This window comes from Salvelinus alpinus, chromosome 6 (assembly GCF_045679555.1).
Source record: "Salvelinus alpinus chromosome 6, SLU_Salpinus.1, whole genome shotgun sequence".
Classification (NCBI taxonomy): Eukaryota; Metazoa; Chordata; class Actinopteri; order Salmoniformes; family Salmonidae; genus Salvelinus; species Salvelinus alpinus.
Window position 1 is genome coordinate 45,918,152 of NC_092091.1, and position 72,089 is coordinate 45,990,240.

Below are 72,089 nucleotides of genomic sequence, written 5' to 3' on the forward strand. Positions count from 1 at the left end.
AGGAAACACTGTCACCACCGATAAATCCACAATGAGAATTTCAATAAGCATTTTTCTACGGCAGGCCATGGTTTCCACCTGGCTACCTGCCCAAGCCTCCCCCATTTCTCCCTCACCCAAATCCAGATAGCTGATGTTCTGAAAGAGCTGCAAAATCTGGACCCATACAAATCAGCCGGGCTAGACAATCTGGACCCTCTCTTTCTAAAATTATCTGCAGAAATTGTTGCAACAACCTATTACTAGCCTGTTCAACCTCTCTTTCGTAACGTCTGAGATTCCCAAAGATTGGAAAGCTGCCGCGGTCATCCCCCTCTTCAAAGGGGGAGACACTCTAGACCCCAACTGCTACAGACCTATATCTATCCTACCCTGCCTTTCTAAGTCTTTGAAAGCCAAGTTAACAAACAGATCACCGACCATTTCGAATCCCACTGTACATTCTCCGCTGTGCAATCTGGTTTCAGAGCTGGTCATGGGTGCACCTCAGCCACGCTCAAGGTCCTAAACGATATCATAACCCCCATCGATAAGAGACAATACTGTGCAGCCGTCTTCATCGACCTGGCCAAGACTTTCGACTCTGTCAATCACCACATTCTTATCGGCAGACTCAACAGCCTTGGTTTCTCAACTGATTGCCTCGCCTGGTTCACCAACTACTTTTCTGATAGAGTTCAGTGTATCAAATCGGAGGGCCTGTTGTCCGGACCTCTGGCAGTCTCTATGGGGGTGCCACAGGGTTCAATTCTCAGGCCGACTCTCTTCTCTGTATACATCAATGATGTCGCTCTTGCTGCTGGTGATTCTCTGATCCACCTCTACTCAGACGACACCATTCTGTATACTTCTGGCCCTTTGGACACTGTGTTAACAAACCTCCAGACAAGCTTCAATGCCATACAACTCTCCTTCCGTGGCCTCCAACTGCTCTTAAATGCAAGTAAAACTAAATGCATGCTCTTCAACCGATCGCTGCAGGCACCTGCCCGCCCGTGGACAACTACAAATACCTAGGTGTCTGGTTAGACTGTAAACTCTCCTTCCAGACTCACATTAAGCATCTCCAATCCAACATTAAATCTAGAATTGGCTTCCTATTTTGCAACAAAGCATCCTTCACTCATGCTGCCAAACATACCCTCGTAAAACTGACCATCCCACTGATCCTCGACTTCGGCGATGTCATTTACAAAATAGCCTCCAACACTCTACTCAACAAATAGGATGCAGTCTATCACAGTGTCATCCGTTTTGTCACCAAAGCCCCATATACTACCCACCACTGTGACCTGTACGCTCTCGTTGGCTGGCCCTCGCTTCATACTCGTCGCCAAACCCACTGGCTCCAGGTCATCTACAAGTCTTTGCTAGGTAAAGCCCCGCCTTATCTCAGCTCACTGGTCACCATAGCAGCACCCACCCGTAGCACGCGCTCCAGCAGGTATAGCTCACTGGTCACCCCCAAAGCCAATTCCTCTTTTGGCCACCTTTCCTTCCAGTTCTCTGCTGGCAATGACTGGAACGAACTGCAAAAATCACTGAAGCTGGAGACACATATCTCCCTCACTAGCTTTAAGCTCACAGATCACTGCACCTGTACATAGCCCATCTGTAAATAGCCCATCCAACTACCTCATCCCCATACTGTATTTATTTATCTTTCTCCTTTGCACCCCAGTATCTCTACTTGCACATTCATCTTCCATTCCAGTGTTTAATTGCTATATTGGAATTACTTCGCCACCACGGCCTATTTATTGCCTTACCTCCCTTATCTTACCTCATTTGCACACACTGTATATAGACTTTTTTTCCTACTGTATTATTGACTGTATGTTTGTTTATTCCATGTCTAACTCTGTGTTGTTGTATGTGTCTACCTGCTTTGCTTTATCTTGGCCAGGTCGCAGTTGTAAATGAGAACTTGTTCTCAACTAGCCTACCTGGTTAAATAAAGGTGAAATAAAAAATAAAATAAATAAAAAACGATTGAGATGCTGTGGTATGACCTCAAGAAAGCAGTTCATAACAGACATCCCAAGAACATTGCTGAATTGAAACAGTTTTGTAAAGAGGAATGGTCCGAAATTCTTCCTGACCGTTGTTCAGGTCTGATCCGCAACTACAGAAAATGTTTGGTAGAGGATATTGCTGCCAAAGGAGGGTCAACCAGTTATTAAATCCAAGGGATCACATACTTTTTCCACCCTGCACTGTGAATGTTCACACGGTCTGTTCAATAAAGACATGAAAACGTATAATTGTTTGTGTGTTATTAGTTTAAGCAGACTGTGTTTGTCTATTGAGGCAGAACGAGAACTGCGGCAGTTAGATTTGGAGATGTGTAAAATTGAGGCAGAAAAAGAACGAGAACAGCGGCAGATGGAGTTAAAAATGCGCCAGATGGAACTGGAGGCAGAGACAGCGAGGCTAGCCTTCGTTCCTGCAGTGACTGTTAGTGAGCCGTCCTCACCAACTAGAGCTCCCAACACTTTTGACATTAGTAGGCAGATTGCCTTGGTACCTTTGTTCAGAGAGTCAGAGGTTGACTCCTATTTTTGTGTATTTGAACGTGTAGCCTTGAAATGGCCTAAAGAGGTATGGTGCCTATTACTTCAGTGTAAATTAACTGGTAAAGCCCAAGAGGTTTTGTCAGCGCTACCTCTTGAAGACAGTTTAAATTATGAAGTGGTCAAAGCTACTGTTCTTCGCGCCTATGAGCTTGTGCCTAAGGCATACTGACAGAGATTTAGGTCTCATAAGAAGTCTTCTAGTAAGACTTATGTGGAATTTGCTAGAGAGAAGGGAAATCTGTTTGATAAATGGCATGCTGCTAGCAAGGTAACTGATTTTAACTCTCTCCGGGAGTTAATTTTGTTGGAAGTGTTTAAAAATTGCTTACCTGAACGCATTGTAGTGTACCTAAACGAACAGAAAGTATCCTCCCTGTCAGAAGCGTCTGTGTTGGCAGACGAGTTTGTGTTGATGCACAAGAGTGTGTTTTCGGCTCATACTGAGAGTAGAGTTACAGAATTGCCTACTTATAGCCCTAGTCGGCCAGCAGTATATCAAGCACGCCAGAAAAATGAGCGTCCCTGTTTCTATTGTCATAAGGTGGGACATATGATTAATGATTGCTTCCTGCTAAAACGTAAACAAGGGATGCCTCTTCGTGCCAAGCCACCAACAGGTGTTGGTCTAATTCGTACGGTTGTGAGGTCTGAAACGAAACGGGTGCCTAAGGGTAAATGTATTTTGAAAAACCCAGTTCCCGACCGTAGTTATGAACCGTTCATTTTCGAGGGGTTTTTGTCCCTAGCGAATGACGAAGCGTCTCAGCGTCCGGTTAAAATCCTTAGAGATACTGGTGCGGCGCAGTCGTTTATATTGTCTGATGTGTTGCCCTTATCCGACGATACATACTGTGGTTCCAGTGTGTTAGTTCAGGGTATAGAAATGGGTTTTGTCCCAGTGCCATTGCACTTGGTGAAAGTACACTGAGTTAATCAGTGGAATATTCAGAGTGTGGGTACGTCCTATGTTGCCAGTAAAAGGTGTGACCTTTATAATGGGTAACGATATTGCCGGAGGAAAGGTAGTACCCGTATTGGAAGTATTGGATAAAAGTGAACACTCTCTCTCCAATGAGCTGGCACAGAGTTATCCACATGTGTTCCCTGCTTGTGCTGTCACTCGTGCTCAGGCACGACAAGAGAGTGACGTGATAGATTTGTCGAACACTGTTCTGTTCAAAGAGGATGATCAAGAGGATGGGTTGTGCGCTACCTCTGGGAAGCTGATCACCTCTGACAAACAGCCCAGGAAAGAAGCGAAGAATGTTGAACTTATTGCTGATGCAATACAGTTACCAGTCACTCGTGAGCAGCTGGTTGCTAACCAAAAGGTTGACACCAAGCTTGCTAAATGTTTTTCTAGTGTTGTCTCATTGGAAGAGGTAAAGAAGAAAAACGTGGCTTACTTCATTGATGGTAATCTCCTCATGCGTAAATGGACATCCCTTGATGACGCGGGCGGAGATTGGAATGCTGTTTACCAAATAGTGATTCCTACAGCCTTTCGACAAAATGTGTTATCCCTTGCTCATGATCACCAGTGGTCTGGTCATTTAGGAATCACAAAAACTTATGATCGGATTCTTCGCCATTTCTTTTGGCCAGGTTTAAAACAAGATGTGGCTCAGTACTGTCGTACATGCCACATGTCAGATAACAGGAAAACCAAATCAGGTTATTCCTCCCGCTCCTCTTTGTCCAATACCTGTCATAGGTGAACCATTCGAACATGTGGTGGTTGATTGTGTTGGACCGTTACCGAAGACAAAATCGGGTAACCAGTTTCTGTTGACAATTATGTGTATGGCAACAAGATACCCCGAGGCCATTCCTCTGCGAAGGATTACAGCCCCGGTAGTGAGTAAAGCCTTAATTAAATTCTTCACGACATTCGGATTACCTAAGGTGGTACAAAGTGATCAAGGTACCAATTTCCTGTCCAAGCTTTTCAAGCAGGTGTTAAAATCCTTGTCAATTACGCACCGTGTGTCAAGCGCCTATCACCCAGAGTCTCCGGATTGTAAAATAGCTTTTGAATCTGCGAAAGCCCTCTTGTGTAATACAATACCCCTGTACTTGCTGCTCCGGATTTTGAAAAACCGTTTCAACTTGAGGTAGATGCTAGTGCCAGAGGTGCTGGTGCTGTTCTACTGCAGCAGGACACGAGTGGAGTGGATCATCCAGTGTGTTATTTTTCTCGGAAGTTTAACAAATGTCAGACAAGTTATGCCACAATAGAACAGGAAGCTCTTGCTTTGTTGTTGGCTCTGCAGTACTTTGAGGTGTACATTGGTTCCAGTGCCCTACCAGTGATTGTATATACGGACCACAACCCCTTAGTGTTTCTCCACCGTATGTACAATCAGAACCAGCGCCTAATGCGTTGGGCCTTGATTGTGCAAAATTATAATTTGGAGATCCGCCACAAAAAGGGTTCAGAAAATGTATTAGCAGATGCTTTGTCACGTGTGTAAAAATAATGATGTTTGTATGTTTTGTAAATGTGTTCGCAATCCCTAGGGTTGTGCTTTTAAGGGTGGGAGTGTTACGGATACAAGTGTTCTGTGTATCCTGTGTGTATTTCTTTTCTCTCCTTCTCCCCTACTCACAGGTGACAATAATCATTCCCCAATCAGTCATCAATCAGTCGCTAATCGGAAGACACCTGCTCCTTTTCCCTTACCCAATCACAGTCCCTTTCCCTTTGTTTAAAACCCCTGTCAGTTGTTTTCTCCCCAGCTCAATCTCTTTGTAACATGCCTTCGGTCTGTAGATCGCTTGTGTGTTTTGCATCTACATGTCACTTTGTCCCCACCTGTGAGTATTGTTTTGGTTATGGTGTTTGAGTGTTTGTTTGATGGTGGGAAAAGGGGGTAACCAGACAAGTCGCCCTTGGGCTACACTACCCGTAGTTAAACATTGTTAAAAACACTAGTTAGAACTGGGCGGACCACCCCCTGTATTTTTGGTTAGTTAGTTAGCTGTTTGTGAAGTAGGCTAGTCTAGCTTAGGGGTGTTTTTGAATTATTATTCTTTCATTCCTTGGGTCCCGCTCAGCCACTTTTCCTGCTTCCCCCCATTTACCGTGTGTTTATAAATAAACATTTAGTGTTTGACGGTAATTAAGTTGTCTGTGTTATTTGTTCTCACTGTTACGTTTTCACTACTATAATTTGCATGAGTTGTGTTACGGGTCCCATTACCATCCCCCCTAGACTGTCGGGCCAAAGGGATTCGTAACAACATACTTTTTCTTGCCACTGTATATCTGGATTTTCATGGGGGACTAGGGAATGCGGAGTGTTGCTGGCCTTTTAATCTGCCCATTCCTTTGGCCCAAATGCAATACACTGTATAGTATGTGAGGGTGAAGCCTCTCTCTCACCACACCCAATCATCAAGGTGAGTTCCTGTATTTCTGGAAGAACAGGACAATGGAATAGATGGATGGAGTCTAAAGTGAGGAGATGATAAGTTAGGAGAGGAATGTGAAGAAGAGAGGAGAGAGAAGAGAGGAGGGAAGAGGAGTTAATGTATATTATGAAGAACAAGACAATGGAATGGATGGATGGAGTCTAAAGTCTACCTCTTGATAGCCAGTCTAGTGTACTATCTGCTCTGTCTTCTCTAATGTCTTTAATGACAGGCTCCTATATACAGTGTATTGCATGGGGGGAGTATGAAGTGCTGCTGGATATTTAGGCCAGTCCCCCTGAAAAAAAGAAACATTCATACTGTACCTCTTGACTTATTCCACATGTTGTTGTGTTACAGCCTGAATTCAAAAGGGATTACATATTTTTTTCTCTCACCCATCTACACACAATACCCCATAATGACAAAGTGAAAAAAAATGTTTTGATACTTTTGCAAATGTATTGAACATCAAATTCAGAAATATATAATTTACATACAGTAAGTATTCACACCCCTGAGTCAATACTTTGTAGAAGCACCTTTGATTGCAATTACAGGGATTTTACCATGAGGCCAATGGTGACTTTAAAACCGTTTTAAAAAGTACCCAATTGATTTTTTAAATTAACATTTCATTGTTTTCATAAATTCCTTGCGGAATAAGCACATTGATTAAAATGTAATATCTTGATTTAGTCATCAACATTTCTAGATGCAGGCTTTTATTTTGAAGGTTTCCTCATTACCATACAGTGACGTCGTCGTTTTTGCTGCTGGTGGAACCAAGATGGAAGCAGGGGCGCACTTTTGGAAATGATTGCGAACCTACGCATGTAGCGTATCCTACGCATGTAGCGTACCAAGGTTACCAAAGGAATTAAAATATCTGCAGGTTACTTCTCTATCGGGGTTACTCTGCAATTTATCTCGCCTACTCCCATGGGACGCATTTGTGGTTAGATAAGTAACATTAGGCTAGCCTATAACAATTTCTATAATACAACCCATGCGCCACATTTCAGGTTTCGATTTGTCCCCCCAAAAGTTCTGACTTCCTAAATTATTAAAGCTGGAAGTTGAGTTGCGCTACAGGGGTGAGTACGTTTTTCTTGAGTCGGTGTTATTTTAGCACCTCCTGCTCCTCGTATACATACGTCTGCATAGGATGACATATTTTCCAGGATTTATGAGCTGATACTGTTCTCAAGGTAAGTGGGAAAATAACTGGCATTCCTCTATGTTGCATGTTTGTTACAATACAAACACATTAGGCCTATTATGTAGGACATAGCCTATTTAACCATTTTGACACGTTGCCCTTTGCAATATTGCTGTGCGCAGTGGTGTTTCAATTGTATTGACTTCGTGATCTTTATGGAATTGGCAAGTCAAAGATAATATATGTGCCTTATTAGACCACGATTTCATTCCATTGTTAGCCAATTCGATCATAACTTGAAATACCTTAACTTTATTTTGTTAATTTTCTACAAATCGGCAAGGAATGATACACTCTCCTTTTGAATGACATGTATGCGATTCATAAAATGATCAACCACTGAAGATATTTGGCAAATAGTGATGTCTGATCATTCTGGGATTGATTATGCACAGCAACCTTAACCGGATGATTCCAATCTAGCAGATTCGGCTAACATGACTAACCTAGCGATGAGTAGGCTACTAGTGATGAAAAGTTAGGCTCTTTTTACTGTCTCGGATCTTTTCGACTCATTCAGTCAAAAGAACAAATCTTTCGACTCATTTCGTTCATTTGTGTCTAATGCCCAGAGCATGCAGTACCTCTACCCGTGAACGATGAACTGAAAACTCTCTAAAGAGTCATGATTCTACAAGCATCTCGTTCACATGGCGTTCATCATACGGGGCTTATTGTAGCTGTCATTTGGGAATGAGACGTGTAACAGTGTGCTTTAAACATAGTACATTGGTTGATTGCTAGGCATACAAATACTACTATTTCTTGATAAATTTGAAACGAGGTCTAGTTGTGACCGCAACCGGACTAGATTGTAAACAAGTCTTGGCGGAATGCATTGCTTGAATGCCCTGAACAGGGCCTGGTTAAGAAATCATAGGCCCTGGGTTTTTTTGGCAAATTATAATTTAATGTAAACAAATCCGTGCACAAAGATGCAAATCCGTGCACCACGATGCAATTCGATGTGTGGGAATGTACTATTGAAGAAAAATCCCTTTTATAATAAAGGCATAATACCTTTTGCAATGTGGCATAGACTACACTTGAGCAGAAGCATGTTTACATTTTCCACACATGGGGAACATGTGTTAATTGCCTTTTTAAAAACGCATTTCATCAAATATTATACACTGCTCAAAAAAATAAAGGGAACACTTAAACAACACAATGTAACTCCAAGTCAATCACACTTCTGTGAAATCAAACTGTCCACTTAGGAAGCAACACTGATTGACAAATTTCACATGCTGTTGTACAAATGGAATAGACAAAAGGTGGAAATTATAGGCAATTAGCAAGACACCCCCAATAAAGGAGTGATTCTGCAGGTGGTGACCACAGACCACTTCTCAGATTCCTATGCTTCCTGGCTGATGTTTTGGTCACTTTTGAATGCTGGCGGTGCTCTCACTCTAGTGGTAGCATGAGACGGAGTCTACAACCCACACAAGTGGCTCAGGTAGTGCAGCTCATCCAGGATGGCACATCAATGCGAGCTGTGGCAAGAAGGTTTGCTGTGTCTGTCAGCGTAGTGTCCAGAGCATGGAGGCGCTATCAGGAGACAGGCCAGTACATCAGGAGACGTGGAGGAGGCCGTAGGAGGGCAACAACCCAGCAGCAGGACCGCTACCTCCGCCTTTGTGCAAGGAGGATTAGGAGGAGCACTGCCAGAGCCCTGCAAAATGACTTCCAGCAGGCCACAAATGTGCATGTGTCAGCATATGGTCTCACAAGGGCTCTGAGGATCTCATCTCGGTACCTAATGGCAGGCAGGCTACCTCTGGCGAGCACATGGAGGGCTGTGCGGCCCCACAAAGAAATGCCACCCCACACCATGACTGACCCACCGCCAAACCGGTCATGCTGGAGGATGTTGCAGGCAGCAGAACGTTCTCCACGGCGTCTCCAGACTCTGTCACGTCTGTCATATGTGCTCATGTGCTCAGTGTGAACCTGCTTTCATCTGTGAAGAGCACAGGGCGCCAGTGGCGAATTTGCCAATCTTGGTGTTCTCTGGCAAATGCCAAACGTCCTGCACGGTGTTGGGCTGTAAGCACAACCCCCACCTGTGGACGTCTGGCCCTCATACCACCCTCATGGAGTCTGTTTCTGACCGTTTGAGCAGACACATGCACATTTGTGGCCTGCTGGAGGTCATTTTGCAGGGCTCTGGCAGTGCTCCTCCTGCTCAAAGGCGGAGGTAGCGGTCCTGCTGCTGGGTTGTTGCCCTCCTACGGCCTCCTCCACGTCTCCTGATGTACTGGCCTGTCTCCTGATAGCGCCTCCATGCTCTGGACACTACGCTGACAGACACAGCAAACCTTCTTGCCACAGCTCGCATTGATGTGCCATCCTGGATGAGCTGCACTACCTGAGCCACTTGTGTGGGTTGTAGACTCCATCTCATGCTACCATTAGAGTGAGAGCACCGCCAGCATTCAAAAGTGACCAAAACATCAGCCAGGAAGCATAGGAACTGAGAGGTGGTCTGTGGTCACCACCTGCAGAATAACTCCTTTATTGGGGGTGTCTTGGTAATTGCCAATAATTTCCACCTTTTGTCTATTCCATTTGCACAACAGCATGTGAAATGTATTGTCAATCAGTGTTGCTTCCTAAGTGGACAGTTTGATTTCACAGAAGTGTGATTGACTTGGAGTTACATTGTGTTTAAGTGTTCACTTAATTTTTTTGAGCAGTGTATATACAGTTCATACGGAAAGTATTCAGACCCCTTGACTTTTTTCACATTTTGTTTTGTTACAACCTTATTCTAAAATGGATTAAATTGCATTTTTTCCTCATCGATATCCCATAATGACAAAGCAAAAACGTATTTTTTTTTTTAATGTTAGCAAATGTATAAAAACAATGACAGAAATCTCACATTTACGTAAGTATTCAGACCCTTTACTTTATACTTTGTTGCAGCACATTTTGCAGCGTTTACAGCCTCAAGTCTTCTTGGGTATGACGCTACAAGCTTGGCACACCTGTATTTGGGGTTTGTCCCCATTCTTCTCTGCAGATCCTCTCAAGCTCTGTCAGGTTGGATGGGGAGCGTCGCTGCATAGCTATTTTCAGATCTCTCCAGAGATGTTCAATTGGGTTCAAGTCCAGGCTCTGGCTAGGTCACTTAAGGACATTCAGAGACTTGTTCCAAAGCCACTCCTGCGTTGCCTTGGCTGTGTGCTTAGAGTCGTTGTCCTGTTGGAAGGTGAACCTTCGCCCCAGTCTGAGGTCCTGAGCGCTATGGAACAGGTTTTCATCAAGGATCTGTTCATCTTTCCCTCGATCCTGACTAGTCTCCCAGTCCCTGCCACATGATGCTGCCACGACCATTGCTGCATCTCACTTCCTTGACAACTTGCTAGACAACAAACATGGAGAACTTTGACAAAAGTTCACAAATCAAAAACATATTTATGATACCTCGTAGGAATTTCAAAGACACAAAAATGTGTTTGAACTCCTGGAAAGAGATCGGGAAGGTAAACGGAATAGATGCGACTGGTGCACATGGATTGGCGCACATTCAACAAATCTGTCCAAAAAAGTGGATATTTGTCAAATCCATTATGATTTGTAACAGGCCCACAAAGTGGAAAATCCGATTTGGACATATTTGGCTTTTTTTCACTGGGTAACATTTAGAAGACACTTTTCAGGAAAAATGCTAACTGCCATTCGTATACGCTTGTAGCATAGATAGCATACAAAAATTGGTGGTGGTAGTCCAAGTAGTTTTTAACTGTAATGCAATTGATTGATGACATGAACATGTATTGGGGTTGACATCTATACAAGCATTATAATCACATTTTTACCTCAACATAGTGTGGTTAAAACATTTGATTTTGCTGGGGGGCAATGGTGGGCTGCCCCGGTCAACTGTAAGTGCTGTTATTGTGAAGTGGAAACGTCTAGGAGCAACCGGCTAAGCTGCGAAGTGGTAGGTCACACATGCTCACAGAACGGAACCGCAGAAGCGCGTAGCTCGTAAAAATCATCTGTCCTCGGTTGAAACGTCAGCACACAAACTGTTCGTCAGGAGCTTCATGAAATGGGTTTCCATGGCCGAGCAGCCACACACAAGCCTAAGATCACCATGCGCAATGCCAAGCATCGGCGTAAAGCTCACCTCCATTAGACTCTGGAGCAGTGGAAACGCGTTCTCTAGAGTGATGAATCACGCTTCACCATCTGGCAGTCCGACAGATAAATCTGGGTTTGGCGGATGCCAGGCAAACACTATCTGCCCGAATGCATAGTGCCAACTGTAAAGTTGGAGGAGGAATAATGTTCTGAGGCTGTTTTTCATGGTTTGGGCTAGGCCCTTTAGTTCCAATGAAGGGACATCTTAACACTACAGCCTACAATGACATTCTAGACAATTCTGTGCTTCCAACTATGAGGCAAGAGTTTGTGGTAGGCGCTTTCCTGTTTCAGCATGACAATGCTCCTGTGCACAAACCGAGGTCCATACAGAAATAGTTTTGTCAAGATCAATGTGGAAGAACTTAACTGGCCTGCACAGAGCCGTGACCTCAACCACATCGAACACCTTTGGGATGAATTGGAATGCCGTCTGCGAGCAAGGCCTAATCGCCCAACATCAGTGCCCGACCTCACTAATGCTCTTATGGCTGAATGGAAGCAAGTCACTGCAGTTGTCCACATACTTTTGGTCATGTAGTGTATTCTCTGTGTCAACCCCTTTCTTGTCAGTTGAATTATGATTTATGTACGTTTTGTTCCTGTACCTTAGATGTCAGTTCTTTTTTTAAGTTGAGATTTTATAGGACAGTCTGTTTTTTCATTTCAGTTCAGTTTTGTCTATTTTAAAGCACAATGAATTTTTTTCCCCTCATGTAGTCATTTGTATTTTAGAAAATTTGGAGAATAAAACCCCTACTTGTTTGCACACTATCTCAGTGTTTCTCATTGCCTCCATGGTCATCCCTAATACAGTGTTATTCAATTCAAAATGTATTGGCTCGATATTTCACCTGTGTACATGGCATGCGTGAATGTCTGACCCAAAACGTTTTTTGGAGCCTGCTTTGAGCCATAACTCATCCTTATTAGGTTAACTGCGTGGTATCGAGAATCCTCACGGCCAAGTGAAGAATCTTGTAGTGTGTGACCCCGTCTCGGCCACATAATTTAGTGTGCGCACCCCTACGTTGGCAAGACACAAAACTACAGGAGTTGTTTAATGTGAGGAATTGTTTAATGTGAGAGGCTCAACAATGTTAGGATTTTGAAAGTCGTGTAGCCTGGATTTACAAAATTAAAATCTTGATATCAACCTGGCCTGATTGTGATGACAAACTGAAGTAAATTGTACATTCTGCAATTGGCTTGCGAGGCTACGTCAGCTGCAGCATTGTGTTTGATCTGCACATGTGCCAGCACCAGCATCCATCTTAGAAATAGTTTCGCATACAAACTTTATAAGTCCAAACTAAGAATCAAATAGGATTCCCAAAACGAACATGGTCGCAGTGGTAGAATGTTTATTTTGATTGACGTTTTTATTCATTTATCAAAAACCCATCAGGTAGCCTGATTTCAGAAATGACATGTAAACAGGATGATTAGGAAATCATTAATCTTGCAAAGCATGTAAACGTTTTAAATCAAACTATTATATTAATCTGACTGCATAATCAGTGTTCCTATTGGTCAGTCACTGGGATCGGCTCATAACACCAGCCACACTACATGATAAAGGCTACATTTTTGACACTGACAGAACTTTGTTGGAGCCTACGACCACACGTAGTGATACTTAAGGGGCAGACCTAGACCTTGTCACAGTGAACAAGCCAAAGACCAGGGCCGAACTGGGACAAGAATTTGTCCCTTCCGTTTTATCCACACAAGCCTACATCACTGCACGTGGCGCTAACTCACACCCCCCCCCCCCCACCCCACCCCACCCCAAGCAGGCCACCAGCTATACACACACACCCCATCCCCACACATAGTCTACACCCTAACCCTACACACCCTACTTATACACAGGCAGTATTGCTGGCACTTAACATTGGTAGTACAGTGTTTTTCAACCATCAAATCAAATGTTATTTGTCACATACAGGTGTTTAGTAGATGTTATTGCGGGTGAACCGAAATGCTTGTGTTTCTAGCTCTAACAGTGCAGTAATATCTAACAGTAATATCTAAACATTTCACAACAATACACACAAATCTAAAGTAAAGGAATGGAATTAAGAATATATAAATATTTGGGTAGCAATGTCAGAACGGCATAGACTAAGATACAGTACGATAGGATAGAATACAGCATATACATTTGAGATGAGTAATTCAAAATATGGAAACATTATTAAAGTGACTAGTGTTCCGTTATTAAGTGGCTAGGGATTCCAAGTCTATGTAGATAGGGCAGCAGCCTCTAATGTGCTAGTGATGGCTATTTAACAGTATTTGATGGCCTTGAGATAGAAGCTGTCTCTCTGTCCCAGCTTTGATGCACTTGTACTGACCTCGCCTTCTGGATGATAGCGGGGTGAACAGGCAGTGGTGGTTGTTGTCCTTAATGATCTTTTTGGCCTTCCTGTGGCTGTAGGTGTCCTGGAGGGCAGGTAGTTTGCCCCCGGTGATGCGTTGGTCTGCACCACCCTCTGTGGGGGCCCCTGTGTTGAGTATCAGCAAAGTGGAGGTGTTTTTTCCTACCTTCACCACCTGGGGATGGCCCGTCAGAAAGTTCTGGACCAGTTGCACAGGGCGGGATTCAGATCCAGGGCCTCAAGCTTAATTATGAGCTTGTAGGGTACTATGGTGTTAAATGCTGAGCTATAGTCAATGAACACCATTCTAACATAGGTATTCCTATTGTCCAGATGGAATAGGGCAGTGTGCAGGCGATTGCATCGTCTGTGGATCTATTGGGGCCGTAAGCAAATTGAAGTGGTTCTCGGGTGTGAGGTAAGGTAGAGGTGATATGATCCTTGACTAGTCTCTCAAAGCACTTCATGATGACAGAAGTGAGTGCTACGGGGCTACGGTTCAGTTACCTTTGCTTTCTTGGGTACACGAACAATAGTGGACATCTTGAAGCATGTGGGGACAGTAGACTGGGATAGGGAGAGATTGAATATGTCTGTAAACACTCCAGCCAGCTGGTCTGCGCATGCTCTGAGGATGTGGCTCGGGATTCCGTCTGGGCCGGCAGCCTTGCGAGGGTTAACACACTTAAATGTCTTACTCCCGTCGGCCACGGAGAAGGAGAGCCCACAGTCCTTGGTAGCGGTCCTCGTCTTTGGCACTGTGTTATCCTCAAAGAGAGCGAAGAAGGTGTTTAACTTGTCCGGAAGCAAGATGTTGGTGTCCGTGACGTGGCTGGTTAACATTATTATTTCACTTGTAATTCACTGTATCACAATTCCAGTGTGTCAGAAGTTTACATACACTAGGTTGACTGTGTCTTTAAACAGCTTGGAAAATTCCAGAAAATTATGTCATGGTTTTAGAATCGGAATGCTTTATTTGTCATCAGTACTTGTAAATACATTATACTACATACATACATACAGTATGCGCCTACAGTAGAAATGACAACACGATATACAGAAAATAAGGAACTTACTTTGATAGGAACGCAAACATGTCCAAAGTTATTATGTGTAAGGAAAACAACAAGGAAGGCAAAGCGAGCGCACAAATATATGCAAACATTGTCACGATCGTCAATGGGAGAGAGAGAGGACCAAGGCGCAGCGTGTGGAAAATACATCTTCTCTTTATTAGAAGAAGGACAACGAAACAAAACAACAAACATGAAGCTATCAAAGACTAAGTGCAAACATGCAACATAGACACAAGACAATTACCCACAAAACCCCAATGCCTATGACTGCCTTAAATATGGCTCTCAATCAGAGACAATGAACCACAGCTGCCTCTAATTGAGAACCAATCTAGGCAGCCATAGACATAACTAGACAACTACACTAGACACTACAAAAACACATACATTCCCCATGTCACACCCTGACCTAACTAAAAAACATAAAGAAAACAAAGAATACTAAGGCCAGGGCGTGACAAACATGAGTGAAGTGAGGTGGGCTCTCCTCAAAAAGAGAAGTTTATCCGGCTCAGTAAAGGCTCAAACATACATTTTCTGTAACGCTAAATTGAATTAATGAGGAGGTGGAATACACCTCAATTCAAACTGTTGCTTGAAAATTTAACTTGTAATTTGAAATTGACAAGTTGAAACATAGCCTATAGATAGTTAGCTGGCAGCGCGGGTTAACTGTCCTGTTGTGTAATAATCACATTTGGGAACAGTGAGTGCATTCTGACATCTCGTGCATAAAACAACTCTCGCTGGGGCGACCGTTAGAGATATTTGGAACTCGCATATGAAAAGGTTAATGCGTTTGATGCGTCAGTTGTTTAATGTGTCAGTTGTGTTGTGACAAGGTAGGGGTGGTATACAGAAGATAGCCCTATTTAGTAAAATACCAAGTCCATATTATGGCAAGAACAGCTCAAATAAGCAAAGAGATACGACAGTCCGTCATTACTTTAACACATGATTGTCAGTCAATGCGGAACATTTCAAGAACTTTGAAAGTTTCTTCAAGTGCTATGATGAAACTGGCTCTCATGAGGACCTCAACACAGGAAAGGAAGTTACCTCTGCTGCAGAGGATAAGTTCATTACAGTTACCAGCCTCAAAAATCAGCAATTAACTACACCTAAGCTTGCACCAGGCAGAGTTCAAGTAACAGACACCTCTCAACATCAACTGTTCAGAGGAGACTGCGTGAATCAGGCCTTCATGGTTGGATTGCTGCAGAGAAACCACTACTAAAGAACAGCAATAAGAAGAAAAGACTTGCTTGGGCCAAGAAACACGAGCAATGGACATTAGACCGGTGGAAATCTGTCCTTTGATCTAATGAGTCCAAATATGAGATTTTTGGTTCCAACCACTGTGTCTTTGTGAGACGCAGAGTAGGTGAACGGATGATCTCCGCATGTGTGGTTCCCACCGTGAAGCATGGAGGAGGTGTGATGGTGTGTGGGTGCTTTGCTGGTGACACTGTGGGTAATTTATTTAGAAGTCAATGTACACTTAACCAGCATGGCTACCTCAGCATTCTGCAGCGATACGCCATCCCATCAGGTTTGCGCTTAGTGGGACTATAATTTGTTTTTCAACAGGACAATGACCCAAAACACACCTCTAGGCTGTGTAAGGGCTATTTGACCAAGAAGGAGAGTGATGGAGTGCTGCATCAGATGACCTGGCCTCCACAATCACCTGACCGTAACCCGGTTGTGATGATTTGGGATGAGTTGGACTGCAGAACGAAAGAAAAGCAGCCAACAAGTGCTCAGCATATGTGGGAACTCCTTCAAGACTGTTGGAAAAGTATTCCAGGTGAAGCTGGTCGAGAGAATGCCAAGAGTGTGCAAAGATGTCATCAAGGCAAAGGGTGGCTGCTTTGAAGAATCTCAAGTATAAAATATATTTGTATTTGTTTAACACTTTTTTGGTTACTACATGATTCCATATGTGTTATTTCATAGGTTTGATGTATTCAATATTATTCTATAATGTAGAAAATAGTTTTAAAAAACTTAAATGAGTAGGTGTGTCCAAACCTTTGACTGGTACTTTATAAAAACAAGATGTTTTTGTAGGTCTTAATTTTTACCAGCTCACCCAACAAAAATGGTCCAATCCGCCCCTGGCCAAGACGTCCAAAGGTTGTTTCCAACTTAAGAATTTGCCAACAACGTGGACATTTTAAAATCACATCTAAAATCACACAGTCCATGCGGGCCTTAAGCAGATTAAAAAGGGGGAAAGGCTGTTTTATAGTTTGTGAGGAATCTATATGAGCTAGCTGAACACTGCGAGTTTGGCATTACAAAGGACTAACAAATAAGGGACAGGATTGTGATTGGCATTATGGACAGTGATGTTTCACAAAAGCTACAACTGGAGTCTGACACTGGAGAAGGCGATTGAAATTGCACGCCAGTCAGAGCAGATAAAGAAGCAACACACAGCCATGTGCGCCGGAGCCCATAATGAAGTTGACGAGGTGAGACACAAACCACAGCGTTACAAACATTCTAAAAAGAATACAGGGGGCCAGGGCAAAAAGTTAAAAGCAAAGAGTCAAAATAGGGAAATTGCTCACGTTGTAACCGCAGCCATGATGATAGTAAAAATTGTCCTGCTCGCAATAAAAGATGCTGGTAGTGTAACAAAATGTGGCACTTTAAGAGATTGCATGCAAAACAAAAATGGTTGAAGAAATGACTGAAGAAAATGAAGAGGAAAAGTGAAGGACATTCTTTTACGGTCAGTTACAAGGCAGTCCGATTCTGATGATTCATGTTGAGCTCCCAGTGAATGGCACACATGTAAAATTGACACAGATATTACAATGATGTCTTAGAGCAAGTAATAGAGTTTGCCACAGTGCCCTCAGCTGGTCAACACTGAACTAGACTTCTGCAGCCCAGGTGGCAGATTGATTGCGTATAAGGAAAATTCCAAACCACAACCGAGCAAAACATAATAAAAGTACAAATTCTGGATCTTTGTGACCATATACAAATAACCTACTGAGCAAAACTGTTGCATGTCAGATGGGTTTGGTCCTCAGAGGAGACGAGATCAACACAGATGTGTTACTGAACTGTGAAGCAGTTAAGATTGATTTAGGCCGGATGCAGTCCCCTATTCTCTGACTTCGCCACTCAGAATTCCTTTTCCACTCGTTCCAAAAGCGGTGGAAGAATTTGACAGAATAGAAAGAAGTTACATCATTGAGGAAGTCACCGAGCCTACTGATTGGTGTGCTCCCATGGTGCTGGTGATGAAGAAGAATTGTCACAATGAGAACATGCATGGACCTAAAATGACTCAACAAAGCAGTGAAACGGGAGGGGTTCATCTTACCCACCTTGGAGGATATAGCACCAAAGTTATCCGGGGTGAGAGTGTTCTCCACACTCAACACGTCTAGTGTTTTTGGGCAAATACTTCTTGAACCCAGCTGCAGAAAACTGACAACTTTTATCACTCAAGCGCCTTCCTTTTGGAATAACCAGAGCGCCAAAGAGGGAGTGTAAGCTCCTGAGAGGAGAACAAGTTCTCATTTACAACTGCGACCTGGCCAGGATAAAGCAAACAGTGCGACAAAACAACAACACAGAGTTACACATGGGATAAACAAATGTACGGTCAATAACACAATAGAAAAATCTATGTACAGTGTATGCAAATGTAGTAAGATTAGGGAGGTAAGGCAATAAATAGGTCATAGTGGTGAAATGTCTCCCCCGTTGAGATGGAAATGTGAATCCAACATATAAATGATTCATTCGTAGACAAACTGGAATTAAAGCCAGACTAAGTCAGTTGTGTTAAATTGAGTAACACATCCATGGCCACATTTTGAGGTTAGCCTACTGTAACTATAAATGGCTTCTTATGTAATCATAGAACGCGTGCATGTTCAAGATAGCGTGCAAAGGTCGCAGGTCTGTGTAGATCTTCACAATTGCTATAATAATCTGTGCAGAATCTTGACCAGCATTGATCACTTGCACTGTGTACTTCTAATGTAATCTCAACTGCAGTCCTTGTAATTTGGTAGTGCAATTTAATGATGCACAGTGATAACAAATGAAGTTGTTTTTTAAATACAAAATATCTGACATTGTATTCCCATTTTGAACTTTGTTGTGCTTTGAAGTGATTGAAAGCGCAGTGATAACGCATTTAGATGGCGAAACCCAAAATCAGGCATTGCTTTTCCATTGGTTGTGCTTTTATATGTTTGAAGTATAGTGATAACACATAGGGAATTCAACAAACTTCTGGCTCTTTTTTCAGTGGGTGAACAATCTCGTTGATCAACGTCTCATCCAAATATGTCCACAAAATGTCCACTTTGAAATTACGTGGTGTGCCCAGTGGGACATGGCTAATCTAGCAATGAGTGCTAGAAGACAGTATCTCTGTGGACTGCATGTTAAGTTCAGGGCCGTAACCAGAGTTTGAGTTGTAGTGAGGTCTGGAAAACTCCTAGGAAATGATTTGAAAGTTGAAGCTCGATGCAGTTACATATCAGGATATTATTTTTTTGACAATATCTAGCTAGTTGGCTGTACCTCCACCAAAACTCCAGTACTTTTCCTTCATAGCTTGTTGTCCATCTTCTTTTTACATAGGGAAGCAATTTGTTTTCAGCTCTTATTTCCATGACTGATCAAAACTTGTTTTCTCAAGGCTCTCTCTTTTCCCTCTGTGGCAGACATACGGTGAGCAATAGGTTTGGAACATCGAATCGCAATAAATATAGAATCGGGAGAATCGCAATACATATCGTATCGGCAGCAAATTGTCGTGATAATATCGTAACTTGAGGTCCCTGGTAATTCTCTGCCCTACTGGCCATGTAAAATGTTATAATTTTATCTTCATTTTTGTTGTTGACTTTCATTTCGATCAAAGTCACGGCATTTAGGTTCATTAAATGCTATTGTGTCCCGCCGCTCTCTATGAGCAGAGTGATACCTTAACATAATAACACAAGTGTTCCAACATGGCATATTACTGCATGTTAGTTACTGGTATGTCTGTGAAAGGAGTTTGGAATATGATGTTAAAATAGAGAGAAATAGTCTACATTCTCTGACCATGGCTTAGTGCTTAGGAACATAGAAATGCAGTCATGATATTGTCATTTAAATGTGATCAACTATTATTGTTATTCCATTCCATTAATCCAATAATGATGCCGGTAGTTATTAAGCACATTGGCACTGCTTTCTTTAATGTCCCTGGCAGCGAAAGTACCAGACGACCACTCAGTAGTGGCAGAGCGTCAGGCCCTGCTGTGTCTGTGTTCCTGTCCAATCTACTCAGCTCTTATTGCTTTGTGGATCGTTCAGAAATATGGTGCATATGCAGGTCACCACGTCGCAGACCCGAACAAGCTCATTCAAAACTTGGACCATCCATTCAAACTACGTGACCAGCACTGCGAACACACACACCCAGAATACGTGCATGAACTGCTCACAGAAATGCTACGCTTTATTGAACAAGTGAGAACTGAGGAAAGCCTTTTAGCCACACTGAGCTTGTGAGACACACACGCGCGGTAACACACACACAACATTATTAGACTGTGGTAGCATATTTTCCTTCGTTGCGTCACATAGGCCACTCTCTCTCTCTCTCTCTCTCTCTCTCACACACACACACACACACACACACACACACACACACACACACACACACACACACACACACACACACACACACAGGCTTATCTCAGTCCTGTGGCTTTAGCACACTTCCTCTCTCCCCGGTCCTACACTCACTACAGTAGTTGCTAACCAGTTACACAGTTATTTCAAGGCATTATTTTAGTATTTGCATCATCACTGTTGCAGTAAACCTGACCGGCTCCCGAATAGCGCAGCGGTCTAAGGCACTGCATCTCAGTGCTAGAGGCATATCGTGAGGTCCCACAACCGGCTGTGATTGGGAGTCCCATAGGGCGGTGCACAATTGGCCCAGCTTTGGCCGGTGTAGGCCGTCATTGTAAATAAGAATTTGTTCTTAACTGACTTGCCTAGTTAAATAAAGGTTAAGTAAAAATAAACCGTTTCACACACCAGCACAAATCAATTTTTTCACTAACTGCCAGTCTGTAGATGCTACCACACCATCCCTTACATCAGTGGTATTCTAAGTCGGGGTTTCGGTGGAACTGCAGTGGGGTCACCAAAGTAAAAGTAAATACAAGCATTTTTTTTTTCTTTACAAAAATGTATGAGTACAGATTATTGTATGGAACAATATGCAATTTCTTTTGAGAAAGATCATTTGAAATGTACAATTTTATTGAGTACATTTATTTACTGTTTTCTTTTTACTTTGATGAGAGATTTTTTGGTTATTTGTTGATGTAAAAATATAAATTTACCGACTCTAATGTTGTGTCATTAGATTTGGGGTGGGGTCGCAAGAAATTATTGTGAAAACAATGGGTCCCCGCAGAAAAAGTTTGAATCCTGCCTTACATGATGATTCTCTGTGCGTCACCAGTCTCGATGCTACCACACCATCCCTTACATCAGCCAAACTCAACTTGCGGACCGCGGTCAGAGTTCCGGAATCAGAAGGGTCAATCCGGGTCGCATTTTGTTATATAAAAGTGAATACATTATTTTTTAGACATCTTTTTTTTTTTTTATACCCGGCTGTGACATCTTTAACTCAGCAACCTCTCGTTCTCGCTCTCTCTCGAAGCAACGCCCACCGCTACTAGTGCCCATCTAATCCAATCGCGTGGTTATATGCAAATACAAGAGGCCGCGTCTTACCCAATCACATTAATCCAAATATCCTCTGTTGAACTTTGGGACAAGCAGGCAGAAAGAAACAGAAAGATTTGACCGCAGTTCAACTAAATATCACAGATAGAAGGAGCTTAGTTACCAGTATCTTTGTTAATATGCCTTGTTCAAAAAAAGGGGGTTGACTCTGAAAACCGTATATTCAAAGTTGAGTGGATGGAATAGTATTTATTCATTCTGCCGCAACTAGCAGCTACTCGCCCAAGCCTCCCCAGCTTCTCCTTCACCCAAATCCAGACAGCAGATCGTCTGAAAGAGTTGCAAAACCTGGACCCGTACAAATCAGCTGGGCTAGACAATCTGGACCCTCTCTTTCTAAAACTATCCGCCGCCATTGTTGCAACCCAATCAAATCTAGAATCGGCTTTCTATTTCGCAAAAAAGCCTCCTTCACTCACGCCGCCAAACTTACCCTAGTAAAACTGACTATCCTACCGATCCTCGACTTAGGCGATGTCATCTACAAAATGGCTTCCAATACTCTACTCAGCAAACTGGATACAGTGCCATCCGTTTTGTTACCAAATCACCTTATACCACCCACCACTGCGACCTGTATGCTCTAGTCGGCTGGCCCTCGCTACATATTCGTCGCCAGACCCACTGGCTCCAGGTCATCTATAAGTCTATGCTAGGTAAAGCTCTGCCTTTTCTCAGTTCACTGGTCACGATAACAACACCCACCCGTAGCACACGTTCCAGCAGGTATATCTCACTGATCATCCCAAAAGCCAACACCTCATTTGGCTGCCTTTCCTTCCAGTTCTCTGCTGCCTGTGACTGGAACGAATTGCAAAAATCGCTGAAGTTGGAGACTTTCATTTCCCTCACCAACTTTAAACATCAACTATCTGAGCAGCTAACCGATCGCTGCAGCTGTACATAGTCCATCTCTAAATAGCCCACCCAATCTACCTACCTCATCCCCATACTGTTTTTATTTTATTTACTTTTCTGCTCTTTTGCACACCACTATCTCTACTTGCACATCATCATCTGCTCATTCATCACTCCAGTGTTAATCTGCTAAATTGTAATTATTCGCTCCTATGGCCTATTTATTGCCTACCTCCTTATGCCTTTTGCACACACTGTATATAGACTTTATTTTTTCTACTGTGTCATTGACTTGTTTATTGTGTTATTGGGTTGTTTGTTTACTCCATGTGTAACTTTGTGTTGTTGTCTGTGTCACACTGCTTTGCTTTATCTTGGCCAGGTCGCAGTTGCAAATGAGAACTTGATGAGGCCATTCAGTATGCACCATGCAGTTCATTAGTTCTGGGTGAATCAACAAATAACACTGATAATGCCCAGCTTCTTGTGTTTGTCAGATTTTAAAACGAAACAAAGAGGAATTCTGTGAGGAGCTGTTGGGCTTAACAAATTTAGAAGCACACACACGAGAAGAAGATTTGCAGTACCAGTCAAAAGTTTGGACACACCTACTCATTCAAGGGTTTTTCTTTATTTTGTACTATTTTCTACATAGGAGAATAATAGTGACGACATCAAAACTTTAAAATAACACATGGAATCATGTAGTAACAAAAAAAGTGTTAAACAAAATAAAATATATTTTAATTTTGAGATGCTTCAAAGTAGCCACCCGTTGCCTTGATGACAGCTTTTGCACACTTTTCATTCTCTCAACCAGCTTCACCTGGAATGATTTTCCAACAGTCTTGAAGGAGTTCCCACATATGCTGTGCACTTGTTGGCTGCTTTTCCTTTACTCTGCGGTCCAACTCATCCCAAACCATTTCAATTGGGTTGAGGTCGGGTGATTGTGGAGGCCAGGTCATCTGATGCAGCACTTCATCACTCTCCTTCTTAGTCAAATAATCCTTACACAGCCTGAAGGTGTGTTGGGTCATTATCCTGTTGAAAAACAAATGATAGTCCCAGCGCAAACCAGATGGGATGGTGTATCACTGCAGAATGCTGTAGTAGCCATGCTGTTTAAATGTGCCTTGAATTCTAAATAAATCACTGATAGTGTCACCAGCAAAGCACCCCTACACCATCTCACCTCCTCCTCCATGCTTCACAGTGGGAACCACACATGCGGAGATCATCCGTTCACCTACTCTGCGTCTCACAAAGACACGGCAGTCGGAACCAAAAATCTCATATGTGGACTCATCAGACCAAAGGACAGATTTCCACCGGTCTAATGTCCATTGCTCGGGTTTCTTGGCCCAAGCAAGTCTCTTCTTCTTATTTGTGTCCTTTAGTAGTGGTTTCTTTGCAGCGATTCGACCATGAAGGCCTAATTCACGCAGTCTCCTCTGAATAGTTGATGTTGAGATGTGTTGAGACTTCTGGTGCAAATGCAGGGAGATGAAGATGTTCTCAACCATGTTCATTTCATTTAGAAGCTCGTGGATAACTTCAAGGCATGCTTTGATGACTTCACTGTTGGAAGAGAACTGCTGTTGCTCATCCAAAACCACTTCTCGGTCACAAATGTGACAAAGTTTTCAGAAGAAGCTAAATTGATCTTCAGATGGGTTGATTGAGCCCAGAGTGACTTATATATGAATATCGCATGGCCCGCAGTGACATTCGTTGCATTTAGACTATTATTTTTGTTCAACTCTCCTTTGTTCTCCAGAAAACATACACTTTATTTTATAAAAATGGAAATAATAATATTCAAGGATGGTTGGTTCATAGTGGAACCACTTTTGTTCTTCAGTAATGTTGATGCAATGTTGCACATGTTTACATTTGAAATAAGTTCAAATTAATTCAAATTCTTAGTCTCATTTAATGTACGTTTTATATAGCAACATGTTTCCTAAGTCGTAGACGACAAATAGTAGTTGAGTACCCCTGCCTTACATTATGATGCTCTGTGTGTCCCCAGCGTCTGTAGATGGTACCCAGTATCACTGGAGGATCTTCCTGAGTTCAAGGACACTAGAGACTGGACAAGAGGGTAACACCAACCAGCCAACAATGTCTTCCATTGACCCCTACCAGTACATTATTGTAAGTCCACACATGTCCACTTGCATTCAAAGTCTATGGCAGGGGGAACACACTGCATTGGCTTGTGTGTAAGCTCCGACCCTGTTGAGGAAATAAACAGCAGTATAACTTCAGTTGAAAACCTCTATCTGTTTTCTGTCTCACTCTATCAGCACATTCGTGGGCAGCACTGCATGTTTCTCGTCATTGAAGCTCTAGACATACTATATATCATGGTAGGATAAAGAAGACACCCTGCTGGTGCTGGAGTCTGGTCTAGTGGTAGTGCTGCTGACTCAAGACCACACATTGTCCCTTGTGGGGCATGGGTTCAAAACCCTGCCTCCACCTTCATATATGTATTACTCTACCTAGCTGTCTGCTCTTCTCATTTGCGACTTTCTATTTCAATAGAAGAAAACACAAATAAAAACCATTTTTAAATTAAGAAGGCGCCCAACTGGCTTGACATGCCACTGCACTGTAGCCCCACCATGGCAGTCATGTTCCCAGTGAAAGTCTGTGCCTGCTGCTCACTCCTCACTCATCGCTGTTACACTGCGGTGAAGACTAGCAGATCTACAGATGCACTACAAGAGGAATAGTGATAAGACAAAATGGCATCATCATACCTTATGTTCACAAATGACTGCAAAACAATAACAAGACAACAAAAAAGACCAGCGGCTGCCCCTTAGTTGGGGTAAGCGAGCTCTGATAATCTTAAAGAAAAGGGATAGGACTCACACCTCACCTTGACACCTCTTGTATCACACGATTGTATCTAAGCCTAGGTTTAGACAAAAAAGCACAGTTTATATTGTACACCCGGTCCCTAAGTAGCTCTAGGCAGTTGTTGGAGTTCAAGTGTGATAGATCTGTGCATGTGTGTCCTTGCTCACAGGCTATGTTTCTGTTGATGTTTGTGTGCAGGTGGAGCAGCAGTTCTCTCACAAGTTCAGAGTGACAGTGGTGCGCGCTAAGAATGTCACTAAGGGAGCACTGGGTGACCTGTGTGAGTCTGACAACACCTGTTATTCCACATGCTCCTAGTTCACATGTTAATGATCACAAGTTCTCCAACATAAAAGCATAGCACAGGGAGTTGTCATTTCTGTATGTAAAAGCAAATAATTTATATTGTGTCGTGAAATGTAATTATTCCAAATACTCAAGACCTGCCAGAATATTCAAACACTTCATATTAACTTGCTCTTATAGCTATGTAATAACAATACTGTAGTTGTGTTTATCTATGTTATGTGTTTATCAAAAATATATGTACAGTATGTTTGTATCACTTTCTCTATTTCTATGTAAATGTATGTACTGTATGTAACGCATGCATTCGTGTGTTTGTGTCTGCAGTGGACACTCCTGACCCCTATGTGGAGCTGTTCATTCCCACCACCCCTGAGAGCAGGAAACGAACGAGGCACATAGACAACGACATCCACCCAGAATGGAATGAGACCTTTGTCTTCATACTGGACCCAAACCAGGATAATGTTCTAGAGGTGAGAGATGGAACCGTGTCAGTTCAACTCAGTTCTGCACAGTTTAATTTAAGTCAAATCAACTGAACTCCCAGTCAGGTCAAGATGTGGAAGCCTTAAGCTTGTTGGTTGGTGCTGTACTCAATCAGATAACATTAATGGACGCCAATTACGTGATAGACGAGAAGCTTGGGACTGCATCGTACAACATCTCCAAGATGTTGAAAACTGGCCACACAGAGACAGTGCCTTTCCTCATCGGCAAAGTAAGACCTCTATACTTTCACTGTCTTTCTGTAGAGTATTCCGAAGGAAAGAGTGTGCCTGAAAGACATTAGCTCACACAAATATAATTGTCTGTTGAGTGATGTTGACTCATCTATGGCAGTGAGGTTTTCCTCTCTTCTCCTCCTACCTCTCACTGAATATCCCTCTCCTTTCTATTCTCTCACCCTCTATCTATCCCTCTTCATCCACTCTTCCTCTTCCTTACTGTAGCTTACCCACCTGCATCTCTCTCCCCTTCTCTACTCTCATTACCCTCATCCTCCTACAGTGTTTCTCATCCCCTCTCCTTGTGGATGTTGTACTGTATCCCAGGGTGTTTTGCTGTTGACAGATTCCCTTTTTGTTTAGTTTTATCCCAGGCTGTTGACAGATTAATCAATGTTTTCTTCTTCTACGATAACCATAGCGTCTTTGTGTTGTTTTGACAGGCAACCAATGTGTACTTAGAGATGGCCCTGGAGGTCTGGTACGTGTACTTCCATTAACACTCCTCTCCTCGTCTGTCTGTCTGTTTATTTATTTGGATCCCCATTTAGCTTTTGCAGAAGCAGCAGCTACTTGTACTGGGGTCAGCTTAATTAAAGCACAGGAATTCACCTCAAGCTATGTAACCCACACCATTGTGTTTTAGTACAAAACTCTTAACATTTTTTTCATTTTTTTTTTGATGATGATGACCATCTTTTTATTTAGGTTGTCCATTTCCAGAATGAGTTTACAGGTGCTACCACTCAAACAAAGAAATCTGAGAAGTGCATACAAAAGACAAAGAACAGCATCAGCAGTTTTTAAGTCATATTCTGTATGAAGGGATAATAAACAAAAAATGCTCCCCCTCCCAAACCCATTCCCCCCAACCCCCTCAGTCCCCATCCACCTGCCTGCATTCTCCCTCCCCTACCGGAAACCATGTTTCCCATCCCTCCTAGCCCCCCTCTTCACACATTTTCATCGTAATTATTCCATATTCTGGTCTAGTTAAAGGATGATTCAGTTACATTTAGATCTTTGGGCCATACTTTTTTGAGGGCGAGCTTTCCAAAAGTTGTTGAAATATTACCGAGATTAGTCCTTTCGTTTCCAAATTCCATCATTGGATGAATCGACAGCTGGGTTTCCCATGGAACCCCATAAACCAGCACAGCTGACCTAAGTTGGAGATAAAGAAAAAAATTGTTACCTGGTAATATAAATAAATGCTTCTTTCAGATCTTGGAATATCCTCAAACCATTACTATCCATAGTATCGCAAAGGGTACGGATACCACATTTGGACCATTGAGGCGATGTGAAAGGCCATCCTCCAGATCGCAAGCCATTATTGTTAAATATTGGAGGCTGGGGGTGCCATTTCATTTCCCAGTTGAATTGTTTTTCAATTTTGCGCTAAATAGATTGTTTGGGCCAAAGTGTAGTTTGTTTAAGAGAGAGATCAATGAACACCACTTATTCCAGGGCAATGGGAGCCACCATATTTATTTCTATTCCTTTTTTAACAACTGTAACTGTTTTCAGTCAACACAGGGCTTAGATTTACTGGACTGTTGCAAAAAAAAGACCCCCAAAAATGTTCCAACACTGGAATGTGCTGTTTTACAGGGTCAGCGATAGTACTAAAGCGCCCCTGCAGCAAATCGGGGTTAAATGCCTTGTTCAAGGGCCCATAGACAGATTTTTCACCTTGTCGGCACGGGTATTCAAACCAGCGACCTTTCGGTTACCGGCTCAATGCTCTAACCAGACTGTTGTTTTAGGTAAAGGGGAGGACATGCTTGGCATGATTGTAGTCTCAGTAATGCAGAGGTGGGAGGTCTTGGGTGTGTTTGTCTCTGGAGGTCTATCTCAGACCAGACCAACTTGGAACCAGATCTAATAACATCTGTTAACTTCAGTCATGGCTGGCTAACCTACAGAACATAAAATCAGTCATCATGGCTGACTAACAGGTCTACTAAAGAGAATACAGAGATGTCTGTCTGTTTCCCATATGGGAAAACGTGATGTTTTAAAGCAGTTGTTGAAATGTAATGACATACGTGTGAATATGTTTTGTCTGCTTTTGTTTATGCTTATTATTGTAGGTCTTCTAGACTAATCTTACTTCATTTCACTCAACAACACACATCCTAAACTCACTGACCCCACAAACAGGCTTTTGCTAGTGGGACACATTCAACTGAGCACTCTAACAATCTAAATTGATGTCAAATATGACATATTTATTGGTAACACTTTATTTGGATAGTCTGTAGATGCTCTACATACTATCAGTAACATTTCAACTATCTACAAACTCTAACCCTAGTTACGGTTAGGGTTATTCTTACTCTAATTGTAACCTTTGCAAGCAGTTGCTTATCAACAAATAGTTTATTCATAGTATGAAAATCCAGACTATCCAAATAAAGTGGGACCTATTTATTTGATAAACATTTTGTCTTGCTTATGATGGCCATATGCAGGGTTATAACCGTATCTTGTCTCTGTGTCCCCATGCAGTACGAACCTGGACCTGCGGTTCAGCCTGACCCTGTGTGACAAGGAGAAACTATTCAGACAGGCCCGCAGAGAGAGGGTGATGCTGGGCATCAAGAAGCTGCTGGACATGGAAAAGCCCCGCTTCCTCCCCAGCACTCCTCAGGAGGTGGGCATACCTGAGTACTGTGGGCCCAGGCTTGCAAAGCGGCCTACTGCCAACCACAGTGTTCTTTTTTGAATCAGTTTCTGACTTATAGTCAAATGCAGTGTTTTACATGTGAAACATCATGTATTGGGATGCATTGCAGGGTCAATGGGTCATAGAATGGTAAACATTTCAAAATGAACGGGCAATATAATAGACATGAGCTAAATAAAGCATTTATTGCCATGGAAATGGGGTTTACTATGCAGTATTGCTGAGCATAGTGGTCAAGTTCATAGACGAGACAATATTAGCCAATAACACCACTTTTTATTAGCAAGAACACGTACATCCCATCCACAGGTCTCTTAGTATTCAAACGTGATAATTTTATAGGCCCTAATTTCCTCTCACACCGAAAGCTCTGAAGGCTGGTTCAGAGGCAGCTGACATTTGGCCCTGTTCTCCTGGTTGTAGCCTCTATCCGACACCTCTCACTGCCTGCCTGTGTTCTCGGATGATCCGGAAGCTACCAGCCATAATGAGATAATAACCCACAACACATTAAAAGTGTTGTTGCAGAACTTCTGAGCTGCCACACCGCATTCCCATTGAGGCTAGTAAATACTAGAACATTTCACAACTCAGTGAAGTGCAGTTGTTGTGTCAGAGTGGGTTATAATATTTGTTGTAATTGTTTACGGAAATGACTGTGGTTCTAGTTCAGAGAAGTCAGTGCAGAGGCGGAAAGAGGCCCAGGAACTACAGCAAGTAGAGTGAGGCAACAACAGTCACCTACTGTAGACTGACTGACTGACGGAAGTAACATCAGGAAGTAGGGCTTACTGACAGTTGAGCTGCTATGAATCTCAAGGAGTCATGTTCTGACAGGGATCCGAATCCTTTCCAATCTCTTCCTGTCTGTGGCTGTCATTGTCTGTGTCTGTGCAGGTGCCGGTGATCGCCATAGTGGGTTCAGGGGGAGGCTTCAGGGCCATGGTGGGCTTCTCTGGGGTTATGAAGGGCCTGTATGAGTCTGGGGTCCTGGACTGTGCCACCTACATTGCTGGCCTCTCTGGATCCACCTGGTCAGTCAACTATTCATCTGTTTATACCATGCTCTCTCTCTCTCCCTCCCTCCCTCCCACTCCTCTTTTCTCCTACAGTATCTACCCATCTACCTCTGCACCAAAATGTAACCCGTTTTTAGATGGAGGACTGTATGTGGACCATTGAGGTCTGCCTGTGTGTTCTCATGCCTCCCTTCCTCCCTCACTATGTCTTTCCCTCTCCCTCCCTCCTTATCTCCGTCTCTCCCGCAGGTACATGTCGACCCTGTTCTCTCACCCAGAGTTCCCCTCTAAGGGTCCTAAGGAGATCAACGCGGAGCTGATGAAGAGAGTGAGCAGTAACCCTCTGAGACTGCTGCTGCCCCAGCACATCACCAACTACATCCAGTCTCTGTGGAGCAAGAAGGCCAACGGACAGCCCGTCACCTTCACTGACATCTTCGGCATGCTCATCGGAGAGACACTCATCCCCGCGGTGAGAGGAGAACCGCACACACCTGTTTTTGTTGTTACTGCATTATTTCACCCATCTCTCTCTTTCTCTGTCTTCAAGAGGATGAGACTAAACTGACTATAACTCCCAGTGTTTCTCTGTTTTCATCAGAGGATGGACACAAAGCTGAGTGAGTTGCAGGAGAAGGTGAACGAGGGCCAGTGTCCTCTCCCTCTGTTCACCTGTCTGCACGTCAAACCAGACGTGTCCGAGCTCATGTTCGCAGGTCAGTGAGCGTGTATACGTTGTGTGTGTGTCTGTGTGGGTGGTCTGTGAGTGTGTGTTTGTTCACACAATGGTTACGCAACAATCACTGTTGTCAGTTTGAGTAGACCTGCGTAAGAGGGAGAGGAGAGAGTGATGAGCCCCTGTTATTGCCTTTACCTCACTGATTTACATTCATAATGGTGTGTTAATGTTTGTTTGTGTGTGTGTGTGTGTGTGTGTGTGTGTGTGTGTGTGTGTGTGTGTGTGTGTGTGTGTGTGTGTGTGTGTGTGTGTGTGTGTGTGTGTGTGTGTGTGTGTGTGTGTGTGTGTGTCTGTGTGTATTACTGTAGATCACAAGGTCAGTGTGGCTCCGAGGCTCTCCTCAGTTCTCAGTTTTTCAATGAAGCGTAGCATTTCAGTAGGAGTTCATGCACCACAGGAGGCTGGTGAGAGGAAGACTGCTCATAATAATGGCTGGGATGGAGTGAATGGAATGGTATCAAACTCAAACTCTTTGATGTGTTTGATACCATTCCAATTATTCTGTTCTAGCAATTACAATGAGCCCGTCCTCCCCAATTAACGTACCACCAGCCGCCTGTGTCATGCTCGTAGTGTGAGTGTGTCCGCAGTATTGGGCATGTAGTTGGAATGAAGGATTCAAGTTCTGGTGTGTGTGTGTGTGTGTGTGTGTGTGTGTGTGTGTGTGTGTGTGTGTGTGTGTGTGTGTGTGTGTGTGTGTGTGTGTGTGTGTGTGTGTGTGTGTGTGTGTGTGTGTGTGTGTGTGTGTGTGTGTGTTTTTGAATCTCTAGTACAATGAATATGTGTATGCCTTTTGCATTATGAGTAATCAGAGATGGTCAGATAATCTCTCCCGCATGCAAATTTCCATTCTTTACATTTCCTTGGAGCATCACTCATTTCACACCCACTGATGTGTCATGGTTGGCTGATATTCAAATGTTGCTTTGAGAGAGTCATCCATGAATGTACTGCAGATAGCCACTGTGCATATGGCCAGCGCTGGTTAAGTTTGTCCCATTCATTTTAAACAAATTAATAGTGACACGAGTCTGAACAATTTGCACATCTGAAACAGTCTCTGTTACTGAAGGTAAGGAGAAACTGGAGGTGATGACAAACAAAGGTTTATGCAAACAATGTTATTCCAATACAGTAAATGGAGCTATCATCATATTGACCCCAGGCATTCTTGTTGTTTTAGTGCTGTAGTGTGAGAAGGAACATCAACAATGTGTAAGTGTTAATGCTGGGAATTGCCAGGAACCTCACGATATTATCAAGATACTTAGGTGCCGATACGATTCTCGCTGATTGCGATTCTCGCTGATTCTCACAATTCTATATGTATTGCAATTCGATACTGTGATTTTTATTGCGATTCGATGTTCCAAACATATTGCTCCCCATATGTCTGCTGCGGAGGGACAAGAGAGAGCCATGAGAAAACATGTTTTGATTAGTCATGGAAATAAAAGTGCTGAAAACCAATTGGCTGCCTATTTAAAAAGAAGAATTCATGTTTTTAATTAATTAATGCAAATTAATGTTGGTGTTCCAGTGTATTTTACAGATTAGCTGGAATAGAATATTAAATCAGTTCACTTTTTTTTTACTGTAAATCCCCCACCTTTTATCTCTGGTGTCACAACTTTCCAGAGAAAGGCAAAAATAACACCACATAACCTTATCCAGGACCAATGATAGGCTGAAAGGTGATAGTGTATTGTCATTCTGAGGAACTCTGTCAGACTTATAATGTGTGAACAGTGTGTTGTGTTTGGCCTTACAATTATATGTGTGGGTGTTGTTGTGTCACTAGAGTCAGGTAGGGTATATACCTCCTGTCACCTGGTTCCAGTAATGGAGGTCATAATGACAGTTGCTTCTGGCCTGCACTGTTACTGTAAACCTGGGCTACCCTTTTTCCATAACAAAAACATACACATATTTACTGCAGGATATACACATTTTCCCAATTACATTGCACTTACAGTGTGCTCCCCTAATTAAAGTGTTAGCTAGTTACATACGCGGATTGATTTTTATCAATGGATGTTGTTATTTTATTTAACCATTTTTTTGACAGACTGGGTGGAGTTCAGCCCGTATGAGATTGGAATGGCAAAGTACGGAACGTTCATGACCCCTGATCTTTTTGGAAGCAAGTTCTTCATGGGAATCACTGTGAAGCAATATGAAGAGAACCCACTACATTACCTTATGGGTAAGAAAACCCAGACATAGACACACACATACATACACAAACGACAGAATGTTGCTGGCACTTCTGCATAGGACTTCCTGAAGAGATTCCTCACATGATAAGCGATCATCAAACATGATATGCATAAGTCATCACATGATATTGATGTTGATCTAGTGGGTTTAACTCTCTCCAGGGGTTTGGGGGAGTGCCTTCTCCATCCTCTTCAACAGAGTGCTGGGTGTCAAAGACACTGTCGGGGGGAGCACCATGGAGGAAGAGCTCGGTAAGAAACCACACACACGTTTCTTATAACCCCAATCCTAACCCTGACCTCTGGTCTTATCCCTGACCCAAATGAAGTCATGCACCCTGTACAGATAAAGTACCACATCATGGTCTCCTCCACAGTTAGGACAGCACATACACTTGTCTTGTATCTACTCACAGTGAAGCTCATACATTGCAGCGTATAGACCTGAAGACGATGACTGTGCTTAGCCCAAAGGCTTAGTTCCTATGTGTTGTGTTAGCCCATAGTCCCAATCCAATATGTTGGATCTGCTCTGCGCAACACAAGCCAACTGCACCTCCCATTGTCTGTTTTGTTATTACGTACGGTACGCCTGACTCTGTGTGAACGCAGATTAATGTGACATGCTGGTACCTGATGCCAACTCACAGATGTGAGTGTGATTCCCCTACTGTCACGTTCTGACCCTAGTTCTTTTGTTATTTCTTTGTTTTAGTGTGGTCAGGGCGTGAGTTTGGTGGGTTGTCTATGTTCGTTTTTCTATGTTGTGTTTTACGTTTGGCCTGGTATGGTTCTCAATCAGAGGCAGGTGTCGTTAGTTGTCTCTGATTGAGAATCATACTTAGGTAGCCTTTTTCCACCTGTGTTTCGTGGGTGTTTATTTTCTGTGTCTGTGTGTTCCACACGGAACTGTTTCGGTTGGTTATTTCACGTGTCGTTTATTGTTTTGTTTCAGTGTTCGATTGTTTTAATAAAGAGCATGAACACGTACCCCGCTGCGCATTGGTCCTCCGATCCTTACTACTCCTCCTCGTCAGAGGAGCCGTTACACAGCCGTTACACCTACGGTCAAAACAAAGATAATGTTCAGCTTCCTGTCATTATTTTTTAACTGCTTTTTAAGTTTGTTTTATGGGCTGTTGGTGTTTGATTTGACCTTTCAGCTTGTGTTGCACATGTGCACTCACAGCATCTGCAAGCAGGTACACCTACACCCATTCCAATGATTTACTGGTTTATGTTAAATGCCAATTGTTTTATTGTGTTTGCTATGTAAGCCATTGTTGCTAATGAGTTTATAAAAAGGTAGGGCCTAAAAAATTGAAAGTTAATTGGACAGCCTAATGTAAGCGATACATGTCATGCTATGATAACCTCTGTTTTTGAGATGGAGTGAAGACTTGGATATGAGTGAAAGTGTGATTAAAGAAGATGTCCTTGTCTTTTCCTGCAGAACAGTTAAAGCCTCAACACATTGTGGGGGAGGACAGTCTAGATGATGACGAGAGGCCTTGGAAAGGTGAGAACTGCAATATCCATGATGCATAATGATTCATACGAAATACACAGAATCCTGAATAAGTGTGTGGTCTACATTATTTTAACACATTCACACTGTTCAGGGGAAGTCACAGCCTTGATGCTGCATTGATGGAGCAGTGACTGTCTGATGAGGAACAGGCCGTCTCGACATAGTGAGCTAGGTTATAGGCCTACATCATGGGCTGGATAGAAGCAGTTTACCATCTTCAGAACTGGATAATAATAGCTGTATTTGCCTCATAAAATAATAGAAAATAAATAATATGGTTTGTTCTATCTCTCATAAAGCTGTGATTGAGAATAGCATATGCCTAGGCTTAGGCTATAGACTTTCATTCTTGTTATTTTTGAATATCACGACATGCTAGAATACCTTACGTTTTTAGGCTATTCAAATAAGTTTTGGAGATGGAACTCTGTTACATGTATTGTTTGATTGGGAGAAAGCCATGCATAAAACAATGAAGTGTAGCCTTCAGTCATATTCATAGCCTATCAAATGGAGAGAGAAGGGAATATAGGCTACAATTTTTTTAAATGTCTTGACACTAGATAGTTAAGGAGTGTCCATTATAAAACAAAATTAGGTTTAGGCTATTGCCTAATGCCCATGCGTCCGACAAAGAGAGAAACAATAGGCTATTTTCTGACTGGACATTGTGCACTGCTTTGGTGGAATTCTCTGCTCTGTCTGGCCTACAGTCCTCTCTTTCATTCCTCTCTTTCTATATTCCTCTCGTTCTGTATAGTTGGCTATATAGTTCAAATAGGCTAAACCATTGTCTGTCAGATCACAATGTTGTCACCATCAGCGATGGCAGTCAATTATTGTCGATAGACGATGCTATGGTAATATCACCCAACCCTAGTCGTGCATGTAGGGGGAAACCGGGACGAAAGTAACACTTTTTGTTTTTGCCATGTGCGAGTAGGGGAAAACCGGGACGAAAGTAACACTTTTATTTTTTTTCCTAATTACTCAAAGATCGATTGAACTAGAGAGACCATCTTTCATGACAAACAACTTATATACACTGAGTGTTAAAAACATTAAGGACACCTTCCTAATATCGAGTTGCCCCCCCCCCCCCCCCCCCTTGTGCCCTCAGAACAGCCTCAATTCGTCAAAGCAAGATGTCAAAAGCGTTCCACAGGGATGCTGGCCCAATGCTTCCCACAATTGTGTCCACAACTTTCAATGACTATTCATGCTTAGCCCTACCAATCAGGTGTGCTTTAGCTACCTTTGTCATGCGCGCTCCTCGTGTCTTGATATAATAAACATTTGTATTCTGTTCACAAACGGCAAACTCATCAGGCTTATCACATTTCCATGGCTTGATACAAGGTAATTAACCCCCAAAATCATAAAGATATACAGTACCAGTTGATGGATTCTGAGTTCTATCAGGTATTCTATTGAAATATTGAGTGCTATGGTTTAGAGGGTCTACACCAGAAGTTAATGGTTATCTGTAGGAGGAAGGTATATGGTGGGTGCAATTAAGCTTAGAATGTAGTGAGTGTAGGGAAAACGATCATATGTGGCAGGCATTGATAAGGGGAGAGAGTCATGTATTAGTGATGAAGGGGGCCACGGTCAGGTCTCATTAGGGACCCAGCTAACGGCTGGGTTTCCCTTTGTAGTCCGTCATAGTCTTCAAGCCCTGCCACATCTGACGACCGTCAGAGCCAGTGTAGTAGGATTCAATCTTAATCCTGTATTGATGCTTTGCCTGTTTGATGGTTCGACTGAGGGTGTAGCAGAATTTCTTATAAGTGTCTGGATTAATGTCCCGCTCCTTGAAAGCAGCAGCTCGAGCCTTTAGCTCGATGCAGATGTTGCCTGTAATCCATGGCTTCTGGTTGGGATATGTACGTACGGTCACTGTGGGGACGACGTTGTCATGACTTGCCCTGTTGGGTGAGGATTATAGGTGCCAGATTCCCCTCCCCATCCCTCTCTCTCTCTCCCCCACCAGTTTTATGACCGGTCGTAAAAACTGCTTTTGGGCTCTGCCGTGTGGAATGTGTGACTGTGGAATACAGAGAGAGACTTGGCCAAACTTTAACATAAAAAGGTTCAATAATGAAACAATATTTCTGTTTTCCAACCAGTTGGAAGGGTCCAAGGGCACTTAAAGAACAATCCTGTTGAATTTGTTAATAATTGCAATGTAGCTTGGAGCTGTAGCTACATGTTGAAATGGTTGGCAATTTAAATAGAGACCAAGCAGGCGGATGGTGGGAACCGGAAGTCACGAATGGTTAAGAAATCTACAAAACTAAAGACTACACATTCACAGTCTGCAACTGTATATGTAAAATAGTCTAGGAAACTCAACCCGAAGAAGAGAGAGAAGAACAATCTCCTTTCACTACTATAGATACATCTAAAGTATCTATTCTAGTAACCTCGACCAATATCCACCGGGTGGTAATTGTGAAAGATCCATTCTAAAGTACATTTCCTTATCAAACGACCAAGATATTACAGTTTTTAATGTCCCGTTGGTAGGATAGTGTTGACCATATATCATCCATTTAGTTTTCCAATGATTGCACAATGGCCAATAGAACGGATGGTAGTGGAAGTTTACTCACGCACCTTCGAATTCTCAGAATGAAGCCTGACCTCCGCCCCCTTTTTCTCTGTCTTTTCTTCCCGTAAATGGGAAGAATTTAGGCCCATTCCCGAGAAAGCAGTATATCCTTCACGTTGAACTCATTAAAGAAAAAATGTCCAGTTCGAGGTGAATAATCGCTGTTCTGATGTCCAGAAGTTATTTTCGGTCATAAGAGACGACAGCAGCAACATTATGTACAAAATAAGTGAAAAATTGTGTTATAAACAACATGCCATTAACTCACTTAATTAATCAGGCCTTTATGGTAGAGTGGCCAGACCGAAGCCACTCCTCAGTAAAAGACACATGACAGTTTGCCAAAAGGCATCTAAAGGACTCTCAGACCATGAGAAACAAGATTCTCTGGTCTGATGAAACAAAGATTGAACTCTTTGGCCTGAATGCCAAGCATTACAGCTGGGGGAAACATGGCACCATCCCTACAGTGAAGCATGGTGGTGGCAGCATCATGCTGTGGGGATATTCTTCAGCGGCAGGGACTGGGAGTTTAGTCAGGATCGAGGGAAAGATGAACGGAGTAAAGTACAGAGAGATCCTTGATGAAAACCTGCTCCAGAGCGCTCAGGACCTGAGACTTGGGAGAATGTTCACCTTCCAACAGAACAACGATCCTAAGCACACAGCCAAGACAACGCAGGAATGGCTTCGGGACAAGTTTCTGATTGTCCTTGAGTGGCCCAGCCAGACTTGAACCGGATCAAACATCTCTGGAGAGACCTGAGAATAGCTATGCAGCGACGCCCCTCATCCAACCGGACAGAGCTTGGGAGGATCTGCAGAGAAGAGAGGGAGAAATTCCCCAAATCCAGGTGTGCCAAGCTTGTAGCGTCCTACCCAAGAAGACTTGAGGCTGTGCTTCAACAAAGTAATGAGTAAAGTGTCTGAAAACTGATATCACATTTACAAAAGTATTTATTTTTAATACATTTGCAAACATTTCGAAAAACCTGTTTTTGCTTTGTCATTATGGGGTATTGTGTGTAGATTGATTAGAAAAAAAGACAATTTAATCCATTATAGAATACGGCTGTAATTTCACAAAATCTGGAAAAAGTCAAGGGGTCTGATACTTTCCGAATGCACTGTATATATTATTTTATACCTGGGAGTGTAGACTAAACGATTGATCAATTAAACTGTGACCCTCGAGGAACTGTGCACTTCAGATCAAGGCCTATCAAGCACCTCTAGCCACCAAATGCATACTGTAAGCCTGCTGTACATCCCATGTGGCCTCTCTTTATCAACATTGTCCCCTTCTCTCTCACTTGCCTCCCTTCTTTTTCTCCATCTCTCCCCTCTCCAGGAGGCAAGGAGAACCCAGAGGCGGAAGATGAGTACGGCACCGCCCAGAACAGCTGGGTCCAGCGAATGATCACCTCCCTCTTCAGCGGCGACTCCTTGTTCAACACGCGAGAGGGGCGGGCGGGGAAGGTCCATAACTTCATGCTAGGCCTCAACCTCAACACCAACATGCCCTTCTCTACCTTCGGAGACTTTATGTACCAGAACTCCTGCGCCTCCTTCGAGGATGAGGTTGACGCTGTCACAGGTCAGATGTCAAATCTGGAGATCTAGGAGTTCTAGATGTAACACATTCTAGATTCCAGATATACAGTGGGGAGAACAAGTATTTGATACACTGCCGATTTTGCAGGTTTTCCTACTTACAAAGCATGTAGAGGTCTGTAATTTTTATCATAGGTACACTTCAACTGTGAGAGACGGAATCTAAAACAAAAATCCAGAAAATCACATTGTATGATTTTTAAGTAATTAATTAGCATTTTATTGCATGACATAAGTATTTGATACATCAGAAAAGCAGAACTTAATATTTGGTACAGAAACCTTTGTTTGCAATTACAGAGATCATACGTTTCCTGTAGTTCTTGACCAGGTTTGTACACACTGCAGCAGGGATTTTGGCCCACTCCTCCTCCATACAGACCTTCTCCAGATCCTTCAGGTTTCGGGGCTGTCGCTGGGCAATACGGACTTTCAGCTCCCTCCAAAGTTTTTCTATTGGGTTCAGGTCTGGAGACTGGCTAGGCCACTCCAGGACCTTGAGATGCTTCTTACGGAGCCACTCCTTAGTTGCCCTGGCTGTGTGTTTCGGGTCGTTGTCATGCTGGAAGACCCAGCCATGACCCATCTTCAATGCTCTTACTTAGGGAAGGAGGTTGTTGGCCAAGATCTCGCGATACATGGCCCCATCCATCCTCCCCTCAATACGGTGCAGTCGTCCTGTCCCCTTTGCAGAAAAGCATCCCCAAAGAATGATGTTTCCACCTCCATGCTTCACGGTTGGGATGGTGTTCTTGGGGTTGTACTCATCCTTCTTCTTCCTCCAAACACGGCGAGTGGAGTTTAGACCAAAAAACTATATTTTTGTCTCATCAGACCACATGACCTTCTCCCATTCCTCCTCTGGATAATCCAGATGGTCATTGGCAAACTTCAGACGGTCCTGGACATGCGCTGGCTTGAGCAGAGGGACCTTGCGTGCACTGCAGGATTTTAATCCATGACGGCGTAGTGTGTTACTATTGGTTTTCTTTGAGACTGTGGTCCCAGCTCTCTTCAGGTCATTGACCAGGTCCTGCCGTGTAGTTCTGGGCTGATCCCTCACCTTCCTCATGATCATTGATGCCCCACGAGGTGAGATCTTGCATGGAGCCCCAGACCGAGGGTGATTGACCGTCATCTTGAACTTCTTCCATTTTCTAATAATTGCGCCAACAGTTGTTGCCTTCTCACCAAGCTGCTTGCCTATTGTCCTGTAGCCCATCCCAGCCTTGTGCAGGTCTACAATTTGATCCCTGATGTCCTTACACAGCTCTCTGGTCTTGGCCATTGTGGAGAGGTTGGAGTCTGTTTGATTGAGTGTGTGGACAGGTGTCTTTTATACAGGTAACGAGTTCAAACAGGTGCAGTTAATACAGGTAATGAGTGGAGAACAGGAGGGCTTCTTAAAGAAAAACGAACAGGTCTGTGAGAGCCGGAATTCTTACTGGTTGGTAGGTGATCAAATACTTATGTCATGCAATAAAATGCAAATGAATTACTTAAAAATCATACAATGTGATTTTCTGGATTTTTGTTTTAGATTCCGTCTCTCACAGTTGAAGTGTACCTATGATAAAAATTACAGACCTCTACATGCTTTGTAAGTAGGAAAACCTGCAAAATCGGCAGTGTATCAAATACTTGTTCTCCCCACTGTATGACAGGTCTATGACCGTTGTTAGATTCTAGTTAAAGCAAATCAAATCAAAGTTTATTTGTCAGGTGCACAGTACAGTGAAATGCTTACTTGCTAACTCTCCTCAACAATGCATTACATGATCAATATCCATCAAGAATCAAATGCCAAATGCAAAAGTAAAAAAATAGTAGTAATAAAAAGTCAGATCCTCTGTGATATGCACGCCAAGGAACTTGAAGCTTTTGACCCTCTCCACTGCAGCAAAGGTTCTCAAACTTTTTGACTCAGGGCCCCCCTTCCAGTATTGGGGAACATCCCGAGCCCGCGTGCACGCGCCACATCTATTTCTATGGGCACAAGCACTGTTCATAACAAAAACTGTTCACACCCCTCTTGTTGGTGGAGAGAATTTTGCAGGTTTAAAGCTTATTTCCTGCAATTCTGCACATTTTGTCATAGGGTTGTTAGGTTCTAATTCTCAGAGTAAAAAACTCAACGGACACTATGAAAGCTTAACCAAGTTTATTCTTCCCAGAGGATCAGTACAGCTGCATTAGACAAAACATGTTTCCACCATCACAAGTATATATACTCCAATTTAGATGCACTCCTCCTTCTCTCCAACCCTGACATCTGTGATGGTTCGACAGGAAGACGAAGTGATAGGGTAACTTCTTATGGCTGCAGGGGCAGTATTGAGTAGCTTGGATGAAAGGTGCACAGAGTAAACGGCCTGCTCCTCAGTCATAGTTGCTAATATATGCATATTATTATTAGTATTGGATAGAAAACACTCTGAAGTTTCTAAAACTTTTTGAATTATGTCTGTGTGCTTTTTACGTAAAGTTTTTTTTAAATCTGACACAGCGGTTGCATTAGGAACAAGTGTATCTTTAATTATATGTAAAACATGTATCTTTCATCAAAGTTTACGATGAGTATTTCTGTTATTTGACGTGGCTCTCTGTAATTACTCTGGATATTTTGGAGGCATTTCTGAACATGGCGCCAATGTAAACCGAGATTTGTGGATATAAATATGCACATTATCGAACAAAACATAAATGTATTGTGTAACATGATGTCATATGAGTGTCATCTGATGAAGATGTTCAAAGGTTAATGATTAATTTTATCTCTATTTCTGGTTTTTGTTACTACTATCTTTTGCTGGGAAAATGGCTATGCTTTTCTGTGGCTATGTACTGAGCTAACATAATTGTTTGGTGTGCTTTCCCCGTAAATCCTTTTTGAAATCAGACATGTTGGCTAGATTCACAACATGTGTAGCTTTAATTTGGTGTCTTTCATGTGTGATTTCATGAAAGATTGATTTTTATAGTAATATATTTGAATTTGGCGCGCTACATTTTTTCTGGATTTTGGCCAAGTGGGACGCTACTGTCCCACCTATCCTAGAGAAGTTAATAACATTATCTCTACGAATAGTGTCAAAGAGCATAGCAACATACTGTTACTGTTAAAACCATTTTCAAATGAGTTCATACTCCCTTATTTTACTGGCAACCTCTTGGAAGAGTTACCAGATCAGGAAGTTAGCACCCTAACCCATCGGGGAATCCAACACTCCATAAATCGAAACAAAGACAAAAAGGAAATCAGCAATACACATATCACAATCCATTTGGAGTAACTGTCATCCCTATTTAACCGGAACCCCTCGCTAACAGCCAGTGAAATTGTTGGGTGCCAAATTCAATCAACAGAAATCTCATAAATCAAATTTCTCAAACATACAAGTATTAGGCACCATTTTAAAGATACAATTCTAGTTAATTCAGCCACAGTGTCTGATTTCAAAAAGGCTTTACAGCGAAAGCTCCACAAACGATTATGTTAGGTCACCACCAAGTCACAGAAAAACACAGCAATTTTTCCAGCCAAAGAGAGTTGTCACAAAAAGCAGAAATATAGATCAAATGAATCACTAACCTTTGATGATCTTCATCAGATGACACTCATAGGACTTCATGTTACACAATACATGTATGTTTTGTTCGATAAAGTGAATATTTATATCCAAAAATCTCATTTTACATTGGCGTGTTATGTTCAGTAGTTCCAAAACATGCGGTGATTTTGCAGAGCCACATCAATTCACAGAAATACTCATAATATACATTGATAATAGATACAACTATAAAACATGGAACTTTAGAAAAACTTCTCCTTAATGTGCAACCGCTGTGTCAGATTTCGAAAAAGCATAATCTGAGTACGGCGCTCAGAGCCCAAAACAGCCAAAGAAATATCCGCCATATTGTGCAGTCAACATTAGACAGAAATAGCATTATAAATATTCACTTACCTTTGATGATCTTCATCAGAATGCACTCCCAGGAATCCCAGTTCCACAATAAATGTTTGATTTGTTCGATAAAGTCCATCATTTTTGTCCAAACACCTCCTTTTGTTTGCGCGTACACAATCCGCGCTGGCAGGTCCAGCCGAAAGTTCAGACGAAAAGTAATATTACAGTCCGTAGAAACATGTCAAACTAAGTATAGAATCAGTCTTTAGGATGTTTTTATCGTAAATCTTCAATAATGTTCCAACCGGAGAATTCCTTTGTCTTCAGAAATGCGATGGAACGCAAACTACCTCTCATGTGAATGCGCATGACCAGCTCGTGACTCTCTGGCAGACCTCTGACTCAATCCCCTCTCATTCCCCCCTCCTTTATAGTAGAAGCATCAAATAAGGTTCTATAGACTGTTGACATCTAGTGGAAGCCTTAGGAAGTGCAACATGACCCCATTTCCACTATCTTGGATAGGCAAAGAGTTGAAACACTACAAACCTCAGATTTCCCACCTCCTGGTTGGATTTTTTTCTCAGGTTTTTGCCTGCCATATGAGTTCTGTTAAACTCACAGACATCATTCAAACAGTTTTAGAAACTTCAGAATGTTTTCTATCCAAATCTACTAATTATATGCATATTCTAGCTTTTAGGACAGAGAAGCAGGCAGTTTACTCTGGGCACCTTTTTATCCAAGCTACTCAATACTGCCCCCCGGTCCCAAAGAAGTTAAGCATAGCTGATGAAGGAGAGAGAGGTTGAGGTGCTGCTCTAGCAGGCGGAGGGGCCATACTGTGAGCGAGGGAAACGGGCAGGCAGGAGGGAGGGAGACATGAGAGACAGCAACCAACCAAGCCGACTTGCGCTATAGTAGTCTAATAGCTGCCATAGCTAGGTTAACTTTCATCAAATATGATTACGTTGTACCGGTCTTGACTGCATAGAACTGAGAGACACTAGTCAAGTAAGCTAACATTAGCTAGCTATGCTAATTGAGGCTGCAGTGCATGCACTTTCTCATCCTACACTTACGAATAACAACAACTCCATTCAGAATATTAAGTAGCAGCCTACCTGTTGGCTCTTGGTAGTTGTAGCCTATATTTCTCCTTTTAATTCCATCTTCCATTTGCCACACACTGAGGCTCTATGACCGTAACCTATTGCCGCAATGATGACTTATGATTGGCCAACAACAACAACAAGCTACACACGCCACGTCCACTCTAGTGAAAAGTAAGAGCAGCGGCAAAAAGTATAGAATTTCTCTCTCTACTGCAACAGTCGCGTTCAGATCTACAGTGGGGAGAACAAGTATTTGATACACTGCCGATTTTGCAGGTTTTCCTACTTACAAAGCATGTAGAGGTCTGTAATTTTTATCATAGGTACACTTCAACTGTGAGAGACGGAATCTAAAACAAAAATCCAGAAAATCACATTGTATGATTTTTAAGTAATTCCTTTGCATTTTATTGCATGACATAAGTATTTGATACATCAGAAAAGCAGAACTTAATATTTGGTACAGAAACCTTTGTTTGCAATTACAGAGATCATACATTTCCTGTAGTTCTTGACCAGGTTTGCACACACTGCAGCAGAGATTTTGGCCCACTCCTCCATACAGACCTTCTCCAGATCCTTCAGGTTTCGGGGCTGTCGCTGGGCAATACGGAATTTCAGCTCCCTCCAAAGATTTTCTATTGGGTTCAGGTCTGGAGACTGGCTAGACCACTCCAGGACCTTGAGATGCTTCTTACGGAGCCACTCCTTAGTTGCCCTGGCTGTGTGTTTCGGGTCGTTGTCATGCTGGAAGACCCAGCCACGACCCATCTTCAATGCTCTTACTGAGGGAAGGAGGTTGTTGGCCAAGATCTCGCGATACATGGCCCCATCCATCCTCCCCTCAATACGGTGCAGTCGTCCTGTCCCCTTTGCAGAAAAGCAGCCCCAAAGAATGATGTTTCCACCTCCATGCTTCACGGTTGGGATGGGTTCTTGGGGTTGTACTCATCCTTCTTCTTCCTCCAAACACAGCGAGTGGAGTTTAGACCAAAAAGTTATATTTTTCTCTCATCAGACCACATGACCTTCTCCCATTCCTCCTCTGGATCATCCAGATGGTCATTGGCAAACTTCAGACGGGCCTGGACATGCGCTGGCTTGAGCAGGGGGACCTTGCGTGCGCTGCAGGATTTTAATCCATGACGGCGTAGTGTGTTACTAATGGTTTTCTTTGAGACTGTGGTCCCAGCTCTCTTCAGGTCATTGACCAGGTCCTGCCGTGTAGTTCTGGGCTGATCCCTCACCTTCCTCATGATCATTGATGCCCCACGAGGTGATATCTTGCATGGAGCCCCAGTCCGAGGGTGATTGACCGTCATCTTCAACTTCTTCCATTTTCTAATAATTGCGCCAACAGTTGTTGCCTTCTCACCAAGCTGCTTGCCTATTGTCCTGTAGCTCATCCCAGCCTTGTGCAGGTCTACAATTTTATCCCTGATGTCCTTACACAGCTCTCTGGTCTTGGCCATTGTGGAGAGGTTGGAGTCTGTTTGATTGAGCGTGTGGACAGGTGTCTTTTATACAGGTAACGAGTTCAAACAGGTGCAGTTAATACAGGTAATGAGTGGAGAACAGGAGGGCTTCTTAAAGAAAAACTAACAGGTCTGTGAGAGCCGGAATTCTTACTGGTTGGTAGGTGATCAAATACTTATGTCATGCAATAAAATGCAAATTAATTACTTAAAAATCATACAATGTGATTTTCTGGATTTTTGTTTTAGATTCCGTCTCTCACAGTTGAAGTTTACCTATGATAAAAATTACAGACCTCTACATGCTTTGTAAGTAGGAAAACCTGCAAAATCGGCAGTGTATCAAATACTTGTTCTCCCCACTGTATATGGGCCCTTCCAGACAAGTCGATTAAAATTACACATACCTGAGACCTGTGACAATTATATCATATGACATCCGACCCAGACCCCTGACATTATTTAGAATTCTGGATCCGGACCCACTCGCGTCTAGGATCGGATCTCGGGTATTTGGGTACAGGTGGATCCATGAAGACATCTACTGTGTACATATGGAAACAGTTATAACATGACCATCACACACATACCCAATCAACACACACATCTGTTCCTTTACGCATTTCTACTATAACACGTTCTGTATTTATTCTGCATGTATTCCATAACATTCTCAGACCCAGATGAGTTTGCTGGTATCTACGAGCCACTGGACGTGAAGAGTAAAAAGATCCACGTAGTGGACAGTGGTCTGACCTATAACCTCCCGTACCCCCTCATCCTGCGCCCGCAGCGTGGCGTCGACCTCATCATCTCCTTTGACTTCTCAGCCCGCCCCAGTGACTCCAGCCCACCCTTCAAGGTCAGTAGGTTGACCACATGTCCAGGATTGTGCAGGACAGTCCCGCAATTTGGACCTTTGTCTTGAGTCCCGCAACCAAACAATCATGTCCCACATTTTATCAACAAATTCAAACATCACTAATTTAGAAGGAAAAAAGTTATTTTGTTCCATATTTCAGTCAGACATTCCAACCTGTCTCTTCCAGTCACGTTGTGCTTATGAAAAAACATATATCATAAGGATGTGGTACTGGTGATGTTAAACACTTCTCCAATCTTTGTTGAGATCTGATATTCTGCGCAACTTTTTTTTATGTTTTTTATTTTTATTTCACCTTTATTTAACCAGGTAGGCTAGTTGAGAACAAGTTCTCATTTACAACTGCGACCTGGCCAAGATAAAGCATAGCAGTGTGAACAGACAACACAGGGGGGGAAAAGTACGGGGGGAAAATGAGTCTATATACATTGTGTGCAAAAGGCATGAGGAGGTAGGCAATAAATTGGCCATAGGAGCGAAAAATTACAATTGAGCAGATTAACACTGGAGTGATAAATCATCAGATGAACATGTGCAAGTACAGATACTGGTGTGCAAAAGAGCAGAAAAGTAAATAAATAAAAACAGTAAGGGGATGAGGTAGGTAAATTGGGTGGCTGTTTACAGATGGACTATGTACAGCTGCAGCGATCGGTTAGCTGCTCAGATAGCAGATGTTTAAAGTTGGTGAGGGAAATAAGTCTCCAACTTCAGCGATTTTTGCAATTCGTTCCCGTCACAGGCAGCAGAGAACTGGAAGGAAAGGCGGCCAAATGAGGTGTTGGCTTTTGGGATGATCAGTGAGATATACCTGCTGGAGCGCGTGCTACGGGTGGGTGTTGTTATCGTGACCAGTGAACTGAGATAAGGCGGAGCTTTACCTAGCATGGACTTATAGATGATCTGGAGCCAGTGGGTCTGGCGACGAATATGTAGCGAGGGCCAGCCGACTAGAGCATACAGGTCGCAGTGGTGGGTGGTATAAGGTGTTTTAGTAACAAAACGGATGGCACTATGATAAACTGCATCTAATTTGTGAGTAGAGTATCGGAAGCTATTTTGTAGATGACATCGCCGAAGTCAAGGATCGGTAGGATAGTCAGTTTTACTAGGGTAAGTTTGGCGGCGTGAGTGAAGGAGGCTTTGTTGCGAAATAGAAAGCCAATTCTTGATTTGATTTTGGATTGGAGATGTTTAATATGAGTCTGGAAGGAGAGTTTACAGTCTAGCCAGACACCTAGGTACTTATAGATGTCCACATATTCTAGGTCGGAACCGTCCAGGGTGGTGATGGCGGGTGGGTACAGGCAGCGAACGGTTGAAAAGCATGCATATGGTTTTACTAGCGTTTAAGAGCAGTTGGAGGCCACGGAAGGAGTGTTGTATGGCATTGAAGCTCGTTTGGAGGTTAGATAGCACAGTGTCCAAGGAAGGGCCAGAAGTATACAGAATGGTGTTGTCTGTGTAGAGGTGGATCAGGGAATCACCCTCAGCAAGAGCAACATCATTGATATATACAGAGAAAAGAGTCGGCCCGAGAATTGAACCCTGTGGTACCCCCATAGAGACTGCCAGAGGACCGGATAACATGCCCTCCGATTTGACACACTGTCTGCAAAGTAGTTGGTGAACCAGGCAAGGCAGTCATCAGAAAAACCGAGGCTACTGAGTCTGTCGATAAGAATATGGTGATTGACAGAGTCGAAAGCCTTGGCCAGATCGATGAAGACGGCTGCACAGTACTGTCTTTTATCGATGGCGGTTATGATATCGTTTAGTACCTTGAGCGTGGCTGAGGTGCACCCGTGACCGGCTCGGAAACCGGATTGCACAGCGGAGAAGGTACGGTGGGATTCGAGATGGTCAGTGATCTGTTTATTAACTTGGCTTTCGAAGACCTTAGATAGGCAGGGCAGGATGGATATAGGTCTGTAACAGTTTGGGTCCAGGGTGTTTCCCCCTTTGAAGAGGGGGATGACCGTGGCAGCTTTCCAATCCTTGGGGATCTCAGACGATATGAAAGAGAGGTTGAACAGGCTGGTAATAGGGGTTGCGACAATGGCGGCGGATAGTTTCAGAAATAGAGGGTCTAGATTGTCAAGCACAGCTTATTTGTATGGGTCCAGATTTTGCAGCTCTTTCAGAACAGGCAAGATGAGACGTAGTCCAATGTCATATGCCTATTGTCAATCAATCATATTTCTCAAATCTTTTTGGGTTAAATTCCAGCTAAAATTGGAGAGGACAGTTAGGCAGTCCCTCCAGGATTCCGCGATTCTGCGATCGCATAATTCAATGCAAAATCAACCAATCAGCGCATATTATGCGAGAGCTCGCAATTTTGAACAATTCCCGCACTTTTAGCGCATCAAATGCGGGTTCGTAATTTTGACTAATTACTGCACTGTTACCATGGAAAATGGCCCAATCCAACCACATGTCAACAAAGTTTTTTCCCCCTGGGCTGTCAGCGTATTCACATGTGAAGATGATGGCTGGTGCATTGAACAGAAATCAATCTCATTTGCCAACAAAGATATCAGCTAACGACCGTGCGAAACAATTTCAAAATTAACGTGAAAAAAACCATCGCAAAATGTATCGCAGAATTTCAGAACAGCTGCCGCAAAATCAAGCATTTTTGGCCGCAGAAATCACACAAAAAAATTGCAAAATCCTGGAGGGACTGGCTAGGCCTAATAACTTATAAAAAGCGTACGTCTGGTGAAGAGCTACAAATTTAAGTAAATAGACGTATTAAACTGAAAGATAAGGTAATTTCATCAAACTTGTGAGGCTCTCCATGCTCATTAATTTCTCATTCAACATATTTGCTGCTACTTCACTCAATCCTGTTTTAAAAGTCTCTCTTCCTAACTGTTTTACATTCCCTTTGCTCGCTCAGTGCAGCGGGAGCAGGTGTGGCCGGAGCATTGTGCCGCAACTTCTCACAACGTTTAGTGAAGTTAGATCAAAGCTGAATCAATGTCTATGAAGATCACATAATGAATAATTAGTACTCTACATAACAGAACCAAATATAATCACATGATATAATGTTACTGTTACACCAGAAACACCACCTAAATTTTAGCATGATCAGCTGAATAGTAAAAAAAATTATATTAATGCGGCCAAAAACTCAAAAGCATGCAGAATGATACAGGAAGGCTATGTGCCTTGCAAAAGTATTCATCTCCCGTGGCGTTTTTCCTATTTTGTTGCATTACAACCTGTAATTTAAATGGATATTTATTTGGATTTCATGTAATGAAATAGTCCAAATTGGTGAAGTGAAATTAAAAATATAACATGTTTCCAAAAATTCAAAAAAACGGAAAAGTGGTACGTGCATATGTATTCATCCCCTTTGCTATGAAGCCCCTAAATAAGATCTGGTGCAACCAATTACCTTCAAAAGTCTCATAATTAGTTAGATTGCACACAGGTGGACTTTATTTAAGTGTCACATGATCTCGGTATATATACACCTGTTCTGAAAGGCCCCAGAGTCTGCAACACCACTAAGCAAGGGGCACCATGAAGACCAAAGAGCTCGCTTAACAGGTCAGGGACAAAGTTGTGAAGTACAAATCAGGGTTGGGTTAAAAAAATATATATCAAAAACTTTGAACATCCCACAGAGCACCATTAAATCCATTATTAAAAAAATGAAAGAATATGGCACCACAACAAACCTGCCAAGAGAGGGCCGCCCACCAAAACTCACAGACCAGGCAAGGAGGTCATTAATCAGAGAGGCAACAAAGAGATTAAAGATAACCCTGAAGGAGCTGCAGAGCTCCACAGCAGAGATTGGAACATCTGTCCATAGGACCACTTTAAGCCGTATACTCCACAGAGCTGGGCTTTACAGAAGAGTGGCCAGAAAAAAGCCATTGCTTCAAGAAAAAAATAAGCAAACACGTTTGGTGTTCGCCAAAAGGGATGTGGAAGAAGGTGCTCTGGTCAGATTTAGCTTTTTGGCCATCAAGGAAAACGCTATATCTGGCACAAACCCAACACCTCTCATCACCCCGAGAACACTATCCCCACAGTGAAGCATGGTGGTGGCAGCATCATGCTGTGGGGATGTTTTTCATCGGCAGGGACTGGGAAACTGGTCAGAATTGAAGGAATGATGGATGGTGCTAAATATAGAGAAATTCTTGAGGGAAACCTGTTTGTCTTCCAGAGATTTGAGACTGGGATGGAGGCTCACCTTCCAGCAGGACAATGACCCTAAGCATACTGCTAAAGTGACACTCGAGTGGTTTAAGGGGAAACATTTAAATGTCTTGGAATGGCCTAGTCAAAGCCCCGACCTCAATCCAATTCAGAATCGGTGGTATGACTTAAAGATTGCTGTACACCAGCGGAACCCATCCAACTTGAAGGTCCAGTTTTGCCTTGAAGAATGGGCAAAATCCCAGTAGCTACATGTGCCAAGCTTATAGAGACATACCCCAAGAGACTTGCAGCTGGAATTGCTGCAAAAGGTGGCTCTACAAAGTATTAACTTTGGGGGTGTGAATAGTTATGCACGCTCAAGTTTTCATTTTTTGTCTTGTTACTTGTTTGTTTCACAATAAAAAATATTTTGCATCTTCAAAGTGGTAGGCATGTTGTGTAAATCAAATGATACAAACCCCTCAAAAATCCATTTGAATTCCAGGTTGTAAGGCAACAAAATAGGAAAAATGCCAAGGGGTTGAATACTCTCACAAGCCACTGTAGTTTGTTAACACCATCTGTTCTAATTTGCACACGGACAGTAGTTCAAGAAGATTTAAATGCATATTCCCATGAAACTGATTGAGATCAAATGGTTGGCATGCGGATTCAGTTTAAGGAATATTATTCACGATTGGCAGTGATGGCCTATTTTGAAATTAGGTATGCCTAACTTGGTGTTTGAAAACATTTCTTGAGACGATATGTGAGGTCATAGGCAGCACATTGCAAATGGAGAATGAATTTTAATACATTAGGTATTTTAAATGTGGTCACCCTTCAGGTCAGATCATTGTAGTCCCGTGTGGCTCAGTTGGTAGAGCATGGCGCTTGCAACGCCAGGGTTGTGGGTTCATTCCCCACGGGGGGACCAGGATGAATATGTATGAACTTTCCAATTTGTAAGTCGCTCTGGATAAGAGCGTCAGCTAAATGACTTAAATGTAAATGTAAAATTGTACTACCAAGCTCCGCCTGCCAGTACTTTGCTTTAAAATGTTTGTTTATATCATTTTATCATTGACAATTATTTTGTGAATTTTTTTTGTGTGATGATTAAGTAGTTATGAGGTAGGATAAAAGTTCATCATTTTACTATGCCGTAGTAATCAAGATGTGAACTTTTTGACTTGTGTTTGGTATATAGGAGCTGCTGCTGGCTGAGAAGTGGGCCCGGATGAACAAGCTGCCATTCCCTAAGATTGACCCCAAAGTGTTTGACCGCGAGGGCCTGAAAGAGTGCTACATCTTCAAGCCAATAAAGGGGGAACGGAACTGCCCCACTGTCATCCATTTTGTCTTGGTCAACATCAACTTCAGGAAGTTCAAAGCCCCTGGTAAGTACTGTATATGTACAGTGTATGCCAAATGTATGTCTGTACAGGTTGTTTGTGTATATGTGAAATATGTGAGCCCTGTTTGAAAGTGATTTCCTCTTCAATTAAGCTATGGGGCGTTTAGCTATAAGCAATGTTATTTTAGTGACTGGTCTCCCCTAACTTGGTTTTGGTTCCTAGATCAATTCCAGTGTATTCCGATCAAGTCTGGTCTGTTCCGATGTATTCCATACATAATAGTAGGCCCCTTACTGACTGTTTATCCATAGGGAATATGCCCCTAAGGAAGTTGAGGGTTTATGGTGGAGAACTGGGCCATGTGTGGGATTGGTATTTTACGAGTTGCCTAGTGGGGTGACTTATGAACCCATAAGGAGCAGATCTGTGACCAAGTGCTATGGGGGGAATCTCTCACTATGCTGGGAGAGCAGTGTGTGTAAACAGGGTATACATCATCAGCCACAGGAACACATATATACACACTGGCCTGGCCTCTGCTCTGCCTCACGACGAGGGCCACTCACATGTTGTCATACACTGATATATTTATGTCTGTGTAGGAGAGAGAGTAGGTTATATCACTGGTCTCTTAATCCCCTGTAGAGTCAAAGACAAGTGTACCCTCATTTTGGATGCCTTAAGCTAAAGTGTGCCCTAACCTACATTCCTAGGGTGCCTTGAGCTACATGCCTTAAGCTAAAGTGTACAACCCCCGTTGAATATGGCCGGTGTCAGTAAACGTCAGCAAAAAAAGCATAATGAAATTGTTTCCTGCAGAGCTGGTAAGGATGTTTTCATGTTATCCAGAGGTAAACAAATCATTGCCCAGAGAATCAAGTGTGCGCTCTGAACGCTCCGAGAGTGAAACGAGATGGGTAGGGCTAAAGCTTAAGAGGGTGTGAACGGTGCTGAATGGGTGTAAACAAAGAAGAGCTCTACACTAGATACCAAAACATTCGAAGGCCATTTTCGCAAAAGTGAGTTGACAAGTTTAACAACTTTCAAAGCAGAATTACTTTTCCATTGTTCCTCAAAGATGCAGTGTCTGATATACCATTTTGTAGCTCTGAGTCTCTACTTGTATTCCATGTCAAAAACATGATTTCAAATTTTGCTACATAAGACCGAATTCAGGTGGTGAGTCGCAAATGACTAGCCATCACGTAACTTCGCCATTGTTAAAATGGACTGACAGTGCGTAATCTACTGGAGTTGGGGCTGAAACAACCGTAGTTCTGAATTAGTCATATGATATAGGCTATTATTAGCTGTATATGACCAATTATTAGTTAGTCATAGTCACTATCATCCTGAAATACATATCATCCCTTTGCTGTGTGTTTGAAGGAGTGCCTCGTGAGACAGAACAGGAGAAGAAGATGGCTGACTTTGACATCTTTGATGACCCCGAGACGCCGTACTCCACGTTTAACTTCCAGTACTCGAACCAGGCCTTCACACAACTCCACGACCTCATGGAGTTCAATACGCTCAACAACATCGAGGTATGTTCAGCCTTCAACAACATCACCACTGGCTACTGTACATCCGTCTCTAATATGTTAGGTCAGACAGTTTTTGGAACAATTAAGTGCTCTTCAAAGAGCCAGGAAATATGTTGATGTGGAGCCATACTAGTTTTGTCTGTGGTTGGTGCGTTATCGTGAAGTGCTTTACAACATCAAGGTCAAATTGATTCTTGAGCACTGTGTGTGGGTGTGTAAAAAGATCCCACGAATCAAAAAGTCAGTTCAGTCGGTCAGAACTAAAATGCCAGTGACTGAAGGGGTTTCCCAATTTGACATTAGTACTGTATGTGGTAGATGGTAATGTGCATCCTGACTCCTGTTCAAACCACCCTCAACAAAGTGGTGTGAGTTCGGTTAGCCAGAACTAATGTATGTAAAACAATATTTCAACAACGTAAATGTCAGTTCAGCCAGCCAGATGTAATGTATGTTAAACATGTATGTTAAACATAAAGTTTGCTCAATTATCCATCACTAATTATGGGTCCCCCGGACATCAAACACCTGTGTGTAGGCCTATGCTGATTGTTTTTTTATCTAACCTATAACCGCATTTGAATTCATTATGATTGCTTGTTAACCACATGTTTAGGTTAATACAGTGTTTAATCCATTCCACCTCCTCCATCCACCTCTTTAGGTGATAAAAGAGGCAATTAAGGAGAGCATTATGTACAGGAAGGAGAATCCCTCACGCTGCTCTGTGTCCCTCTCACTCAACGAGATCCAGAACAAAATGTTCCTGAAGCGGGAGATGCGGGAGAAAGCCCGGAAGTGAGAGCCAGAATGCTGGCAGAAGCAACGTCAAGCTATCAGACAAGACTTTGCGAATTGACATACAGTACCAGTCAAAAGTTATTTCAATTTTTTTTTTTACTAAATAACACATACGGAATCATGTAGCAACCAAAAAAGTGTTAAACAAATCAAGATATATTTGAGATTCTTCAAAGTAGCCACCCTTTGCCTTGATGACAGCTTTGCACACTCTTGACATTCTCTTGACGTAAAGTATTTATTTCAAGTTAAAGTGTACTGTTAGCTGGCTGGCCGGCTAACTAACGTTACGTCATGCGTTGGGATTCATAGTTTACCTAGCTAGCTACATTTCTTAACTAAAGACTCTCGTCTTAGTGTGCCAGAGTGCAGAATAACTGATTCATTTTTATCCTCAACACCCATTGAATATGTCCAGTTAACGTCGGCAACAAAGCGTAATTAAATTGTTGCCAGCAGCACAGTTACAGTCACCAACGCTCTGGATAACATGAAAACAGCCTAACCAGCTCTGCTAGGGTGAGTAAAATGGTCAGATTGGGGTGTTATCTCATTATTTGCCTGGAAGTAGCTAGCCAATGTTAGCCAGTTAGCTTGGGTGCTTGACTGTTGTTGTGAGGTCAGAGCTTTCAGATCAACCCTACTTATTGGCCAGAGCATCCAGTGTGCGCTCTGAAATTACCAACGGACAATCTGACAGCACAGTTGCAGTCATCAGCGCTCTGGATAACATAACACCCTAACCAGCTCTGCTAGGGCGAGTAATGTTCAGTGACCTGTTCTCTCTCTCTCAATGTCTGGATGTAGCTGGAAAGTTAGTACAGAATGCTCGGATCAACCCTTAAAGAGATGGGTGGGGCTAAGGCTTAAGAGGGTGTGAGCAATGCTGAATGGGTGTAGACAAATAGTAGTACCAAAACAGGCGGTTTTCTCAAAAGTGAGTTTACTAGTTTCAAAGCCGAATTACTTTCCCATTGTTTCCTCAAATGCAGTGTATGATATACCATTTTTTGTAGCTCTGAGTCTCTACTTTGATCCAATGTAAAAAAACAGAAATTCCAAATTTTGCTACATAAGACCGAATCCAGGTGGTGAGTCACATACAGTTGAAGTCGGAAGTTTACATACACCTTAGCCAAATACATTTAAACTCAGTTTTTCACAATTCCTGACATTTAATCCTAGTAAAAAATGCCCTGTCTTAGGTCAGTTAGGAACACCACTTTATTTTAAGAAAGCGAAATGTCGCTTGAGAGAATTATTTATTTCAGCTTTTATTTCTTTCATCACATTCCCAGTGGGTCAGAAGTTTACATACACTCAATTAGTATTTGGTAGCGTTGCCTTTAAATTGTATAACTTGGGTCAAACATTTTGGGTAGCCTTCCACAAACTTCCCACAATAAGTTGGGTGAATTTTGGCCCATTCCTCCTGACAGAGCTGGTGTAACTGAGTCGGGTTTGTAGGCCTCCTTACTCGCACACGCTTTTTCATTTCTACCCACAAATTTTCTATAGGATTGAGACTTTGTGATGGCCACTCCAATACCTTGACTTTGTTGTCCTTAAGCCATTTTGCCACATCTTTGGAAGTATGCTTGGGGTCATTGTCCATTTGGAAGACCCATTTGCGACCAAGCTTTAACTTCCTGACTGATGTCTTGAGATGTTGCTTCAATATATTCACATAATTTTCTGTCCTCATGATGCCATCTATTTTGTGAAGTGCACCAGTCCCTCCTGCAGCAAAGCACCCCCACAACATAATGCTGCCACCCCCGTGGTTCACGGTTGGGATGGTGTTCTTCGGCTTGCAAGCATCCCCCCTTTTCCTCCAAACATAACGATGGTCATTATGGCCAAACAGTTCTATTTTTGTTTCATCAGACCAGAGGACATTTCTCCCAAAAGTACAATATTTGTCCCATTGGTCCTTTGCTGTTGTTCTGGGATTGATTTGCACTTTTTGCACAAAAGTATGTTCATCTCTAGGAGACAGAACGCGTTTCCTTCCTGAGCGGTATGACGGCTGCGTAGTCCCATGGTGTTCATACTTGCGTACTATTGTTTGTACAGATGAACGTGGAACCTTCAGGCGTTTGGACATTGCTCCCAAGGATTAACCAGACTTGTGGAGGTCTACAATTTTTTTTCTGAGGTCTTGGCTGATTTCTTTTCATTTTCCCATGATGTCAAACAGAGGCACTGAGTTTGAAGGTAGGCCTTGAAATACATCCACAGGTACACCTCCAATTGACTCAAATTATGTCAATTAGCCTATCAGAAGCTTTTAAAGCCATGACATCATTTTCTGGAATTTTCCAAGCTGTTTAAAGGCACAGTCAACTTAGTGTATGTAAACGTCTGACCCACTGGAATTGTGATACAGTGAATTATAAGTGAAATAATCTGTCTGTAAACAATTGTTGGAAAAAATACTTGTGTCATGCACAAAAGTATATGTCCTAACCGACTTGCCAAAACTATAGTTTGTTAACAAGAAATTTGTGGAGGGGATGAAAAATGAGTTTTAATGACTCCAACTTAAGTGTATGTAAACTTCTGACTTCAGTTCTATATTTATATTTGTTTAACACTTTTTTGGTTACTACATGATTCCGTATGTGTTATTTCATCGTTTTATTCTACAATGTAGAAAATAGTAAAAATAAAGAAAAACCCTGGAATGAGTACGTGTATACAAACTTTTGACTGGTACTTGCTTAATTAATTTGATTACATTTATGGTGTTTCTACTCCAAGTAAAATTAAAAACCCTCTGGGTTTCCGTTAGGATGGAACGGAAAATATAGCACTGTACAACGTGACGGTCTTGAGTAGTCTACAGTGCTGAGCTATTTAGCTGAAGAATCTCCGTGTTGTGCGCAGCACGCATTCCATATGTGTTATTTCATAGTTGTGATGTCTTCACTATCATTCTACAATGTAGAAAATAGTACAAAATAAAGAAAACCCTGGAATGAGTAGGTGTGTCTAAACTTTTGAGGTCATCAAGACGTTTTGGTTAGAGAAATTGAGATGCTACAATGCAACAAATACATTGATCAGCTCAGCAAGGTTTTACCTGTGGTTATGGAGCTGGGTGTAGTTTAAATAACCATCTGCATTTTAAATGTCTTTTTTTCTACTTATTTTATTAACGAAAGCATAAAGATGTTGATGAAGAAATATTGTACCGCTGTTTTGAGTTAGAAATGTAACACTTCAGAGTACTTAATACTTCAGCGTCGAATACATTGTAGGTAGGGGGATGTTCACACCTACAGTAGCCGGGCTATAAAGAGTCTATTGTCCTGCTAATTGGGCTACAAGTGTTTGAAAACCTGTTTTCAAAATGCCACCAGCTGTCCACCACTACTGTAAATAAAAACACAGCATCTGGTTTACATTCTTTATTGTAACCACATCACAAATAATTTGTATCTATCTTTCCAATTATTTTTAGAGTTTGGGATTAATTTGATTAATATTATGGTGTTTATATTCCAAGAAAAAACGAAAAACCCTCTAGGTTTCCATTAGGATGGAATGGAAAATATGGTGCTGTACAAAGTTACAGTTGGGTGTAGGCTATACAGTACTGGGCTATTTAGCTGAAGCATCCCCGTGTTGTGCAGGCACACAGGAGACTGGGGTTCAATTCCCCAACCGGGGAGGAAGGAGTAGGTTGTCCTTGTAAATAAGAATGTATTCTTAACTGACTTGCCTAGTTAAATAAAGGTTACACTAAGAGCATAACATTTATAATTGTAGTCTAACCAATACCAAAACGGAGGTTCAGTGAAAATAAAAATCTCATTGATTTATCAAGACCAGTCCCCATGCTTGTCTCAGAGCAGCGCAAAACGGTGCTAAAATAGTTGTAGGCTATCAAATCCTATTGCTTCTAAATTCAATATGCTCTTTAAATAAATAAGACCTACACCCCTTGTAACAGCACATTACTCAACACTAGTGAGACTCATGTTGCCTACGGTAGACCTACAGTATATCGAAAAATATGACGTGACTCTCCGCCAATAATTACATATAACGTAAACTCACCCCATTCCGTACAAATGTGCGCAACCGCAACATTCATACGAGGCTACAAAGAAAACGAATGGGACTGTAGCGACTATGTTGACTTCAAAATTGGGGGTGTGAACTACGTTTCTATTCAAGCGTTGATCGACATGGTAATGGCTCTATAGTATTGGAGGAAAAAACGGACCCTCCATTACATCGTGACGTGTCATGTCGTAACGTACAGCCCGCATAAAGCAACTATTTCTGTCTTACAATCTCTCCACCAGGTGTAGCACTTCTCTTATCGTTTAAAAAAAAGAAATGGACAGTGACAGGGGTAAGGGAGGATACCTAGTAATTTTTTGCATCATCATTGCATGCGATCATCATTCTCAAAGCCGCTGTTTACTTCTAAGATCACTTTAGCACCGCCCTAAAAACCCGATTCAAATTCGACACAAACCTTCAAATAGGTATGTAATGACACATTATATAAACTCTTTATAGTGTTTTATTTACATTTTAGAGGCGATAAGGTGATAAGTTGGACAGATCGAGTGAAAAAATAAAATTTTCCCACACAACATCTCTCCTTCTCACTATCACACATTAGTTTCGCTTCCCCACCCGCCATTTTTTTTAAGACCCAACGGAGCTCATTGCCTTGTTGAATTATGCAGAAATGGGCAGCGTGGGGTCATGTAATTGATTCTGTTGGAAAGGGGAGAAATTGTGCTTTACAATGGTATTGACATTACAGTTGATCTGGAAGTATTACGTTTTTGGGGCGCTAAAATAAGGTCAATTGTACGGACCAAGGCGATGTACAAAAGTGAGTGAGTTTACATTGGAGGATTCTAAATTAAAACCAAAAGCCGCCTCATGGGTCTCCCGGTGGCGGCCTGCACGGGTATCTGTAGCAACGCATTTTGCTTTGCGATGCGGTGACTTAGACAGCTGCACCACTGGGGAGACCCCATCCACAAAGTATCAAAAATACAGAGAGGTGTTGGTAAAGGTAAATTGTTCTGCTAATAGCCCATAATGGGTTATTATAATACTGTACATGGTGTCCAGGTCAGGATAACCAAAACATTTATTTATTAAAGACTATCAGAAAGAATGTTGGTACTTATTTTGACCCAAAGCCATGAATGAGTGAGTCACTCAGCTTTATTTAGGTGCCGGCTATGTGACTGTGCCATCAACTTCTGTCACGTTCCTGACCTATTTTTATGTTATTTTGATTATGTTTAGTTGGTCAGGGCGTGAGTTGGGGTGGGCATTGTATGTTGTGTGTGTTTGGTTAGTCTATGGGTGTTGTATGTGTATGGGATAGTGTTTGTTAGGTTGTCTAGTTATGTCTATGGCTGCCTAGATTGGGTCTCAATCAGAGACAGCTGTCATTCATTTGTCTCTGATTGGGAGCCATATTTAAGGTAGCCATAGGCAGTAGGCTTTTGTGGGTGTTTGTTTCCTGTGTCAGTGTTTGGACCACACAGGACTGTTTTGAGGTATGTCACGTTTGTTGTTTTGTAGTTTGTAGTGTTTTCTTGTTATTTACATTAAACATGTACAATTACCAATCCGCATCTTGGTCCGATCCATGCTCCTCCTCGTCTGAGGAGGAGAACGACTTTGAAAACCTTTACAACTTCATAATATATAACGATATTTTGGAGGTTATTTCGTTTTCAAAAAAACGAAAGTGAGCGATTTGTAATCTGAATAAAGGCCAAAATAATATTTGTGAAGGCCAAAACATTTATTTCTGTTTTTAGAGGGAGTGAAACGTTGGGCCAATTGTTCGATGCCCTATGGGACTCCCAATCACGGTCGTGATACATAAGTATTATTATTAACTTAGAAATACATTTGACGAAATAATTCTCCCCCTACCCTCCATATAGGCAAGCCTATTGTCCAGTTACCTGCTAGAACGTTTCCCTAGTCAGCACCATTATTAGTGCAATGCCCATTAAAGTGTCGCTCTGTGCTACCCAGTGTGGCGAGGTGGGGGTCCACCCCACCCTCCCTCCTCCAAGACATACAGAACAAGGACAGGTAGAAAGAAAGAAAGAGGGTAGATGTCACTTCCCCCCCCCCCCCCCTTATTCCCCCCTATTCCCCTCCCGACTGCTCGAGTGGCGGGGCCAGCACATGCTGCCCAAAGGTAGATTAATATATTACAATTGAGAGTGCGTTAAGTACAAATTCACAGCGCCGACTGATCCAAGTAAGAGAGGAAAGGCTGCCAGATTTGATCAAATGTTGATAATTTATTGTTCAGAATATATCTAATTCTTTATAAGTGTACAGTTTTTGCCAATTCGCTGAGCCATAATTTGGTAGAGGGCGCTTCCCTCCTTTTCCAAAAAAACAAGATTAGTTTTTTTGCCGAAATGAGACTGTAAGAGATGAGTTGTTTTGGGGGGTTGGTTAATCCGTTTAGGGATTCAGACACTCCCAGGATTATCAGAAGCGGGTCTGGGTCTATTGAAGTCTCCAGAACTTCAGAGAGGATCCTAAAAATTCCACACCAATAACCATACAAGCTAGAGCATAGGGCAAAGCAGTGGAGTAGTGTACTCTGCGCAGCCTGACATTTATCACACATAGGGGATGTATCAGGAAATACCCTATGCAGTTTGGTTTTGGAATAGTGTAATCTGTGTATTACCTTGAATTGTATGAGACGATGTCTGGAGTTAATGGAGCATGTGTGTATATACTCCAAGCTATCTTCCCAGTCTGCCACCGAAATGTCAGTCCCTAGTTCTTCCTCCCATTTTGCCTTAATGGCATCTGTAGAAGGTGTGCTAACAGATTGAAAAGCATAATATAGACGAGATATCAGTTTGTCTGAGGTGGGGCATATTTTTATGCATCCGTCAAACATGGAAGATTTAGCATTCCCAAATGTTGGGAGGTGTTTTCTAACATAGTCTTTAATTTGTAGGTATCTGAAAAAGTTACTTCTGGGAAGATTTATAAGTTTCCCTCAGCAACTCAAAGGAAGCAAAGGTCCCTTCTATATATAAATCCCCTATGGTACTAACTCTAACTATCCCTAACTCTCCCCATCGCTCAAAGGTGTTATCAAGGTTAGAGGGGGCAAAGGAGGGATTCCTGGCAACAGGGAGCATGAATGATATTGGTCTAAGCTCAAAGTGGACTTTAATTTGCTTCCAGATTCGGACTGTGCTATGTATAATAGGATTGTTACGATAAAGTGACATCTCCAGATTGACAAGCGACAAAATCACAGCACCAATACACTCCTCACGCTCCATACTAAGCCAGCTGGATGACGGAGGTGCGTCATCCAGCAAAAACATAACAGCGCGGAGGTTAGCGGCCCAGTAATAAAATATAAAATTTGGGAGAGACAATCCTCCTTCCATCTTGGATTTACAGAGGTGTTTTTTTACCTATCCTGTGTGTTTTCTAATCCCAGATGAAAGGATTGATAATTGAGTCCAGTTGTTTATGAAAGGATTTAGGTATGAATACTGGGATGTTCTGGTATAGGTAGAGCAGTTGTGGGAGGAAGACCATTTTAATGGCATTAATTCTTCCGAGCAGAGAAATTGGGAGAGTTCTCCAAAATTGTATGTTTGCCTTGAGTTTTTGCATCAAAGAGGGGAAATTCTTTTTAAATAGTAAGGAGTATTGTTTGGTAACTACAATTCCTAGGTAGGTAAATTTTTCTGAAGATAACTTAACTGGAAGATGTTCTAGCCAGGAGGTGTTTTGCAACCGAATGGGCATTAATTCACTCTTGTTCCAATTTATTCTGTATCCCGAGAAGGTACCAAACAAATTAATCCCATTAAGAATAGCTGGAATACTAGCTTAGGGTTCTGTTACATAGAGGAGAATGTCATCTGCGTATAGGGAAATCTTATTTAGAGTATCTTTAGTATTATAGCCGTGTATTGCTGCATGAGATCTAATCACCTGAGCGAGAGGTTCAATAATTAGGGCGAAGAGCATAGGCGACAGCGCACAACCCTGCCTTGTCCCTCTGTAAAGGTTAAATCGGGGCGACAATGATTGGTTAGTGAGTATTCTCGCACAGGGGTTCCTATATAAAAGCTGGATCCAATTTATGAACCCATCTCCAGTATTGCTATTTCTGTAGGACCTTGAATAGATAGGACCACTCAACTTGGTCAAAGGCCTTTTCGGCGTCAAGAGATATAACGGCAAGGTCCACGTTGGGTAACCTCTGAGAATACATAATGTTGAAGAGGCGCCTGAAATTGAAGAATGAGTTTCTGTTAGGGATAAAGCCGGTCTGGTCCGAATGGACCAATTAAAGTCCTAAGTCTGTTAGCCAGAGTTTTTTCTAAAATCTTTTGGTCTGTATAAAGGAGGGATATTGGTCTGTATGACCCTATCTCTTCCAGATCTTTACCCTTCTTATGTATAACTGTAATGAATGCTTCTCCAAAGTAGATGGGAGAGCTCCATCCTCATTGACCTGAACCAACATTCTGTGCAGGTAGGGAGAGAGCATGTTGCTGAATGTTTTATAGAATTCACCAGGGTATCCATCTGGGCCCGGGGTCTTGCCACTCTTTAGAGATTTAATTGTTTCTCTAATTTCTTCAAGAGATATTTCCTTATTCAGGATGTTAGAATCTTCCTGGTTCAGGGCAGGAAGATTACAGTCCTCCAAAAAGTTTTGCATAAGTAAGGGGTTAGGATCCGCTTTAGATGTATATAGAGTCTCATAAAACTGACGGAATCTGTCATTGATGTCTTTGGGGAAGAGAGTAATTCCCCAGATGCAGATTTAACTTTGAATCATTCGGTCACTCACATTTTTCGAAGTTGTCTGGCGAGTAATTTGTGTGGTTTTTCACCAAACTCAAAATATTTTTGCCTTTCATAGAGAAAAGATTTTGCAATTTTAGCTGAGAGAATCTGATTATATTCAAATTTAAGAGGTATTTTTTTATGTTTCTCCATAGATGGATGGCTAGCATTCTCCCTATCCAGTAAGTGAATTTGTCGCTCCAGTTCTACCAATTGTCCTCTATTTTTCCTACTCCTGGCAGCCTGAAAGGAGATGATACAGCCTCTCAAATAAGCCTTCAGTGTTTCCCACAATAATGCTGGGGAAGTCTCTGTGTTGTCGTTGGTATCAAAGAAAAATGTAATTTGGTCTTTAAGATGTTCACAGAATGTTGGTTCTGTGAGGAGCTGAGGATTCAACCTCCAGACCCTCTCGTTTGGTACGATGTCACCCAATCTCAGGGAGAAGGTGAGTGGACTGTGGTCCGAGATTATAATATCATGATACCTCACATTACAGGTATAGGGGAGTAGTTTAGCATCAACCAAAAAGTAGTCAATTCGAGTAAAAACATTGTGAACATGAGAGTAAAAGGAGTATTCCCTACCCGTAGGGTTAGCGATCCTCCATATATCAAATAAATTAGATTTTTTTATGTAGGTATTCAAGAATTCGCTTGAATAGGGGGTAGGGGTTCGCCGGGTAGAGGATCTATCCAAATATTGGTCTAGCACACAGTTAAGGTCCCCTCCAATGACCAGGTTAGTATGGGAGATATCTGGAATCAGGGCAAGGACTCTTTTGAAAAAAGAGGGGTTATCAATGTTTGGCCCATAGATATTTAGTAGAGTTACAGAAGTAGAGTGGATCTCTCCTATTACAATCACATAACGACCCTCTTTATCCTCAATAGTGGTTTTATGTAGAAAGGGAATTCCTTTCCGTACCAGAATCGCTGTTTCTCTCGTTTTGGCAGAGAAGTTAGAGTGATACACTTGCCCCACCCACCTACATTTAAGTCTGCTATGAGAATACATTTACATATTGTGGGTTAGGAGATCGGAACAAGGATTTTGCTGAATTAAACGTACCCCCCAATAAAAAAAAAAGATTTTTTTTAAGTTTGGTTTTTAAAGAAAAAAAAGATTTTATATATATACACATACATATACATACATACATAAACACACACACACAAAAATATATATATATATTTTTTTAAATATATACACATATACACACATACAGTGGGGAGAACAAGTATTTGATACACTGCCGATTTTGCAGGTTTTCCTACTTACAAAGCATGTAGAGGTCTGTAATTTTTATCATAGGTACACTTCAACTGTGAGAGACGGAATTTAAAACAAAAATCCAGAAAATCACATTGTATGATTTTTAAGTAATTAATTCGCATTTTATTGCATGACATAAGTATTTGATCACCTACCAACCAGTAAGAATTCCGGCTCTCACAGACATGTTAGTTTTTCTTTAAGAAGCCCTCCTGTTCTCCACTCATTACCTGTATTAACTGCACCTGTTTGAACTCGTTACCTGTATAAAAGACACCTGTCCACCCACTCAATCAAACAGACTCCAACCTCTCCACAATGGCCAAGACCAGAGAGCTGTGTAAGGACATCAGGGATAAAATTGTAGACCTGCACAAGGCTGGGATGGGCTACAGGACAATAGGTAAGCAGCTTGGTGAGAAGGCAACAACTGTTGGCGTAATTATTAGAAAATGGAAGAAGTTCAAGATGACGGTCAATCACCCTCGGTCTGGGGCTCCATGCAAGATATCACCTCGTGGGGCATCAATGATCATGAGGAAGGTGAGGGATCAGCCCAGAACTACACGGCAGGACCTGGTTAATGACCTGAAGAGAGCTGGGACCACAGTCTCAAAGAAAACCATTAGTAACACACTACGCCGTCATGGATTAAAATCCTGCAGCGCACGCAAGGTCCCCCTGCTCAAGCCAGCGCATGTCCAGGCCCGTCTGAAGTTTGCCAATGACCATCTGGATGATCCAGAGGAGGAATTGGAGAAGGTCATGTGGTCTGATGAGACAAAAATAGAGCTTTTTGGTCTAAACTCCACTCGCCGTGTTTGTAGGAAGAAGAAGGATTAGTACAACCCCAAGAACACCATCCTAACCGTGAAGCTTGGAGGTGGAAACATCATTCTTTGGGGATGCTTTTCTGCAAAGGGGACAGGATGACTGCACCGTATTGAGGGGAGGATGGATGGGGCCATGCAACGCGAGATCTTGGCCAACAACCTCCTTCCCTCAGTAAGAGCATTGAAGATAGGTCGTGGCTGGGTCTTCCAGCATGACAACGACCCGAAACACACAGCCAGGGCAACTAAGGAGTGGCTCCGTAAGAAGCATCTCAAGGTCCTGGAGTGGCCTAGCCAGTCTCCAGACCTGAACCCAATAGAAAATCTTTGGAGGGAGCTGAAAGTCCGTATTGCCCAGCGACAGCCCCAAAACCTGAAGGATCTGGAGAAGGTCTGTATGGAGGAGTGGGCCAAAATCCCTGCTGCAGTGTGTGCAAACCTGGTCAAGAACTACAGGAAACATATGATCTCTGTAATTGCAAACAAAGGTTTCTGTACCAAATATTAAGTTCTGCTTTTCTGATGTATCAAATACTTATGTCATGCAATAAAACGCAAATTAATTACTTAAAAATCATACAATGTGATTTTCTGGATTTTTGTTTTAGATTCCGTCTCTCACAGTTGAAGTGTACCTATGATAAAAATTACAGACCTCTACATGCTTTGTAAGTAGGAAAACCTGCAAAATCGGCAGTGTATCAAATACTTGTTCTCCCCACTGTATATACACATACATATATCTACATACACAAACATTCATACCCCAGAATAATAATCTACACTAATTTAATATATACATAATAATAAAGTACAAATAATAATTATATGTACGCACACCTACACAGACACAAGCACTACAGAGGGCTGGTGGGAATCTAATCGGGAGAGCGGCCCACGACTATGACAAAGGCAAAACGACACCAAACATCAACTTGCTATCCAGGTGTCTGCGTCTGCCCCTTCCCAACCATCACCCCCAGTCCCCTGCAAGCAATAAATAAATGGTATGGTATGGTAATAAGAATAATGTAAGAATTGAAAAATAAATAACGAAACAAAACAAAAATGGGGGAATATAAGTATATCCATCCGAAAGTGTCAATGATCAAAACTGGAAGGCCTCCCAAATAGGCATCGCTCTGAACACGGAATGAAAAGTGAACTTAACATTAAATGAGAGCTCTGACCGCCCTCCATTGGTCGGCTCAGCATCTTACATGTTCGGTAGCCCTTGCTGAGACCGTTTAATACGTTTTCACCCGTTATGGTATAGTATGGATTCGAGTCCATGAGCAGACCCTAACACACAATGACAAGGCACTCTAACCTGTACGGGGGATTGGCGTATATTCCCAGATAAACTTCTCTGCGTCCAAAACCGAAGAGAGCCAAATCTTCTCACCGGAAGGCGGGGTAATTCTTAGTCTTGCAGGGAAGAGCAAGGCTTGGCGAAGATGGAGTTTGTAGAGTTTGGTCATGACATCTCTGTAGCCTGCGCGGTGCTTTGCCACATCGGGCGCATAATCCTCATAGACACGGAAGGGGTGCCCTTTATGTAACAGGTTGCCCCTCATTCGAGCAAGATAAGATCCTTGGTCTTGAAACTGTGACAAGAGATGATTACTGGGCGAGGACCTTGGCCCGGTCCAGGCACTGGGACAAGGGCGCGATGTGCACGGTCCAGCTGGGGATCCAAAGCCAAAACATCCGATCCCATTGCAGCCTTCAATAGCTTGGCGAAGAAGTCGGGGGGGCGAGACCCCGCCTCCACCCCCTCTGCCAGACCAACAACGCAAAGGTTTTTACGTCTGGATCGGCCCTCCAGGTCGACCACTTTCACAGAAAGCATCTGCACACTATCCTGCAATGACGTGCATAGCTTCTCTAACTCGTCGATCCTACCAGCGTTGAATTCAGAAGCTTTCTCAAGGTCCACAATACTCTGGCCCTGCGAAGTGACCGTTCGAATGGTGCTCTCGATTTTGGTGTCCAGTTCAGCAATAGTAGCCTTAAGATCCTCAGCTAAAGCAACACGTAGTTCTCCCAAAGCCCGGGTAAGTTCTGTAAGTGTCACGTTGTTACCTGTGCCTTCCGCCATGTATGTCTCGTTGTTTGGTGGGGAGTAGGCCTCCGATGTGGATTTATTGTCCTTTATTGGTCGCTTATTACTCAGCATTTTCACATAGAAAGTTACAATATTGTATTGGAAAGAAACGTTTGTTGTAAAAAGTGCCATAAAGTAGGTTAAGTTAGATTATTTCGCAAAAAGGTTGCAGGAGCCTCTCACACACAGCCGTTCACTCCAACATGCTAGCTCCGCCCCCCGTAACAACAGTTTTAAGAAGTAATACTGAAGTCGTGCACAGTTATCAGTTTATATTTAGGTTTATGTCACCCATTCATTGTCAGTTAGACACAGTAGGACCCAAAAGCATAATCAGTGCTCTAACTCCCCCTTGCGCTGGTTTGGAGCAATGAAGTGGTGATGCAGGGTACCGTACTAAACTACACATGACCTCTAAGTATTGCAGCATAATCGGAAAACTTTCAGTGGAGCAACCACTGTAAGCCAAACGACACTGAGGCATTCCAAGCAGACATAGAGGACACCTTGGATGGCTACCCAAACACTACGGGTTCTGACAGGCTTTACCTGTTGAGGTCGAACATCGAATAGACACGTGACAAGGTTCATTCGTCTACAACAACAACACATGCAAAACTACTACGCTAAACTTGCCACGGCTTTGAAAATATAATTCTGTGGTTCTGCGACTCGCAAACAGGACAGCTCACTGGCTAACACTGTCAAACAAGCTCGGCATGAACATACAAGCTTACTATGATAGGCTTCATTCAGCTTACTTTGGCTTACTCACTGAAACAGGAATGGAAGAGCTGTTACCATTCAAACAAATGTTTCTGTCGAACATGTATCCCAACTTCATTACCTACTTGGGCCCACTTTGGTTTGCCAATCTTAGAACTCAGAGAGTTTGCGAGCATGGCTTAAGACGCATCAAAAGTGTGCAGCGCTGCGAACCCTGACATCTCAGGTTTGAAGTTTAGACAGGAGCACTCACTCCAATTGGAGAGTGCATTATCAGGTATTGGAGCGTTGAGAGATAACACCCAACAACTGTTTCTATCACGAAACCACGATACCAATACCCACCATGGTCAAAATTACTGTAAAGTACGTCGCCAGCGAAACGACTACCACTACAATCAACCTGATCGCTAAGTTCATACACCCAACCCACACAAAGTGTCAGAGCACAAGGGTAACAAAGGGTTCAATGACAATAAAAACATAGATCGATGTGCTCTAGACGTTCTAATACATTTACATTTTACATTTAAGTCATTTAGCAGACGCTCTTATCCAGAGCGACTTACAAATTGGTGCATTCACCTTATGACATCCAGTGGAACAGCCACTTTACAATAGTGCATCTAAATCTTTTAAGGGGGGGGGGGGGTGAGAAGGATTACTTTATCCTATCCTAGGTATTCCTTAAAGAGGTGGGGTTTCAGGTGTCTCCGGAAGGTGGTGATTGACTCCGCTGTCCTGGCGTCGTGAGGGAGTTTGTTCCACCATTGGGGGGCCAGAGCAGCGAACAGTTTTGACTGGGCTGAGCGGGAACTGTACTTCCTCAGTGGTAGGGAGGCGAGCAGGCCAGAGGTGGATGAACGCAGTGCCCTTGTTTGGGTGTAGGGCCTGATCAGAGCCTGGAGGTACTGAGGTGCCGTTCCCCTCACGGCTCCGTAGGCAAGCACCATGGTCTTGTAGCGGATGCGAGCTTCAACTGGAAGCCAGTGGAGAGAGCGGAGGAGCGGGGTGACGTGAGAGAACTTGGGAAGGTTGAACACCAGACGGGCTGCGGCGTTCTGGATGAGTTGTAGGGGTTTAATGGCACAGGCAGGGAGCCCAGCCAACAGCGAGTTGCAGTAATCCAGACGGGAGATGACAAGTGCCTGGATTAGGACCTGCGCCGCTTCCTGTGTGAGGCACGGTCGTACTCTGCGGATGTTGTAGAGCATGAACCTACAGGAACGGGCCACCGCCTTGATGTTAGTTGAGAACTACAGGGTGTTGTCCAGGATCACGCCAAGGTTCTTAGCGCTCTGGGAGGAGGACACAATGGAGTTGTCAACCGTGATGGCGAGATCATGGAACGGGCAGTCCTTCCCCGGGAGGAAGAGCAGCTCCGTCTTGCCGAGGTTCAGCTTGAGGTGGTGATCCGTCATCCACACTGATATGTCTGCCAGACATGCAGAGATGCGATTCGCCACCTGGTCATCAGAAGGGGGAAAGGAGAAGATTAGTTGTGTGTCGTCTGCATAGCAATGATAGGAGAGACCATGTGAGGTTATGACAGAGCCAAGTGACTTGGTGTATAGCGAGAATAGGAGAGGGCCTAGAACAGAGCCCTGGGGGACACCAGTGGTGAGAGCACGTGGTGAGGAGACAGATTCTCGCCACGCCACCTGGTAGGAGCGACCTGTCAGGTAGGACGCAATCCAAGCGTGGGCCGCGCCGGAGATGCCCAACTCGGAGAGGGTGGAGAGGAGGATCTGATGGTTCACAGTATCGAAGGCAGCCGATAGGTCTAGAAGGATGAGAGCAGAGGAGAGAGAGTTAGCTTTAGCAGTGCGGAGCGCCTCCGTGATACAGAGAAGAGCAGTCTCAGTTGAATGACTAGTCTTGAAACCTGACTGATTTGGATCAAGAAGGTCATTCTGAGAGAGATAGCGGGAGAGCTGGCCAAGGACGGCACGTTCAAGAGTTTTGGAGAGAAAAGAAAGAAGGGATACTGGTCTGTAGTTGTTGACATCGGAGGGATCGAGTGTAGGTTTTTTCAGAAGGGGTGCAACTCTCGCTCTCTTGAAGACGGAAGGGACGTAGCCAGCGGTCAGGGATGAGTTGATGAGCGAGGTGAGGTAAGGGAGAAGGTCTCCGGAAATGGTCTGGAGAAGAGAGGAGGGGATAGGGTCAAGCGGGCAGGTTGTTGGGCGGCCGGCCGTCACAAGACGCGAGATTTCATCTGGAGAGAGAGGGGAGAAAGAGGTCAGAGCACAGGGTAGGGCAGTGTGAGCAGAACCAGCGGTGTCGTTTGACTTAGCAAACGAGGATCGGATGTCGTCGACCTTCTTTTCAAAATGGTTGACGAAGTCATCTGCAGAGAGGGAGGAGTGGGGGGGAGGGGGAGGAGGATTCAGGAGGGAGGAGAAGGTGGCAAAGAGCTTCCTAGGGTTAGAGGCAGATGCTTGGAATTTAGAGTGGTAGAAAGTGGCTTTAGCAGCAGAGACAGAAGAGGAAAATGTAGAGAGGAGGGAGTGAAAGGATGCCAGGTCCGCAGGGAGGCGAGTTTTCCTCCATTTCCGCTCGGCTGCCCGGAGCCCTGTTCTGTGAGCTCGCAATGAGTCGTCGAGCCACGGAGCGGGAGGGGAGGACCGAGCCGGCCTGGAGGATAGGGGACATAGAGAATCAAAGGATGCAGAAAGGGAGGAGAGGAGGGTTGAGGAGGCAGAATCAGGAGATAGGTTGGAGAAGGTTTGAGCAGAGGGAAGAGATGATAGGATGGAAGAGGAGAGGGTAGCGGGGGAGAGAGAGCGAAGGTTGGGACGGCGCGATACCACCCGAGTAGGGGCAGTGTGGGAAGTGTTGGATGAGAGCGAGAGGGAAAAGGATACAAGGTAGTGGTCGGAGACTTGGAGGGGAGTTGCAATGAGGTTAGTGGAAGAACAGCATCTAGTAAAGATGAGGTCGAGCGTATTGCCTGCCTTGTGAGTAGGGGGGGAAGGTGAGAGGGTGAGGTCAAAAGAGGAGAGGAGTGGAAAGAAAGAGGCAGAGAGGAATGAGTCAAAGGTAGACGTGGGGAGGTTAAAGTCGCCCAGAACTGTGAGAGGTGAGCCGTCCTCAGGAAAGGAGCTTATCAAGGCATCAAGCTCATTGATGAACTCTCCGAGGGAACCTGGAGGGCGATAAATGATAAGGATGTTAAGCTTGAAAGGGCTGGTAACTGTGACAGCATGGAATTCAAAGGAGGCGATAGACAGATGGGTAAGGGGAGAAAGAGAGAATGACCACTTGGGAGAGATGAGGATCCCGGTGCCACCACCCCGCTGACCAGAAGCTCTCGGGGTGTGCGAGAACACGTGGGCGGACGAAGAGAGAGCAGTAGGAGTAGCAGTGTTATCTGTGGTGATCCATGTTTCCGTCAGTGCCAAGAAGTCGAGGGACTGGAGGGAGGCATAGGCTGAGATGAACTCTGCCTTGTTGGCCGCAGATCGGCAGTTCCAGAGGCTACCGGAGACCTGGAACTCCACGTGGGTCGTGCGTGCTGGGACCACCAGATTAGGGTGGCCGCGGCCACGCGGTGTGGAGCGTTTGTATGGTCTGTGCAGAGAGGAGAGAACAGGGATAGACAGACACATAGTTGACAGGCTACAGAAGAGACTAAGCTAATGCAAAGGAGATTGGAATGACAAGTGGACTACGCGTCTCGAATGTTCAGAAAGTTAAGCTTACGTAGCAAGAATCTTATTGACTAGAATGATTAAGAATGATTAAGATGATTAAGATGATACAGTACTGCTGAAGTAGGCTAGCTGGCAGTGGCTGCGTTGTTGACTTTGTAGGCTAGCTGGCAGTGGCTGCGTTGTTGACACTACACTAATCAAGTCGTTCCGTTGAGTGTAATAGTTTCTACAGTGCTGCTATTCGGGGGCTAGCTGGCTAGCTAGCAGTGTTGATTACGTTACGTTGCGTTAAAAGAACGACAGTAGCTGGCTAGCTAACCTAGAAAATCGCTCTAGACTACACAATTATCTTTGATACAAAGACGGCTATGTAGCTAGCTGTGTAGCTAGCTACGATCAAACAAATCCAACCGTTGTACTGTAATGAAATGAAATGAAAATGTGATACTACCTGTGGAGCGAAGCGGAATGCGACCGGGTTGTTGAGTGCGGAAGTTCTATTCGGTAGACGTTGGCTAGCTGTTGGCTAGCTAGCAGTGTCTCCTATGTTA

The 72,089-nt window shown here is 43.0% G+C and overlaps 1 protein-coding gene across 2 annotated transcripts; it reads left to right on the forward strand.

Moving 5' to 3' along the window:
- The first annotated feature begins 6,872 nt into the window (after positions 1-6,872).
- Positions 6,873-59,703, forward strand: LOC139577563 (cytosolic phospholipase A2-like). Of its 2 annotated transcripts, none has more exons than XM_071404655.1 (18): positions 6,873-7,087; positions 24,528-24,652; positions 25,565-25,646; positions 26,000-26,148; positions 26,277-26,393; positions 26,844-26,881; positions 28,915-29,059; positions 29,990-30,126; positions 30,361-30,583; positions 30,713-30,827; positions 32,919-33,056; positions 33,232-33,321; positions 34,523-34,588; positions 38,566-38,811; positions 46,007-46,191; positions 51,593-51,782; positions 53,130-53,287; positions 53,952-59,703. In XM_071404655.1, exons 2-18 carry the CDS (start codon positions 24,620-24,622, stop codon positions 54,087-54,089), a joined length of 2,250 nt encoding a protein of 749 aa, XP_071260756.1. In that variant the 5' UTR covers positions 6,873-7,087; positions 24,528-24,619; the 3' UTR covers positions 54,090-59,703. The 2 variants fall into 2 exon arrangements, with proteins under 2 accessions (XP_071260756.1, XP_071260755.1); XM_071404654.1 differs by having other exon boundaries at positions 7,073-7,201.
- Positions 59,704-72,089: the final 12,386 nt, after the last annotated feature.

Excerpts from the sequence above, each read along its gene's own strand:
- LOC139577563 (XM_071404655.1), top strand. The coding sequence starts at position 24,620 with ATGTCTTCCATTGACCCCTACCAGTACATTATT. Across the intron at positions 30,127-30,360 it reads GGCCTCTCTGGATCCACCTG|GTACATGTCGACCCTGTTCT; the intron begins GTCAGTCAACTA and ends TCTCTCCCGCAG. Across the intron at positions 51,783-53,129 it reads CAGGAAGTTCAAAGCCCCTG|GAGTGCCTCGTGAGACAGAA; the intron begins GTAAGTACTGTA and ends GTGTGTTTGAAG.